This window comes from Lactuca saligna, chromosome 5, assembly GCF_052625555.1.
Source record: "Lactuca saligna cultivar CGN05327 chromosome 5, ASM5262555v1, whole genome shotgun sequence".
In the NCBI taxonomy this organism is placed as follows: Eukaryota; Viridiplantae; Streptophyta; class Magnoliopsida; order Asterales; family Asteraceae; genus Lactuca; species Lactuca saligna.
The window spans coordinates 314,483,839-314,555,927 of NC_136421.1; the positions used below are offsets into that span (position 1 = coordinate 314,483,839).

The 72,089-nt window shown below is 35.7% G+C and overlaps 2 protein-coding genes, 2 long non-coding RNA genes and 1 pseudogene across 4 annotated transcripts; 1 reads left to right on the forward strand and 4 right to left on the reverse strand.

Annotated features, from left to right (window-relative positions):
- Nucleotides 1-22,324: 22,324 nt before the first annotated feature.
- On the reverse strand, nt 22,325-24,414 carry LOC145048641 (centrosomal protein). Its single transcript, XM_078997190.1, has 2 exons — nt 24,107-24,414; nt 22,325-22,672 (listed from the first exon to the last, which is right to left on the reverse strand). Exons 1-2 carry the CDS (start codon nt 24,305-24,307, stop codon nt 22,496-22,498), a joined length of 378 nt encoding a protein of 125 aa, XP_078853316.1. The 5' UTR covers nt 24,308-24,414; the 3' UTR covers nt 22,325-22,495.
- A 147-nt stretch (nt 24,415-24,561) lies between these two features.
- LOC145047081 (uncharacterized) lies at nt 24,562-27,271 on the reverse strand. The gene is given in 3 exon segments (XM_078995327.1): nt 24,562-25,357; nt 27,046-27,178; nt 27,232-27,271. Coding segments are annotated over 3 exon segments (729 nt in total). The 3' UTR covers nt 24,562-24,801.
- A 3,458-nt stretch (nt 27,272-30,729) lies between these two features.
- On the reverse strand, nt 30,730-32,130 carry LOC144998689 (uncharacterized). Its single transcript, XR_013660398.1, has 2 exons — nt 31,222-32,130; nt 30,730-31,110 (listed from the first exon to the last, which is right to left on the reverse strand). It is a non-coding gene; the product is annotated as an uncharacterized LOC144998689 (long non-coding RNA).
- Nucleotides 32,131-49,737: 17,607 nt separating this feature from the next.
- On the forward strand, nt 49,738-52,266 carry LOC145047084 (vacuole membrane protein KMS1-like; annotated as a pseudogene).
- An 11,974-nt stretch (nt 52,267-64,240) lies between these two features.
- LOC144998690 (uncharacterized) lies at nt 64,241-65,386 on the reverse strand. Its single transcript, XR_013660399.1, has 3 exons — nt 65,272-65,386; nt 65,004-65,099; nt 64,241-64,589 (listed from the first exon to the last, which is right to left on the reverse strand). It is a non-coding gene; the product is annotated as an uncharacterized LOC144998690 (long non-coding RNA).
- Between the last annotated feature and the right edge of the window lie 6,703 nt (nt 65,387-72,089).

Sequence of the window (72,089 nt, forward strand, 5' to 3'; positions counted from 1 at the left end):
GTTATGACCCGTTGAAATTTCGCGACGGAACCGGCACGATACCGGGAAGCGTAAATAATGAATTTTTTGATAGAGCAAGATTTAGCCTTAGCGATCTAAACAAAAGTTGTAGAATATGTTAGACTAAGAACATCGATAAAAAGAACGCCCAAATATGACTTCGTATGAAGAAGTTATGATTTTTCGAAGTTTCGGATTAGCAGTGTACAACCCGAAATTCGAATGTTAGATCGGGTGATTTTTAGCCGACACGACCTAAAAAAGAATCGAAGATCTCGTTAAGAGTAGCGTAACGAGGAAAACATGGGCGAAAACGGACATCGGATGAAGAAGTTATGAGAATTTAACGGACCAATCCTGTCCCGACCTGTTAATAATATAAAATTTAAAATCGAGCCAAAGTTAGCCGACGGAGTCTAAACGAAAGTTGTAGAGTACGTTCCCACCTTCGTCTAGATATAAAGAACATCAAAAACAAAGCTTGTATGTGAAAGTTATGATTTTTAGAAGTCGGAAAAGTAAATTTGCGAGACCTGTTGCGAGATTATTGACGTGGCACGATCCCAGTCGTCGCTTGCTGGCCACGGTGCTCGTTTCGGATGATGACACATAGCCTCGCTACGCCCAGCGTCCGGTCTCGTACGCGCAGCGTACGCCTAGCACTCCTCGGTCCAGCTTGAGCCACATCGCTCCACCCGAAGCTTGCCATATGTCCGCCTTATCCAAACTTACACCCAGCGTAAGACTTCGGTACGCCCAGCGTACCGAAGGTTCCATCGCCTATATATAGCTGCGAAGTACAGCCTTCTTCCTTCACTAATTCACACATTTTCTCAGTCTCTCTCTAAGAACTTTCTCTCTCCAGCCCCTTTTGAGTTCCCTAAAGTCTAGGTGAACCCCTAGCACCCTAAGGAAGCCCCGAGGCTCCCGGAGTCTCAAGAAAAAGAGTCTTTCGGTTTTGAAACGCTGCTCCAATTAAGTTCCGATTTTCAATAAAATTCGCTGTAAGTGTGCTACGCTTACACAATTTTTAATATAGCTTTCAAATAATTATAGGAATGTTATTAGGTCCTTAAAATAATTATTTGGGTTATTATTATGAGTTATATTGAGTGTTATTAACGCTTATATAATAATGATAATAATAGTCAGACTAATCAATTTGTCGCGGTTATCATTAGACTAAACCCTAGTGGTATTGGTACTAGGTTTTATCGAAGGAAATTGTTTTGAGAGTATCGAAGCATTGTCCGAGTGCTGAGTCACCACCTTTCAGGTGAGTGCATAGTCCCTTTCATCTTACACATAGATATGAAGTATTTTATATAAACTACGTGCTATGTGTGCATATTATCTGAATACTTGTTTTCTATGCTGGATGAACATTTTATACATGTTTTAAATAATTTAAATTGTATACGTATTTTATATATACGAATATTTTGGGTATGAAATGGGTAGATGAATGACGAGAGATATAAGATGATGAGAGTATACACTGGCAGCTATAGAATTAGTGCCTATTGGACAAACACCGCTAGCTATGGATTTAGTACCTGTTAGGAATTGGTAGCTATGGACTTAGTACCTATTAGTTAAACGCTGGTAGCTATGGATTTAGTACATGTTATGAATTGGTAGCTATGGACTTAGTACCTATTAGATAAACATTGGTAGCTATGGATTTAGTACCCGATGAATAGACTATAGCAACTATGGAATTAGTGCTTTATGAACGAACATTAGCAGCTATGGATTTAGCGCTAGTCCTATAACCCTGGAAGTAAGGGACTTCGGAATAAACGAATGCAGGATAGATGAATCTTAGGATAAATCCTTAAGAGTAAAGAAGATAATGGGGATGGGTAACTGGGTTGATTGTTTGATTGTTTAAACATAATAATTATATTATTGTGGGTTGAAAACCCTATGTACTCACCAGGTTTCCCAACCCGACCCACTCAGTTTATTTATATCACAGGTGTTGATATGAAGTCACATTACACTGAGAGATTAAAGAGATGTAGATCACTAGTGTAAATAAATGTAAGTTCTGTTTATGCTTATGTTTTTGTATTGACAATGACATCCCAAACGTTTTAAAATGAATAAAATACATTTCTTCAAAAATGTTTTAATAACGTATTTATCGTGTTTTTCTGGGAACAAATTCCGCAACATTTTTATTAAAAGAAGAACTCTGATTTTTATAAAGCATAAACAAAATCGGTCTTTTCTGGCCATGAAAATGGGGATGTCACACAAGATCTCAGATAACACACAAGCAAAGATAACAAATAAGCATGTATAGGATTAACTAAGAAAGTTCTAAAAATTACCTCATCAATTGTCATATTAAAAACACGAGCTTTCACCTTTGACGCTTCATCTTTCTTCCCACCAGCACCAATTTGAACCTTGGGATTGGGACACTGAGCACTTATATGACCCATCTGTCTATAGTTATAGCACATTAGCTCGATACTCTTATAATCCTCATGACGATGTCCCATTTTACCACAACATCTACAACTCACGGTACTACTGTTGCATGGACCTCTATGTGAAGAGTGACATTTCTTTCAGTACTCTGGTTTGTCACTCTGTTTCTGATGGTGACTCTTGTTCTTTAAGGAATCAGATAAATCCTTCCACTTGTGCTTTTCCTCGCACCTCATTGTAATATGATCCCGAATGGCTATATCATTCTCTATCTTGCGGGCCTCATCCATGGCCTCACCTAAAGTGGTATTCAATCTCACAACGGCACGGTACTCAAATGGCAACCCCTCCACATAGTGATGAATCAACTTCTCCTCGTCGGGTAGTAAATAGTAGCGAACTGTGACTTCTCAGTGAAGGTAGTGTTAGAGTCATTCGTTTTGATTGAGGAAACTCAATCTCACCAAGTAGATTACACAACCACACAAGTTCTCAAGTTGTCTGTGCCATAGATCTATACTCGGACTCTGCACTCAGACAAGAAACTACATTTTGCTTCTGACTCTTCCAAGAAACAAGATTTCCTCCAATAAAGACACAATACTTGGTAATTGACCGCCTACTTGTTGGGTCACAATTACAGTCAGCATCTGTAAACCCTTCTACCACATGATAACCATGATTCTAATACAAAATACCACGACTTGAATTACCCTTTAGATATTTTAAGATGTGAATGACATTGTCCCAATGTGCAGCCCTTGGTGATGACATAAACTGGCTTACAACACTTACCGGAAAAGCACTGTCCGGCCGAGTAATCATAAGATAATTTAACTTCCCAACAATTCTTCTTTATTTTTTTGGATTTTCAATTGGGTCTCCATCATCTGCTTTCAATTTCACATTCAGTGTCATAGGAGAATCAAAGATCTTGCATTAATCAATCTTGAGTCATTCAATACGTCCAAACAATATTTTCATTGAGACAAACAAATTCCTTTCCGAGAGCGGGAGACCTCAATCCCCAAAAAATATTTCAAAGGGCCTAAGTCCTTAGTCTGAAACTCAGATCCAACAAACGCTTTCAAATTCTTAATCTCAGTCTCATCACTCCCAGTAATCACTACATCATCAACATATACAAGTAATAAAATACAACTAGAGGTAGATGAAGCAGAGAAAACCGAATGATCATATGAGCTCCTACGTAATCCAAATTTAGTAACCACAGTACTAAATCACCCAAACCAAGCACAAGGAGATTGTTTTAAGCCATACAAAGATTTTCTTAGTCTGCAGACTTTACCATACTACCCTGAGCAACAAATCTCGGTCCTTGCTCCATGTAAACTTCCTCTTGTAAATCACCATGAGGAAATGAATTTTTGACGTTAAGTTGATGAAGTGCCCAAGCATAAGTAGCAGCTAGAGAAATAAAGACACACACAGAGGATAATTGGGCTACATGACAAAAATTCTCGATGTAATCCACTCTATAAGTCTGAGCATAACCTTTAGCAAATAATCATCCCTTTAAACGAGCGCAGTGACCAAAGTCAATATGAAACATTGTAACAAAGGTGATTGGTCAAGCAAGTGGTGATTTCAGTTAAACTTAAATATTTTTGAAACCCCAAAAAGTATTATTTAGTTGTAGATTGTTCTGTTCTGCACTTTATGTCTTAATTAAGTTAAAGAGTTGTTTTGATTTGTTTTGAGGGTGAAAAGGTTATTCGATTAAATTATAATAATCACACGCCAAATCAAAAATGTTAAACAACTTACTGAGCTATTATAGATTCAAATTTATTATTTGTATTTTTAACTCGATTAGAAACAGAAGTGTATTTTGGTTCTAACTAAAAGTTGCATATATAGTTGTGCACTTAGGATGAATTTTCTGTTTATAATATTGCATTGTGGTGGTTCTTAATTTGTGACATTTAGATGATTGATCAGGCCATAGTAAAGTTAAAAGAAGAGTTTAATTATGAGAGTTGGTATCACAAAATTGAGAATAAATTGATATTACTCACAAAGGAGCTAGACAGACAACAAAAATCTAAAGCAGACAACACATTAAGATTGGAGAATCATCTCAAACAGTGCCAATATGTTGAACACGACTCTTTTATATGGGAAACAACAATGCTTTTATTAAGACACTTAAGAAGATTTTACACTTTGAGAGATTACTACACTTTTCTTACTTGGAGGCTTTTCTTGGATACTTAGATGTTGGATTGTTTGGAGCAAATGAGCTCCACACCTATTTATAGGTGTTTCCACCTCCTTATAGGAAGTTTCAAGATCTACATACATTCATGACTATTCTAGAACTATCTACCATATTCTATATCAATTACAAGCTTTATATGTTTCTAGAATGTTCTATAATGTCCTAGATAAGTATAGACATTCTTGTGCCTTCCATAGTGTTCTAGAATGTTCCATAGCCTTCCAGGGTCTTCCATCTCGTTCTAGAGTATTCTAGAATCTTCTGGCATCTTCTAGACTCCTCCATAGTATTCCATAATGTTCTAGAATCTTCCAGATCATTCTAGAACATGCTAACTTCTTCTAGACAATAACATGATTCTATCAGGCTAGTGATGAACTTCAACACTCCCCCTCAACACTAGCCCTTATTCGTTGTACCATGTTGAGCTGATAATTAAAGCCCACATATTTTTCAGTACTTAACCCTTTGTTAACTCCATTTGCTACTTAGTAATTAGTCTTGATATGTTTCATATTGACTTCTTCCTTGAGAACTTTTTCTCTTCCACATTCTTTGTTTTTCCTCAGCTCCTGCAGTTGTTGCTTCGTATATTGTTTCCGTAGTTGACGACGACATTTTTGGTTGCCTCTTGTCGCACCATAATATTGTTCCTGACCCCGTTGAACTCTTGTATAGTTTCTTACGTCTCCATTTAGTAAACTTGTAAGCATGTGGGTTGTCCCTTTTACAAGCTTTGGAAAATTTCCGTAATATTAATATGTTATGATGTAATATCTTATTGACCTGCTCATCTCGTTTAGAGGTTTCTCCGTTGAGATATTCTACTTTGATCTTATGAATTAATGTGTTTTTCTTCTTTTTCGCCTTATCAAGTTTCTCCATCACATGTTCCATCTTTTGTCTAAGATGCGACTTTTTATGCAACTCTGGTGACATCATGTTCTTATTCTCCTTTGGAATGTCCATCTTCAAGGGACTAACTTCCTCCTTCAAGGTTGTCATAAACTCTATCTCACTCTTCTTGAAAGCTTTGTCGAGTTGCATAGTTGATAGGATTCGGGATCCAATCCTATTTCTCATCAAGGGTACAATGTGAATTATTGAACCCTTAGTGATACGCAAGGTATCATCTCTCTCAAATGACCAGAGTCGTACATTTTCTAGGAAATCCATTCCCAATACCATACGATAGTTATCCATATGCACCACTATCAAGTCTATGGTGCCTTCCCATTCTGATATCTTAAGATGTACTCCACATGCAACACCAATGATAGGCTTGGATAAAGAGTTGACAACTTTCAACCGGCCTGGCATTTTGGTGTATTTGATGCCCAACTTCTTAGCTTCATCTTCAGCAAGGAAATTATGGGATGCACCTGTATCTACCAATGCCTTGGTGTATCCTCCATTTACCCTGGCATCCACAAACATTATCCTTCCTCTTTTAGTCTTATTCTCTTTTATAGCACATAGTGCCCCAACATCCCATTCATCCTTTACTTCCTTTTTGGAAGTTAATACATTGCTTTCCACAAACTTTTTCTTTGACCAGCAATCCTTGGACATGTGGCCCCACTTTCCATAATTGCTACAGTTGACTTCGAACCTCCTCCCCCGAGAACTCTTATTGTTGGTCTTTTGAGATCTCCATGGTTGTGAGGTTCTTGGCTGATTCTTCCCTTTGTCAGCATTTTTGTATACTTCTTTAGAAGGGGCTTGAAATTCCTCCGACTTTTACTTATTTAGAGTGCTTCTTCTTCACTCTTCAGCGTGATGCCTCCCATTTGCTTAGCCATAGCTTCTTGGCTGGCCAACAAATTCTCAAACTCTACAAGTGATGGTTGAACAGGGCATCCTTGTACAGCAGTAACAAAGCTTCTATATTTTGGCCTCAGTCCATGGATAATGATTCTCTTCATTCGAGCTTCTGCAATGACGGATTGCGAATCTAGTTCAGTAATCTCCCGACATATCGACTTGACCTTGTGGAAATATTCAGCAATCGTCATGTCACGTTGTGAGATTGATAATAGCTCGTTCTCCAAATTTGTAGTCTAGTATCATTCTTCTTTGAGAAAAGCATCACAAACGTGTCCCAAGCTTCTTTCAGGGTGTTCTCATCCCGAATATGCTCCAACATCTCTTCTTCGATTGTGGTCTTCAAGGCAAACATTGTTTTGCCTGCTTTGATTTTCCATTTGCGAAAAGCACCATTAACGTCTTCCTCTGGTGGCGTAGTTTTGCTTCCACCAACGACCTCCCATAGATCTTGTCCTTGTAAGTATGACTTCATACATGTTTCCCACGTTTTGTAGTTGTTGTTGTTGAGTTTCTTGATTCCTCCGACGACTTGGAGATCACCCATCGTGTTGCCAGTACCTCGGTAATACCAAACAAGCTAGTTTCGACACCGAACTTGTAGAGTCACAGACTACTCACGATACAAAGAGAATCACTCGTTCTCACTATCAAGAAACCTTACTCTAATACCAAATTGTTGAACACGACTCTTTTATATGGGAAACAACAACACTTTTATTAAGACACTTAAGAAGATTTTACACTTTGAGAGATTACTACACTTTCCTTACTTAGAGGCTTTTCTTGGATACTTGGATGTTAGATTGTTTGGAGAAAATGAGCTCCACACCTATTTATAGGTGTTTCCACTTCCTTATAGGAAGTTTCTAGATCTACATACATTCATGACTATTCTAGAACTATCTACTATATTCTATATCAATTACAAGCTTTATATGTTTCTAGAATGTTCTATAATGTCCTAGATAAGTATAAACATTTTTATGTATTCCATAGTGTTCTAGAATATTCCATAGCCTTCCAGGGTCTTCCATCTCGTTCTTGAGTATTCTAGAATCTTCTGGCATCTTCTAGACTCCTCCATAGTATTCCATAATGTTCTAGAATCTTCCAGATCATTCTAGAACATGCTAACTTCTTCTAGACAATAACATGATTCTATCGGGCTAGTGATGACCTTCAACACAATATAGCTTTGAGGAAGTTAAAAAGACTTACATTTCTCTTTTTTCTGCTATATTTCTAGAAGTTGACTCACTAGCTATCTCTAAAACCCTTGACCTTTCTGGGTTTTTTTTGTCATATTTTGATTCAGTTGTTGGAGAAGGATAAATCTCAATTAGAACTAAAATGAAAGATGTTTCAAAGGAGTTGAATTGTGAGGTAATCAGAATATCCATGATTTTTATTCTATTTTGAAATATTAACATACCAAAAGGTACTTGCAGACACAACCTAAATTTATGACAAGAAATATCACATATAGATGAGAAATCTACTAAGCGGTCGTTTTTAATGTTGTATTTGATGGGTTTTGGTCATAAGACATCCTATGTGCTCATACAAACCCTAATGCTTGGATCTAGGTTTCTCTATTGTACATGCTTTGAATCCAATACTATAAACCCTAATTCTAGCATATGGAAATCAATATTAACATATAATTAGGTTTAAGATATTACCTTGATTGTTATGTAGTAATAACAATCCCAATTCCTCCTTCAATTGACTTTGGAATGCTTAGAGTCACAAGTGTCACTCCTCTAATGGCTTACAAACACCAAGAGCAAATGGAGAAGGTATAAAGAGAGAGGAGAGAGGTTAGAATTCGTCCTTAGGACTCCTTGGGAAAGGATACACGAATTCATGAGCCAAGGGGTGTTTATATAGGTGTAGAGATAGGGTTTCCGTCATTATCCTTATCTAGTTGCTTATCCACAAAGCAACCCATAAGATAATCCTTGAATCCTTATCATAGTCGAATTCTAAGGCCTTATCACCTCAAATTCGTTCACCATATATTTAAGATAATCCTTACCTTATTTTGTAATTATCACATAATTACAAATCAGCCCCTCTAGTTTAATTAATTACACTTGATCGCAAAATTAATTCCTAATTAATTATTGACCAATATTAATCAAACAAATATGATTTCTCCTTTAATATATTATTCTTATAACATATTAATAAATCATAATAACCTTTCTCTCTTTATTTATTTCTCCAATCAAGTTGCTTTGGTGAAGGCAACCCAAAAGGACCATGCACCATCGGGTCAAGTACATACCAAAATAGTTATGGACTTATACACTAATCCTACAGTCTCCCACTTGGATAAGTCTAATAACTATTATGCGTATGACTTTAGATCCTGATCTGCAATCATAGCTTTCCAAAGCCACTGTCAACTCAGATCCTATCAGATACGCGTGTCCTTAAGATAAGGGATCATATATTCCTCCATTCTAGATATCATATGAGATATGATTTCAAACCATTCTCTTTGTACTATATCTCGATTTCTAATTTATGACGACAAACTAATTGAACAAATCAAATTATCCCTAGCCCGGCCGAGCATTTACGTATGTCATCACTAAACCATCGAGGGGCCTAAAGATATCGCTTTTATTCTACTTTGAATAAAAGGAACGGATAAACTTTGATACAATGCTTGCTTGCACTCATTCACCGAATCACACACAACAATATGTTTTATAACACCAAGTTACTAGTGCGTTTACATATTATCAATGTGCAACCGATTAGCAAGATACAACTCACACATCTCGGTTTCAAGAATATAAGATGTTATCATCTCACCAATCACTCGTGATCCAATTCATGGAGTGATCCAAGTGAGCGTGGGTTTAATCCAATGCTGAAATCATATTCGTAAGCACTCATGAACGTTGCAGCAAACATTTGCTTATGTCTAATACTCTTTTAGACAATCCACACATCAATTCACGACAGTCTTCATTCATATCTACTTCCAACATATGAACGACTGTGGCCCGTTCGAATAATTCGATTATTCTTAATAAACTCAATTATTCTGTAAGTCAAAACATGCAAAGTGAAACACAAGAATAATATTAATCCCATATGGCCTCAACCCTTTGAACATAAATAAAACACGTTTTATTTATCACCATATCGATTACTCATTATTTGTCGTTTCGGGTAATCAACTTCTGACTTGAATTATTACACTTGTCCCATGCTCCTAGCATGCACACAATGTTTACCTATGGTTCTTACTTTTGTGAAATAGACAAATTGAACACATTTCCAATCATTCTCATTTTACAACTCCAAATCCTTTTTCATAAGTGTAAGAATATCAAATTCTTGCTACTTATAGAATATGCTAGCTTCTAACACTTTATGCAACGATCCTTTCGTAATGTCACTGCACCAAAGTCAGAAAGACTATTGCCAATGATATTACAAAGTCCTCTATCGGAGATTGTTACAAGACAATTCCTTAGATATGATGTCTCTCTCTCAAAGTACATTCCTTTGAACATCCTTTTGCATAAAAGTTTCTAATCTAGACATAGATTTTTAATATTTACTTCCTAAAACGAACACGCTTCCATATTTTCCTCATGACAACTCATTCTTAATAGAATCTTTTCTATTTGTAATGATGTCGATATGGTCCATCCAATATGGAAACATTTCCATATTTTCCAATACTATACTTCCAACTACTCACAAGCGACCAATCATCGTCGAACTTTGGATTGTCCTTTGATAGTTGTTTAATTATTTTAGTCAAAACCAATTCTAGTCCCTTTTCCCTCTAAATGCGCTAGACATTTGGAAAATTTTAGAATGGTCAAACATTAAAGCATTTGCAATCGATCCTATACCCGAAGCGTATGGGACACGATGCACAATGTTTTATTTGCTATGTTCTAAAAATTCGAATTGTGAAGAGGAATGTCGTAATCATAATCGAAATTTTAAGAACACACTATGTACCTTTGACTAAATTTATTAACATTTCCCAACCTAAGCCTTTAGATTTGAAATGAAGCATAATATTCTCTCCCTTAATTATAGCAAAACAACTTTACAACCCTTACCACTTTGCAAGGTATAACTCTTGTTTTCTATAATTAATATTGCCAACTTTGCAATACGTGCCTTAATAATCATACAATCATAACATTTATGCTCCCACTATCATGATGATTATTGTAAAACATAACACTTATGCTCCCACTAGCTTCGACATGTATTCATAAACATCTTAACTTTCAGAAAGACAATACCTATTGAATTTCTTAAGTCTATGTTTCTAATACTTAGTGCTTTGATAATCTTTTATCAAGGCTTCTTGAACTTATACACCTTTGCCTTAGATAGTTCATATGTGTGTCTTAACAATTAAGACTAATTGCCAAACCTCACAATTCAAATTATGGAAAGGGATATCGTAACCATAATCGAATTCGAGAATGCAATTTTACAATCACTATCTTCTTAAAATCTTTCTTAGTGAAAGCATTTCCTCACAATCATTTTCATGAAGGAGGAAATCTTATGACACTTAGATTTAAATGGTGTATTTGTTCCTATCCATGTGAATTTGTTAAAACCAAAGTTTACGACAAATTCAAACTCATATGGACCGAACTTTCTTAATCTTGATTTATTGCCTTATGGTAGTACAGTTGCCCACCACGTCTTCCAAGTAGTTAAGCAGCTCACCTTTTCCTATCAATGTACCTTTCATTGATTAAGGTGATTTGCCATTTATGCGTTTAAAATGAGAACTCATAGAGCTCACATGCATAATTAACTCAATTGGAACAGCACATAATCAAAATATTCTCAACACGATAGGTTGTAAACCTCAACTCGTGTGCTAGTGATGATCGATAAGGTTTATTTGATTTGTTCTTGAAACCTTTCAAGACCATTAAGACTCCCACTGACTCCTTGACATATAAGATTCTCTTGTCAATAAACATTTGTTGACAACTAAATATTCAAGAATTAGTGTAGCTTTTATCAAAACACTTCATAAATTGGTCCAAGTTGGTCTTTGTCTTATTCAAGACATCACAACTTTCCACATTTTATGAATGTTATAAAACTTTTAATACTTTTCACTCATTTTCACAATCTTAACTTTAAGACTTGTTATTGGAACGAAGTATGATAGACTTCTTGATTTAACCATTTCTTCAATCCTTAATTCCTCTCCTTAAACATACAATTTTACTAAGACTCACTTAGAGGATCAATTGAGATATGGTTCTTAATCATTAAGACCTGTCATAAAGCATAAAAGGTACTCTCCCTTCTTCTTAGAATGGAGAAACTTTTATCTTTCTGCCTACTTGACTCTTCTTATTCGTTCTGCTATTGATTTAAACATTTTCAATCAACTCAGAATCACACTTAATCTTATAAGCATAATCATATTTACTAAACCTTTAGTAAATCATGACGAATATCTTTGTTACTCTTATGGTGAACTTGATCAACACACAATTTTGTGTACTTGATCTCCTAGTCCTTCACTTGACACTTTGTCAACGAATTTGTCTAATTTCCAAATATGAAATTTCTGATTCATCATGCAACCAAGTTGCGTGATTCCAAATTTCAGTCCAATTGAAATTTGGGCGATGAGAAACTCTCCTTATTTGGTAAATTCTCGACATTTCCATAAATAACATAACTAAGAATCATATCCATTCGTTGTAGAAATATGCAAACATCAATTTTCATAACGATTTCATTGCAAGGAAGTAAACAAATAAATAAATAAGTCAAATAAAATTTATTTTATTTATAAAAAGCAGCAGAAAAACATTTGTCCTTACAATGCAAAATCAATTGAAAACTATGTAAAAGGAAAATTTCTAACAACTCTATCATAACTATCTAAGCTCAAAATCCAATCTTCAAGTCCATGCGATCGAGATCCATCTCTTGTGATTATATTCATCTTACTCTCTTATCAAACTTCCTTTCTTTCACCGATCCTTCAAAACATTCAAATGCAATCTTATCACATCATGTATTAAGAATCAATGAATAGGAACTTAACGGAGTCAGATAGTGGATTTACCCTGAAACGTAATCATACTTTTGACTCTCCCATCTCTTAGATCTCTTAGGTAAATAGGGCAACTTCGTCTCTAATGCCCCTTCTCTTGGCAATAAAAGCAAATTGACTCTTTTGGAACAACACATGGAACTTCTTTAGACATCGCCTTTCTCTTATGATCAAACTTTTCGATCATTGCATGTCTTTCATTGCCATTGTCTATATCCATAGACGTCTTGAAGGCAGACTCACCAATCAACTTTGCTTTTCTATTGCGCCAAACAATTGCTGATTCAGCAGCAATAAGCATATAGGTGAGATCCATAAGGGTCACATCGTGGTTCATCATATAGTACTCTCTTACGAACTCACTATACGAGTTAGGAAGTGACTGAAGAACCCAATCAAGAGCTATTTCTTCACCGACAATGGATCCCATCATTCTTAACCTATCAATGTGTGACTTCATCCCTAAGACGTGTGCACACACCGACTTTCCTTCTTTATGTTTACTTGCCAAAAGGGCTTGAGTGACATTGAACCTTTCAATTTTACAATCTTGTGGGTTAGGGAGAATAATTGGAGGAGGAGGAGGAAGTGAAGCATGATTTCTTGTTCCTCGATCTAATCGTGGAATATCATCTTCATGTGGAATGCTTGTTCCACGGGATTTGGGAAGACCATAGTTGTCAAACTTTGACATCTACAAAACGGGAGAAAACAAATTCAAGTTAGTTGATCGATTGAGTCCTTAGTAAATCACCCAAATGAGATACTAAGGCTAGAACCCAACACAATACGCTACAACCTAGAAAAGGGATGTCGTAATCTAGTTGCAGAATATTTGAAGGTAAGTGAATGACAATTCACTAATTTCCACCATGAAAAACGAAAAAGAAATTTAAGTTTTAAATCTATGAAAACTCCTAGATCCTTTGAGATTCGTTGAACTTTCAATGGCATGTTTAAATCTCGATATGCCCCTCTTGTTTGTGACTGGGATGTCGAGGATCACAAAGTGGGTGTGAATAACCATGCAAACGTATATGGTGCCCTCACATGTTACAGTCACCCATTCGATGTGCCGATAAACTACACACGCTCCACCGAACTATGACAAACATTGAGTCACCCTTTGCTACCTTTGCTTAGAACCATTTAGTGTGCCGGTAAACCACACACGCTCCATTAACGTCTTCGCAAGGGCACAAAGTGTAATTTCATGGAATTGCATCAATTCACTTTTGCCTAAGTAACTAAGATTGGGAATTAGAAAAACATTTAGTTACTTTGTATTTCATTATACTTATAATGGAAGGTTTCGTCCTATCCTACCCGTTCGGCTAACGACCCTCCACTAGTCAAGAGTGCGGTGGGTAAGAGTGGATACCCATTCAATCGCCATTTTATAGGCAATTTCCTTAAACACCCCTTATAGACCAGCTTCGTGAATGAGGCCTACTAACGGTAAGACTGACTTTTACTCATACACATATATATAATGTTAGACTTTTAATGTTATATATATAGTATAGGGTGTATTTTACACATTTAAAATACTAGGTGGTCAAATTTAACAATTATACTTTTAATTCAATTAAATTGCAAACCTAAACTTTTATGGATTTATTAAATCTCTTTTAATTATACTCCTTAATTAATTAATAAAACCATAAGGGTATATTTGAACTTTTCAAAACATTTCTAGAGTTTTAGAATTTAACATTCCTAATTAACTTTTAATCAACTTTTAAATTCCAAAACTTGAGGGCAAGTTTTGAAACATTTTTTCAAAACATTAGGGTTTTAACTATTTAAATTTCAAAACAACAAAACTTTTGGGTTCAAATTTAAACTATAAAACCTAAAGGGTAAAATATGAAACTTTTCATAACAACAAGGATCAAATAACAAATAATCTAAATTAACATTTAATCACATAATTATCTATATTTGATTTATTTAATGATTTCTTGCAAAACAATATATCAATTTAATCAAAATAATCAATCAATTATCATATAAGAAAACAAATATTTTATTAATTGATAATTATCTTTAATTAGATCAAGGATATAGTCATATATATCATAAAATCGGATTTATATTGATCTAACATGATAAGGTAACTATCCTAATGCAAAAACAGCAAGAAATCCCGAGATAAGCATTATCTGACGAGTTGAAAAACACCGGAAAGAAAGGTACTTTCTCCATAAAAGTGACATAACGTGAAACAAGGTAACGATTAAGTATAGTAGAAAAACACCAATAACCTATTTGAAGGCGAGAATATCCAAGAAAAACACACTTGAGGGATTTAGGATCTAATTTGTTGATCTGTAGTCGAGAATCCCGAACAAAACAACAACAACAACCAAACATATTAGGTTCAACAAGGAACAATTGTTTATGCAGAAACATAAGTGAAAATGGAATCTTGCCACCAAGAACTTCAGATGACATAAGGTTGATGAGAAAGCAGGCAGAAGAGATTGCATCTGCCCAAAACAGTTTTGGAACATTCATCTAAAATAATAGTGCTCGAGCTACTTCAAGAAGGTGACGAGTTATTCGTTCAACAACTCCATTTTGGGCAGGAGTATCAACATAAGAAGATTCATGCAGAATACCTTACAGAAGCATGTATGACCAAAATGTCTCAGATGTATATTCTTTTGCATTATCACTACACAAAATTTTTACAGATACACCAAATTGTGTTTTAATTTCAGCAACAAAGGAACAAAAATGGGTGAATGCCTCCGATCGATTTTTCATCAAATACAACCAAGTAACATGAGAAAAATCATCCACAAAAGTTATACAGTACTTGAACCCGGATTTAGAAGTAATAGGACAAGGACCCCATACATCAAAGTGAACTAATTCAAATGGGGTTGCAGCACGTTTATTAGCTCTAGGGCTCAAATAAACACATTGATATTTAGCAAACTAACATGATTCACAATCTACTGATGAAAGATCACTAAATTGGGGATATAATTTCTTCAAACTTTGATGAGATGGGTGACCTAAATGACAATGTAATTCGAACGGAGATAATGATTTTAATCCTACTAAGTATTTCGGTACTTCAGGTTCAAATACATAAAGCCCACCAGATTCTCGTCCTTTACCAATTATTTGCTTCGTTGAAAGACTTTTGAAGATACAATAATCCGGAAGAAAAAAAAAACTTGACACTACAATTCAACCCACGAGTAATTTTTGTCCTTATTGCAATGTATCATGTTAGTTTTGGTCCTTGTATTGCTGATTTCAACAACACTTCTGGTCAAATATGAAAAAATAGCCATTTCCCTATTTTTTTTGGTCTCTGGTATTTTAATTCTCTTCATACAAAAGAGGAGGGTAAATGGTCAATTTTACAACTTTAACAAAAAAAAGGGTGTTAAAGTTAACACCACAGTGACCAAAGTCAATATGAAAAATTGTAACAAAGGTGATTGGTCAAGCAAGTGGTGATGTTAGTAAAACTTAAAAAGATTTGAAACCCCAAAAAGTATTGTTTAGTTGTAGATTGTTCTTTTCTGCACTTTATGTCTTAATTAAGTTAAAGAGTTGTTTTTCTTTGTTTTGAGGGTGAAAAGGTTATTGGATTAAATTATAATAATCACACGCCAAATCAAAAATGTTAAACAACTTACTGAGCTATTATAGATTCAAATTTATTATTTGTATTTTTAACTCGATTAGAAATAGAAGTGTATTTTGGTTCTAACTAAAAGTTGCATATAAAGTTGTGCACTTAGGATGAATTTTCTGTTTATAATATTGCATTGTGGTGGTTCTTAATTTGTGATATTTAGATGATTGATCAGGCCATAGTAAAGTTAAAAGAAGAGTTTGATTATGAGAGTTGGTATCACAAAATTGAGAAACAAATTGATATTACTCACAAAGGAGCTAGACAGACAACAAAAATATAAAGCTGACAACACATTAAGATTGGAGAATCATCTCAAAGAGTGCCAATATAGCTTTGAGGAAGTTGAAAAGACTTACATTTCTCTGTTTTCTGGTATATTTCCAGAAGTTGACTCACTATCTCTAAAACCCTTGACCTTTCTGGCTTTTTTTTTGTCATATTTTGATTCAGTTGTTGGAGAAGGATAAATCTCAATTAGAACTAGAAATGAAAGATGTTTCAAAGGAGTTGAATTGTGAGCTAATCAGAATAGCCATGATTTTTATTCTATTTTGAAATATCAACATACCAAAAGTCACTCGCAGACACAACCTAAATTTATGACAAGAAGATATCACATATAGATGAGAAATCTACTAAGCAGTCGTTTTTAATGTTGTATTACTCTTACCTATATTTTTAAAAATGCAAAGTTGATTATAACTATTTGCTTTTATTTTCTAATAGCAATATCAGATGTATGAGAAAAGAGTTATGGAGTTGGTTATACATGCATGGAATATTGGTTTTGAAGAAAACATCATTTCAGTACAAGTTTTCAGATAAAATCAATGTTTCTATTTTTAGTTAGGGTTCTAAGTCTTATTTATTTAGAGTGTATCATATGCATATTAGCCCAAAACTTGGATTTTGAAAAGATATCATATTATCCGTGATCTCTTCTTAAACAATAATGTTGGTTAAAGTTTAATATTTAAAAGATGTATAGTTTGTAGACAAGAAACGAATTATACACTTCAACCCTACACAAGTTCAAATTGCATCAGATGTTGGACAACCAAATGTTGAGGTGTAAGTTTATCTGTTTAGATGTTCACAACATTCATCACATGTTATAATGTTGAGGTATAAATGTATCCGTTATAGTTTTTTTTTTCATGCAAGTAGGTGACAAAGGTGCGGTTATTACTGAGGACACATAGAGTCATCACCTACATGTTACAATGTTGAGGTATAATCATATAAGTCTTGGATCTAGACATATAGTCATGGTTTGAATATTGTGAGTTTATTGGTTTGTTTATGAGGTTAAAACATGTATTGATTATCTGTTAACATTTTTACTTGATTTCAATCTCAGAGTATAAGAAGCCTTGGAGAAGAAACAAACCGCATTAACAACTATAGGACCTCGGGAAACTGTTTCTTCCTCAAATTATAAAGCAAATGGTGAAGTTTGACTTCTGTTGACTTTTTGGTGTTAATATAATATCCCATAACATGATCTAACCCTTACCATGATTAAAAGGGCACCTTCTGTTCACTAAAAACCCAACACAAGTTTTTTCTTTTTATTTCTTAAATCTTAATAGTAGGAGAGTTTGTTTATCTTGTACAAACCCAACACAAGCTTTTTTTTAATTCTTAAATCTTAATCGTAGGAGAGTTTGCTTATGTTGTACAAAAGTAACCGTTAATTTGAGGGTTTTCATGCTACCACATATTTGACATGGTTGTGTGAACAAAGGGATTGTTTAGACTCTTGACAAGCATCTTTGATAAGCTGTGAAGTTATATTTACAGATAGAGCTATTTTGAATATTATGAATATTTTTTGTTGGAATCAATAAAAGCAAAATACTTGCATGATGTGGCATTGGAATAGCGAGACTCCTAACAACCCAATGGTGTAAACATGAATCTTCAAATATCACATGATGAGGGCATTCTTGTAATTTCATTGCCACTCTAATGAAGGGTTGTTTAATGTTGTTGCATTTAATGTGAAGAGGCAAGCATTTCTTAGTGGTAACAGTTTATAAAACTTTATTCATATAATCAATCTCATATTATCTATGAAAATGTTATTTTTAGGGCTAAATGCATTAAATAACAACGTGCATTCATTCATTTGTGTTTTATAGGATCGTAGTTTCATTTCTTTTTATTACTGTATTGCACCTTCAACTTTTTTTATTAAGACATTATATTTTGAAATTTTTACACAATTACTTTTAGCTATTTTTTTATTAGGACATTATACTTTTAAATGTCTACCCAATTATAGCAGTATATTTTCATCTTTTTTCTTATTAGGGCATTATGCTTTGAAAATTCTACCCAATTATAGCATTGCTCTTTCTTAGTGTGACATTATACTTTGCATAATCTACCCATTTATAGAATCATACTTCCAATTTTTATTTTTATTTTGCTTTTTAGGATATTATACTAAATTTTTTTTTTTTACCTAATTAAGGAGTGAAATTTCTTTGTATTTGTATGGCATTGCTAAAACCAAATTGTACTTGGATGATTACTTAATAATATACATGCAAAATGTCTAATAATGAAAAAGCTTTTCCATATTGCCTATATTGTACTTGATTGATATATTAATGTTAAGGTATAAAACCTTGTATTAAAACATTATACTTTCATAATCAATTCTATTAAGACATTTTAATTTTATTATGTTTCCCATCAAGTCACTGTATTTAAAAAAAAAAAAAAAAAAAAAAAAAAAAAAAAAAAAAAAAAACTAAGCATGTTTGTTTGGTTACCAATTGTAACATTATGCCTTCAAAATCTAATATATAAACACACACTTAACACAACGAACCTTAAACTACTTTAAACTATTTCAGTTTATATTTTCTTTATGTCCATCCAATCACAGGTGTGCTCTGACGTCATATATAAATATTGAAATGGCATCTTCATGTTTTTTTTACTTTCATTAGAAAATATATTCTCTTTTTCATTTTCAAAGGCTTGAGTCTTGACAGTGTTACACAACCATCTCATCTCATCATAAATATTTGATTATGTAGCCTCCATTAGCATTAACTATGTCATATGTGTCTCTCTCTTGTTGAACTTTTATCCAGATTACACATGTGTGTCCTTTTCTTTTATGAACTTTCTTTTTGATGTAATCTGTTAATTTTCTGTAACTATGTTGTAATCTGTAAATTTGTTTCCGGAAAGAAGTAATTCAAGCACAATCTCAATCAACTGGAAGATTGAAGACGTATGAAAAGGGAAGAATAATATCTTACTCTCTGAGGTGCAATCCCAAAATAGACAAAATTACATAAATGGTCTATGTGGTTTGCCACAATTTCCCTCTTTCTCACTCAACCTTACGCCTGTAAATTGAATCTAGAAGTTGCTGCTCCTCCTCCAAAACTTCATGTCGGCTCCACCATTGTTGCCACCCGATCCATCAGCACCGTGTTTATCGTGGTGGATTTGATTTAGATTCAAGATCACCGTGAAAAGAATATTGATTGTAATATCGTGTGGGTTTGATTTAAATACGGAAAGCTACAGAAGACATCAGGTTTGCGTTGATGGAGCCATGGAGGGTAGTGGGTTTTCTTCCTTTCTTTCTTCTCCGGTAATCAGAGAGGCGGTGCTGCAAGAATTGAGATCCTTCGATGTGTGTAATTGTGTGTGTTCTGGATCCAAAAATCAAAATCCAGGTAAAACAACAATATTCTAGAGGGTAATCAGTAGAATGCGAAGAACTATTGAAGAGATATGAGGTTGTCGTTGAACTGTTGGGAACACCGAATAAAATAACTAACCCGAGCTTCTTTTTCATCCTTGATTTGAATTGATTTGCTATTTTTGGATTTCAGTGATTTAAATTGCATGTTCAGTGTAATGGTGGTGCTGTTGGGACTTAGTGGTGGATGGTGGTGATTGTGGTGGTAGCGGGTGGTGTTTGTGTTGATCGGCGATGATGGGGTTGTTGCTACCTAGTGAGAAGAGGTGTAGGTAGAGAGAAAAGGAAGGGACGAGGATGCAAGCGTTAGTTGTTTATTGTTTTTCTATAAAAACCTCTTCAAATGCAGCACAAGCGTAGCACTTTCTCTCTCGCAGCAGTTTATTTTTTGGAAGACTTCAGATTACAAAACCTCTGCGCGTGTACTGCGTGGCGCAGCACTTGACTTGCCTCTTCTAACCTCTTCAGTTATCATTTTTTCTAAGTGTTTTTTAAGAACTATTTTCAGTTTATAAAATTAGTTTATTTAAATTTTAGTTTACTGCAACAGTGTGCAGATGTTAAAAAAAAAAAATGCTTCTTATTATAGGTTGTAGTCGTTTGTTCCACCTCTTCTGCTACAGAGGATTGCAGAGGTGGTCTACAGACTTCGTGAATTTTCGCTTCGAAAAAACAAACAGCACCGTTGATATATTTTTTTGTTTAACTTTTAGTTAAAAGAAAAGGGCAAAAAAAAAAAAAAAAAAAAAAAAAAAAAAAAAGGCTTAGTGTATCCGTGTAAGTTTTGGAAACCAAATGACTAAATTTGCCTCAAAAAAAGACAAATCTGCAAAAATGATTCCTTTAAGGAAGTTTTTAAGAAACTTTTAGTTAAAAAATAAGGCAAGAAAAGGCTTACGCTTAGTATGCATTTTTAAGGAAGTTTTGGATCGGTGGTTTTGAGGATGTTTGTATGTGAGTTTGTGTGACAATCATCAATTTTGGTCAAACAAAGTCAACAATGTCAAATCAACTCGTATTAGAATTTTAGGTGAATTGTGATATTCCCTAATGCGTCCAATATACAATTGACAAATTATAATACAAAGTATCACTCTTAAAAATCAGCTTTCTATAGAAAAGTTGTGGTTTGTTCACCGACTGTTTTGCCCTATTTAAACTTCATATATTTCAAAATTGTTGAATATGAAAATAGTTCAGGTCTATACCTTTTAAAGGACTGCTCACATGCGTTCATACGATTTTTCTACAATTTATGATGATTTTTACAAAACTATTTATCATTTCAGAACATTTACGGACCAATCTGTAAAAATGAACGGTTTCACTCTGGTTAGAAACCACTTAAGGTCAGGCAAAAATATTATGGACAAATTAGACTCATTTTATAAGCTCTAAAAGTTTACGGATCCAGATTTCGACTTACGATAATTTTTCTATAATTTTTCTAAAAACATAGACAGAAAAGTCAAAAACTAGAAATTGTCTTCATCATACTAAATGTTTTTATACTTGTGTTTGGATGTAAGTTTATATGTTATAATCTTTTAACACATCTAGACATGATAACTTACATGTATTTATATATTTGATTATATAAATGGACTTAACAAAACATTCATAATAAACTATAATTGGGGGGTGTTTGGCTTATTTTTTGAGAAACCAAAAGTCTTTTTAAGAAAATATAAAATGTAAAAGATGTTTGGTAAAAATATTTTAAAAACTACTTTTGGATTTTGGATATAAGAAAAACTGACTTTTGAGAAAAGTTAGAAAAACCTGACTTTTTGTAACTTTTCCAAAAATGACTTTTATCTCTGAAAAAGATAAGCCAAACACCCCCTTAGTATAGTTTATGAGTCACAAATACTACTTTATCTTTTCGGACGAAATATATAATTATTCAAAAGTATAATTATTTCATTTTACAAGAAAAATGAATCATAGTTCACGTAAATCTATTAATGCTCTTGTGAGACATTCGCTTCACCTAACGTACACCATAAGTCTTATATTATAACCAGATTCATATGTAGGACACTTACATAAAATTAAGCACAAAAATATTTTTTTTTAAAAGTTACATATTTGTTTATTATTTCATCTACAAAGCAAATTTCACTGTTATAATTGGAGTGATTTTTCGAAGTAGAATGTTTTATTAAGAAAATAAATAAATAGAAGGTCAATGCAATAATGGGATAGTTTTTTCAAAGTATAATGTTGAAATAGAAAGAAATGAAAGTAGGGAGGATGCTGCAGTAAACAAATAAATGAAGGCATATTGCTATTTCTTGTATTCATCTTAAAAAAAAAAAAAAAAAAAAAAAAAGTTAATTAGTCACAATATATAACAAGCTTATGAAACATGGGAACATCAAGTCATGAATTCTGTTAATGCAAAGGCATCGGATGAGCATAAAGCCATAAAGTTGGGAAAATGATATGATATGATATAATACTAATAATAATGATAATATGATGTGATAAAAGCTTTTAAACTTGTGGGGTGGTGGTGGTGGTGGTGGTGGTGGTTGGTTGAATTCTGACGTATGGTTTTCTGGTTAAAGTCTCTCCCTTCAAAGCAGCAACATATCTATCGTTTGTATCTTCCTTCCTCTGCAATTCCCCAAGGTACTCCCCAAGTCTCTCTTTATTCACTCTTCCCATCATCTGAATTCACATCACCAAAACAATAACTTTTCTTTTAGCAATTCCCCATTTTTTTTTTTTTAAACATTGCAAGAAACAGAGACAAATCATATTTATAAAATTTCAACTATCATAACAATGTGCTTTTGAAAGTATCTATAGATTCTTCATTCTTGAGCATATTTTATTTTTATAAAAGGGGATTGCCAAAAATTATGTGGTTTTCAAAATAATAACCCACCCTTCACTAATGAAATTCAGCCAGGTATGCATTTGTATTAAGAGGCAAACAAGTCTGCAATAATTTTATTCGTTTATTCATGTTGAGCTTCACGTGTTATTATTTCCATTTTTTTTTTACTATCTCAAGTTTTGTTGATAAGTATGCTTTAAAACTTTTGTTTTATATAATGTAATTGAATCAAGAATTTCATTAACACGGTAACCATAGGAACACAGATAGTTAGTCAGTGGTTATAAAGGATCAATAATCTTTTTTGTATTTTGTAATTGTTTTACTTTTTAGTTCTACACACTTTTGTTTCTAAATATTTTAGGCTTCATGGGTTTCTTTTATTTTTTCTATCATAAACATTGTACTTTGAGAAATTTACCGAATAACAATATACTTTTTAACCCAAAATAGCAAAAGTATAGTTTTTTAATGAGTAAGATTATATAAACAAAGAACGATAATTCATTTATACTACCATACTAGTTTAGTTTCTGTAATCTGCTGTTATGTGAACTTGTGAAGTAGTAAGTACTTAATTGTTAGTGTTAAGTCTTGGACTCATGGTTTTAAATCTTAAGTGATGATGCTATTGTGTCGTATTGTTTTAAATACTTAAGTGTTAACTTGCTAGTTGAGTAGGTGCTATGCCCAGAAATTGGGTTGTAAACACCAGATTTCAAACCACATGAACTTCAGGCTCAAGTATTTTCTCGGGTTCTCTGAAAAATCTTTCTAAATCCTTTGTAGGTTTGAGAGTAGCCCTTATATTAGCCTATGCAATTATTTTATTGTAGATATTAGTCCAGAAGATGATATGATTTATAATATTTGGCTGCCTTATTTCATCTGGATTGCATAAATCCTCTAAACCTATGATTTTACATTTTTAACTTTCTACCTGGTCCTGCTGACATACTTTTTTAATTCTCTTTGCTCCACCTATACAAATGCCTGTACTGAAACAGCTGATGACCTGGCCTTATCATTCCGATGAAGAATCATATAAAAATCCAATTTAATTGTATGTTGATCGATCAATTTAACAGATAAAGTACTTAAAATGCTAGGATCTTCATCAAGGCAGCATCTATAAGGCAATAACATGTCAAGTGAGAAAGGGTATATGAATTATTCTTTCTGATGCTAAGACATATAACAATTCGTCGAGAGAGATAGAGAGAGAGAGAGAGAGAGAGAGAGAGAGAGAGAGATGTACTAACAAGGGTATCGGGGCGAGCGTTGCGGCGGAGTTCGGACTCGAGCTGTTCATTGCTTGAATTGGTGAGCTGCATCACACAATAGCCGATGGCACCGGGGACCACGCCGCATACAGTCGCAAAGGCGAAAAAAAATGGCTTTGAATCTCTCGTCTGCCTCACTATCCATCGCCACGACGAGCTCTTCTCCCATAGGAACGACATATCTCCCTGTCGCGTTTTGGGTTTCTTCACCTAAAACTAGGGCTCGGCAAAAGCCAAAAGGAAGTACACAAGCTTAAAAAGGAATCCAAACACCCCCCTTAATTAGTTTAACCATCCAACCAACCATCGCTCAACGTTTATAATAAAAACTAGTTTTTGAAAAGTAACACCAATAGTCCCTATAATGGGTTTTGCTAACAAACATGGTCCCTGGGGCCGTTAACCACAATTAATATCCGTGTAAAAAGACAAAAATGCCCAATATTTTATTTTATATTTTTTTGATTGCTTCCATGGCTATTGACGAGAAACGAGTTGTGATCCTACCAAGTTAGTTTTTCAAGAAATCAAAACAAGTCCTGATCATCACCACCACCACCATTTTCATACTAAAAAAATCAAGATATTAAAAGAAAGAAACGCCCAAAAATCCCAACACGTTCAATGTAAAACTATTATTAAAGAAAATATATATGTATAATGTATATGTTTCTTTACCAAGAGCCTCCACTCATCATTCCATTCCGAAACCCATTGGAATCGCCATTCTTATCTCTATCTTAGGCAACATGCTAATCATCAAGTGTTGTTGGTGCGTTTGTTTTCAGTTCTTCAAATGGGAACAAAAGCCTCTGATCCGTATTGTCGTCAATACTATTCCCATATGCGTCGCCATTGCCACTACTCGCGATTCCATCCAAAGAAAAGCTAAGTGGCAGAATCTTGAATTCCGGCATGGGAATCATCAACTGCCCTGACTGTGAATAAACGAAATTAAGGTCAGGGATCGGAATCGGCAACAAGCAATTCATTGTACCCCTTGATGTGATTCCAGTCAAGAGCTCCAAAGCTGAAAGCTGAGTTGAAGCCAATACAGTAGTTGTTCTGCTACTGGTGGTGGAAGCCGAAGAATTTGTATTTCTGGTGGCATCAAAGTTTGGTATTTGGATAAAGTCAGAAACATTCTTGAAATTGTTAGCGGATGGAAACCCCAAGTTTAGATAAAACCCATAATGATCATGAAAGATACTAGGGTTTTGAGAAACTATCCTTTTTTATATCTAGAATTTCATTTAGACCATATCAAAAGCTTCGATGAAATCCAAGTTTCAATTAAAGCTCCTCCGATGGAGTTTTTATAATAATGGTGGGTATATAGTGTTACTGGCCGACAAAAAGTGAGACCCGCTAATTGAAAATCAATTATGTTTGACTAAAATCATCCTAATTTCCCTTATTCGTTGGAATAATTGGATACAAAGACGAAATAGAAGAGATATTTGTGTTAAATAGCCAGTGTCACTGTAAGGCCGGTCGTGACAATGGGCAACCTGGGCGCCCGTCCAATGCCCACGATTTAAGGGGCCCAAAATTTTCTCAAATATATAATATATATATACATATATAAAAATTAAAATTTGTATATATGTCTTCTAAGGGCCCAATTACAAAATTAATCAAACTTTAGCCCAATGAAATAACCTCTTTTTATCTGGACTTTGGAACACTTTTTGAAGTAACGTTAAGCAAACACTACCGTTTGGGACGTCTTACAGGAATCCTCATCAAGCGGGAACCAATTAATCTAATTGACACCTCGTGAATCCTAATCGTTGCCTCATGAATCAACATCAGAACAATGATTCATAATCAGTTATATCGTGTGACTTCTTCCCTTCTCGTAGTCTCTTACCAACCTTCAGATTATAATCAATTATGTCGATTGAACGTAAAATTGCAAAGCACCCGACGAATGAGATAAAAACCATAAGGTTAGTTATAAAAAAAATTGTTTGTTTTTTTCCTTTGATTCTTTTGTTTCTCATTCTGATTTGATTTCTTATTCACGCTCCTTATAGTTTTTATTTATTTTGTTTGTGTATATGTGTCTCATATTACTAGATTGTTGGAGACTGAACTGTCAATTCTTTATAGATTCTACCTGTTTTTCATATTTTTTACTTAACAAGAGAATTTCTTTGTAGATATCTGATTCAGAACTCAAAATTATAAATCCAATCAAATTTTTCTGATGTTTTAGTGTTGTTTCTCATTTTATTTTGTATTCATATTCCTGATTCCTGAACCTGGTATCTAATTAAATGTTGAAAGTTTATAGTTTTTTTTCTCACATTTATTGAGATTTAACTTTATATCTTCTACCTACTTTTTAGATATTTTTTTACTTAAGAAGGTAATATATTTATTAATATATGATTTAGAATTCAAAACTTTATATCCAGTTTTAAATTCAGATGTTTGATTGTTTGTATTTGATTTTATTTTGCAATTACACATTGATTTAAATTAAATATGATATTAGGCTTTTACAACTTTAAGACAGAAATCATATATCAAAAATCAGATCTAATCTTTTCCTGTAAGTAGATAGTGTTTAGCTATTGACAATCTACAATGTTTTCCAAAAAAAATTATCTAGAAGCCAAAAATAAGGAAGAAACCAAAATTTTCTAATGCCTTCAATCAAACTTATTAAGGATCTATACATAATTTTTTTAAATCATCGAGTTCGTCTAGTTTGAATGAAAATAATACTAGTTTGAATGCAGAAAACTAATTTGAATTAAAATGATAGTAATTTTTCTTTAGGTAATGTTGTGGTCATATTTATGTTTATAATATTAATAGTGATTTTTGTGGACTTTGTAACGTATTGTTTATTTTTGAATTAAATTAAATTTTATTTATTATTCTGGAGGCCCATTTTTTCTTTTTACCCTGGGTCCATAATACATTTGGACCGGTCCTGATCGCTGTTGTTAATACGGGGAAGCCTTGAAGTTACGGTGGTGGTGGTGGTGGTAGGTGAGTGGTGGTGGACAGTAGTGACGAAGCTATTGCAATTGAAACCTAAACAAAAAAACTGTTTTACAAGTAATTAATAAATAAAATATAGGACTTACTTTGAAATTTATAGATGACCCATCTTAATTTATTTGTCATGGACTTTTAGCCTATCTTTTGTATCTAAGTGGTCTAATTTTAGTTTATTTCAAATAATGTACATCAAAAATTAACCCAATAACTTTTAAAATTAAATAAAGAGAAAATACAAACGAAATGTGAATTGTCCGTTCGTTTCTAGCAAATACGCATTACACAATCACACAAATCGTAAGGAACGGCCGAAGACAAAAGTCCCTCCTATTGGTCACTCAATCAAGTCGCTTGTTCGCCTCCCTCCAACCACCGACAACCTCACATCCACATTAGTCCTGGCCCACAATCCGCATTGCTTTCTTCTTTACATTGAATTTTAACTTTGAAGGTTCTTAATTGTGAACCTATGATTGATAATTATTGATTTCCATGGTTTTACACTTCTTCTAATCTTCTTCATAGTTACAAATAAATATAATGAAATCAAAAGTTCAAGACATAATCAATTTAATACGTAATCTCTAATCTTAGCGCCAATGATAAGAACATCTATTTTGACTTCTTAAATTTGAACAATAGGTTTTGTGTGGTTGGTTTCATCACTTCATGTGGTATGTTTTAATATGGATTTTCTTTGATTCAATCAATCGTGAAATTAATATAGTTTTATTTGATTGTTTTTGTTTCCCAACTTAGTGGATATTTTAATGGCATATATTGAAAAAGTGTTTTATATAGTATTAGTAATGATACGATTGTGAACCTATATCAAGATATTAGAACTCTTCCGGTAAAACTATAATATCTTTAACAAAATTGCTTATATGAATCGCCCCATTACTAGTATTTTTAGCTATGTCATTTCTATCGGGTTCACTTAAATAGTGACTCATGTAGGTTGTTGTTCTAGACTCGTCACTAGTGGTGGAAGCAATGACAATGTCAGAATGGTATTTTCGTCCTTTTCATATGTTTAACGGCCCCTTTATTAGGCTGAACGATGTGGTTTCGGCAATGACTTCGGCTAGCTCGGCGAACACAACTCGCCGATGAGAAAGAAAATGTATTGTGTTTGAATATTTGTGAATGGTGAAAATGGTGGTTGCTTCTTCCGAAGGAAAAAGATTAATAACATATGTTACCCCAAAGTTGAAATAATTTTTCGAAATTAACTTTAGGAAATTGCATAATACCTCATGAACTTATAAAACTTATTTATATTAAATAAATCGATTTATTTTTAACTATTATTATTATTATTATAAAACCTACAAAACTTGATCTTGGATTATTTTTTATATTAGTTAATTTAAATATATATATATATATATATATATATATATATATATATTATTTTTTATATTAGTTAATTTAAATATATATATATATATATTATCATGGCAAATATGGCAACACACATCATGTAAATGGCAAATTTTGGCTAAAGTATGGTAAAACTGACGTGACATCTATATGGACCGTAACAAGTGTGGTATCATTCCTACCAACGTTAGTTTCAATTAAAGCTCCACTATGGATTCTTTGTTGTTAAAAGGACCACCGGTCTTTTTAATATGAAATGTTTATAATAAAAACTAGACTATAAATAATATGAGGCGTTATTTGGTGAAAATGTCAAACTTCCAATTTTTTAAGTAAGGACAAGCTATGAAGTTTATGAAGGGTTGATTTAAAACGGTATTTTTTTTATAATAAAAAAGGACGTTACATAATTATAAATATAACAAGTTTTTGAAATGTTAGGTCGATACCTAATAACAAAAACTTTTAAAAAAAACATAATAATTTCATGCTCAATCGGAAAAAAAAAATGATCACTTCTTGAAAAAAACTTTTGTTATAGTATTCATCATAAAGGTTTTTCAGTCGGCATATTCACATTTTTTTATCATAGCACACCTTTTTAAAACCTAATTAAAAACATATCTTTATATTATAAACTTTAATGAAATAATTGTGATAGTAACAAAAGTAAAAAGTTTATTAAATAATAATAATAATAATAATAATATAGTAGGGATGAAAGTGGGTCCAAACCCGGAACCGGTTAATGGGATTTTGTAGAACCGGAAACCGGACCGGTATATAGGAACCGGTTCCGGTTCGGTTCCGGGTAAAGTGGGTCTAGAACCGGAAAACCCGGAAACAATAAAGTGGGTAGGTTGGAACCGTATAAAGTGGGTTTAGAACCGGAAAAACCGAAATTTTTTGGTAATTACTTACTACTTAGCGGATTAAACTTTGAAAATTTTCATATTGATATCCCGATTTTGGGGGACTGTAACTAATTGAATAAGAAACTAAAATTAACAAAATTATAGTCTAAAATTATGTACAAACTCTAAAATACACTCTGGAAAAAACCGCATGTCAATCATACTTTAAACGAATGAGATATGCATGTGTTAACATTTTCACATAATACAAAATACAAAACAAATTGCTGAAAAATTGAAAATTTTCAGTTTTGATATCCCGAATTTGGAGGACTGTAAATCATTGAATGTTAAACCAAAAATGACAAAATTAAAGTCTAAACTCATGTACAAACTGTAAACTACAAGTTGCAAAAAACCACATATCAATCCGACTTCAAACGAATTAGATATGCATGTTTTAAAACTTTCACCGAATACAAAAAAACAAAAAAACTAAAAACTTCCAGCTTTAATATCTCGACTTTGGGGGACTGTAAGTCAATGAATATTAAAGTAAAAATGACAAATTTATAGTCTAAAAACATGTACAAACTCTAAACTACATGTTGGAGAAAACCGCATGTCAATCGGAGTTGAAACGAATGAGATATGCATCTTTTAAACGTTTCACAAAAACCGGTTCCGGCCCTAAAAGTGGTTCCGGTTCCAAACACCGGTTCCGGTTTTTAGACCCGTTTTACCCGGACCCGATAGACCCAAACCCGGATTACCCGGAACCCGGATAAAGCCAATTTTTAAACCTGGAACCGGAACCGATTTTATATATTCCGGTTCTAACGGTTCCGGTTCCGGTCCGGGTTTCCGGTTCTAAATCTCATCCCTATAATATAGTACTATTCTAATACAAATGTTTTTGTGTTACGAAAAATATTCCACCAAATATGTGAAGAGTACCATTCGATCCTATTATTCTAATATCGGTTTTAATGGTTCATTGGAGTGAACTTCTACATTAAAGCACTATATTTTATGTATTTAATAATGTTCTGTCTTAAGGATCGTTCCGGATTGTTTAATAGATAAGGGTTGTTTGGTAGGATGTGAATTTTTAAGAGCTGAGTTTTTAAGAGGTCTGAATTTCTAAGAGAGTCTGAATTTTTAAGATCTGAATGTACAAATGTTGTTTGGTTGGAACCTCTAAATTACAGTGATGAATTATAAAAATGAACATTTTACCCTTCTGTATTTTTTTGCTGAATTTGACATTTTTTATTATAAAATAACTAAATCAATTTATTGAATAATTATAAAAATATATACAAACACCATATAAAATCCAGATTAAACATAAAACAAGATTAGACATGAATCCGAATCATATATACAATTATCATTTCTTGATTATACTCAAAGCAGCTAATTGCAATAATACAAGAAAATCAAGATTTCCTATCACAAATGACAAACCAATATTTAATTGTTGTACCCAAAACAATTAAAAGCTCCAAAATATTGATAACCTAAAGTAAAAATCTTCTCTTCTCTTGTCAATTTTCACTTGTTTCCCAAAATACCCTTTTTGCGTAAACCATAATTTCTTTACTTAAATTCACCACATGTTCAATATATAGCAATGTCTTCAGATTTCATCAAGGTCTTCAATATTTATGTAAAATCACTTGTTTCCCAAAATACCCTCGTTATTTTGTTGAACCTTTTTAACTAATACAAATAACAAATTTACAAAAGATAAACAACATTTATGTAAAATCATTAGAACGCAAATACATAAGAAAGTATAAATGCAAACTTTTAGGGGATTAAAGAAACTACCTGTAGTAGGTGTATGAAGGTAGAAAAAATGATTATCTGTTTAAAAAAGTTAAGAATATGGCAAGTAAAAAAGGAACAGGGGAAAACTTGACAATATATATGCAAACTTATAGTGACTCGATTACGTTAATTCTCATATAGTTTTTATCTTCATCTTCCACATCTAACAGTCACATGTAAGATTCTTTGCATGCACAACACATCAAATTGTTAATCATGTTTTTGAAAAAAAAAAAAAAAAACTCCTCAATAACTAATGTTGATCCTTTTCTAGGGAAACACCATAACCTTCATTTTAAATGTCTAATTATACTAGTAGTCTAGGGAGACAATTATCAGCTAAATGATACACCAACATATTTCTGAATTTCTTAAGATTGCACCAAATCAAATTTCAGAAAAAGAAAAAAAAAAATTCACCTCAATTCCATTCCTGTGCAGCAAAATTGAAAGTGGTCAAACAACCCTAGCAGCCGATCAGACTTCAAAATCATGTATCATAGCTAATAACAAATTAGGGGGGAATGGTTTCATATGTAGACTAGATGAATAGATTTCACAGAAATCGATTTTAGAAAAATAGAGATAAGCAAACCCGATGCATCAAGGCGGTTCAGTGGCTATCGTCGGCGCTGTCGAGCGCGGATACCATCACTGGTGACGATGACGTTGTTGAAGACTCGTGTGTGTGAGGTCGAAGATGGTGTCGGCTATGCTGTCCGAGGTCGACAACGGGAAGAGATTGGCGGATTTGGTCGGCGATGAGAGGAGATGATCGGCGCTGGAGTTGTTCGGATGTGGGAAAAGAACAAAGGGACGATGAATCGTAGAATATGTATGTGTTTGATGGATGAATGTGTTTGAGGGCAAAAGAGGGAAGAGTGTGTTTCTTTTTTATTCAAATATAAGCTGAAATCTGAAAGTTTAAGAGGCTTCTGAAAGTTTAAGAGACTTTAATTCATAGGCTACCAAACACTCTTAATCTGAATAATTAAGAGGTTGCCTCTTAATTTGTCAATTAAAAGGCTACCAAACAACCCCTTACTACATAACTAAAGGAGTTGGTCTTAAGGCTGTGTTGGATTGCTTACTGTTTTAATATGAGTAAACGAACAACAAGCTTGGTTGATATTTTTCTTTGGATGTCAAAACTTTTTTTTTTAAAACAACATTGATATATCTTGGGTCATAATCTTACTATGCATGACCCGTTAGATTCTATTGATGAGTTCCATAACATCTAGCGCAAGGAAACTGAAAATATCAATTAACCCCAGTCCACCGACTAGCAAACGTCTAGCGTTTTTTTACAAATTTGATAAAAAAAAACTAGAATAAACAACAATATATATATATATACATATATATATATATATATATATATATATATATATATATATATATATATATATATATATATATATATATATATATAAACAAAACAAGCACAACTATTTAAATTGTTTTCTATACCATAATTTAGCTTATAAAATTCTACAATACACATTATGTTGGGTATGTGTGTAGCGCCCGTAGATTCAGGCTAGACAATTAAAATATAATAAGCAGTAAAAATGCATTTTGATAAAAGATTATTTAGGATAAATAATCTTTAAATAATTTATAGTATGTATGACAAAGATTTTGTACATATTGTTGGATTAGGTGTCTAAGCCTATAACTATTTTGGTATGTACTTAACCCGATTATGAGCATGGTCCTTTTAGGTTGCCTTCATTATAGCAACTAATATGATGAATTAAGGAAAAAGATGATTAATTATGAGTTATTAATATATTATGAGAATAATATATTAAAAGAGAAATCATATTGTTTAATTAATATTAGTCAATAATTAATTAATAATTAATTTTGTGGCTAAAAGAGATTAATTAAATAAAGGGGAGTGATATTATGATTATAAGATAGTTACAAAGATTGGGCTTAGGATCCATAAAGGAAGCATGGATGAATTCTATATGAGAGTCCATATAGAAATCATCCAAGGGCCTTCTGGAAGGATCTTTGGGCTGCTTAAGGACTAAGCAGCCGGATTAGGGTTTCCTAGTTGATAACCCTAGAAACCTAAGTATAAAAGGAACCCTTAGGCCTCCAAAAACGTGTCCAACCCTCTACGAGAAACCCTAGGACATTTTTGGTGCCTCTTTCCTCTTTCTTGTTCATCTTTGTTGCTTATGGTGTTTGTGACTCCATTAGAGGTGCAACATTTGAGGCACTAAGCTTTCAAGAGTCAAGATCAAGAAAGTTTGTGATTATTATTGCTACATAACAATCAAGTTAAGATCTAAACCCTAGTTTATATGTCAATTTGATTGTTATATGCTAGTTCTTAGTATCATTGCTTTGGTATTCCATATTGTTATGTTAATCATAGAAAAACCTAGATCAAATCAATTAGGGTTGCATGTACACCATAGGATTGATGTTATGCATATAACTCATCAGTGGTATCAGAGCTTAGGTTGTTTTTCTAGTGAAATGATGCAAAAGTGAACCACCAAATATCTTGAAATTTGAATTTTTTTGTTTCTGACTGGTAGACTCGCCAAGTCCATGTATGGACTCGACGAGTAGGTCCTACTCGACGAGTTCCATAGTAGACTCGACGAGTCGAAGGGTCTAGTGCCGGAAATTTCGATTTTCTAGCCAAATTTTGTTGAGGATAATTGCCAAAACTCATTTTTCTTGCCAAAATCTGATTTTTTTAAGTTTGGAATGGTTATCCTCATCAAAATTAATGGATTTGGTTAAATATGGATAACATAGGATTATTATTAGTCAGATATTTGACCTAGTAAGATTGAAAAAGTTTCAATTTTCACCCTTAGGTTTTGTAGTTTAAAGTTGAACTTAAAAGTTTTAGTTTTTGAAATTTAAATAGTTAAACCCTAATGCTTTGAAAGGTTTCAAAAACCTGTCCTCATGTTTTGGAATTTAAAATTTAATTAAAAGGTATTAATTTCAAAATATTAAATTCTAAGACACTGGTATTTTGAAAAGTTCAAATTACACTCTTATGGCTTTATTAAATCAATTAAATGTGTAATTAAAATAAAGTTAATAAATCCATAATTATATGGTTTAATTTTAATTAAATTAAAAGTATAATTTATTAAATGTCAGTCTTACCGTTAGTAGGCCTCATTCACGAAGCTGGTCTATAAGGGATGTTTAAGGAAATTGTCTATAAAATGGTGACTGAATGGGTATCCACTCTTACCCACCGCACTCTTAACTAGTGGAGGGTCGTTAGCCAAACGGATATGATAGGACATAAACTTCTATTATAAGTATAATGAGATACGAAGTAACTAAACACTTTTACAAATTCTCAAATCTTAGTTACTTTAGGAAAAATGTGGAGTTGGTGTTAATCCATGAAATTGCACATTGTACCTTGTTGGTCGTTAGTGGAGCGTATGTGGTTAACCGGCACACTAATATGGGACCAATGAAGGATGGAAATGGGTAGCTCATATATTATCATAGATCAATGGAGTGTGTGTAGTTAACTGACACATTGATTAGGTGATATGCATCTTCGAGAGTACCAAGCTAATTTGCATGGTTATCTACACCTTGTTTGTGATCCTCGGTATCCCAGTCACAAACTTGAAGGGAACAATCGAGATTTAAACATGTCATTGAAAAGTTCAATCAATCTCAAAGGATCTAGGAGTTTCAATTCATTTAAAACTAAATTTTCAATTTCGTTTTTAACGGTGGAAATTGGTAAATCGTCATTTACCTACCTTCAAATGTTCTGCAATTTGGATTATGGCATCCCTCTTCCAAATTGTAGAATATTTTGTTGGATCCTAGCCTCGGTATGTCATTTAGGTGTTGTATTGAGGATTTTAATCAACTAACTTGAATTTCTCCCGTTTTGTAGATGTCAAAGTCTATCAACTATGATCTTCTTAAATCCATTGAAAAAAGTTTTCCGCTTGAAGATGATGTTCCACGATTGAATTGTGAAAATGGAAATCATTCTTCACTTCCTGGGCCTCCTCCAATAATTCTCCCTGGCCCACGTGTTTGAATACTTGAAAAGTTCAAGGTCACTCAAGCCCTATTAGCAAACAACCATGAAGATAGAAAGTCTGTATGTGCTCATCTCTTAGATATGAAGTTGCATATTGATAAATTGGGAATGTTTGGTGTTGATGTCTCAAGGAAGTTGGTTGTTGACTTGGTTATTCAGTCACATTCCGAATCATATAGTGAGTTCATTAGAGAGTATTATGTGATGGACCAAGACGTGACCCTCATTGATTTGACTTATTTGCTTTATTATTGCTGAATCAGCAATGATTTGGCGTAATGGTCGAGCAAATTAGTCTGATAAATCAATATCCCAACCTTCTATGCGTAATGGCAACATTGGAAGTCCATAAAAGTTTTCTCTACACAAAAGAAAGGAAGAGTCTGAGATAGTCTCGTGTACCATTCTAGAAGAATCTGTATGTTTCTACTGCCAAAATAGGGGCATTGGTTACGAAGCTGCCTTGACTACCTGAGAGATCTAAGAGATGGGAGAGTCAAGATTTATAACTCTGCTTCAGGTCAAATCCACTATCTAACTCTATTAAGTTTTCTATTTTAGATTCTAAATACATTATGTGATAAGATTATATTTTGATGTTTTGTAGGATCCAAGAAAAGCAAGGAAACTTAAGGGAAGAAGTGAGTTGAGTCTGATCGCGAAGAAATGGATTTCGATCGCAAAATTCGATGATCAGATTTTTGAGCTGCCACTTGGAGTTATGATAGATTGCTTAGGAATATGTAATAGCATAGTTTTCATTTGAATTTGCGTTGTAAGGATAAGTTTTCTGCACTTTTTTATAAATAAAATAATTTTTGAGATTTGTCTTATTTATATCTCCTTGCAATGTCATTTCTGAAAATTGATGCTTGTGTGTTTCTATTATAAGTTGATGTGATTCTTAGTTATGTTATTTATGGTAGTGTTGAAATTTTCTAAGTAAGGAAAGATTCTCATCTCCTAAGTTTCAATCGGACAGAAGCTTGGAATCATATGATTTGAGTTATGTAATGTATGGAAATCTTGGTACTTAGAAAATTAAGATTAATTCCTTGTTCACATAAGTCTGTGAGTCAAATGAAAGATTAAGGAGATCGGGTACACAATGTTGTGAACTGGTCAAGTTCACCACAAATAACAATAAGATTATTCATCATGATTTACTAAAAGTCTGGTAAATGTGGTTATGCTTACAAGATTAAGTATAATTTTGAATCATTAAAAAGTTTCAATGAATGGCAGAACGAATAAGAAGAATCAATTAGGCAGAAAGATAAAAGTTTATCCAATCTGAAAAGATGGGAGAGTACTTTAGTATCATGTTTTATGATCGTCTTATTGATTATGAAACCATATCACAATTGATCCTTTAAGGACACCTTAGTACACTGGTGTGGCTGAGAAGAGGAATAGGAAATTATTGAAATGTTTAAATCAAAAGGTGAATCATACTTAGTTTCAAAATCAAGTCTTAGAGTCATACTCCAAGATTATGACTTGAGTGACACATCTTAAGAAGTTTTTTTTTAACACACTCATCAAATGTGGAGTAGACAAATGTTTTTCTTACGCTTGCACATTTGAAATTGGTAAGTTGTGATGTCTTGGATAAGACAAAGACCAACTAAAACCAATCGTGTGTAGTGTTTGTCTTGATAAGAATCCTCACTAACTCTTGAATATTTGTTTGTCAAGAAATGTTTCTTGACAAGAGAATCTTATATGTCAAGAGGTCAGTGGGAGTCTAAATGATCTTGAAAAGGTTAAAGAACTAATCAAGAGTAAACCTATTAGACACTAGCACGCGACTTCAGGTTTGTAACCTATAGTGTTGATATATTCTTGTTTTTGTGTCATTTCATATGAGTTCTACGAGTTCTCAAGAGACTACATAAAGGAAACCACCCTGTTCAATGAAAGTACATTGACTAGTATAGGTGAGCTGCTAAATAACATGGAAGCATTGGTGGGACCCTTGATGGCAAGAAATTAATAATGAACAAGTTCAGTCTATATGAGTTTGGATTTGTCTTAAACCTTGACTTACGATTATGGTTATGACAATTCACATGGATAGGAAAACATACACCATAAAATCTAAGCGATAAGGTTTCTCTCCGCTTCATGAAAATGATTGTGAGGAAACACTTTCACTAAGAGAGATTTTAAGGAGATATCAATTGTGATATTTGCATTCTCAAATTCGATTATGATTACGGCATCCCTTTTCATAGTTTGAATTGTGAGAAATGGCAATAAATCTAAATATTCAAGACTTACTGTTATAGGTTCTGAAATAGTTTAGACACACATGTGAGCTATCTAAGGAAAGGTGTATGAGTTTGAGAAGCTTAGATAAAGGCTTATCGAAGCATATCAACATGTCGTATTAGAACTATGAACTTTGGAAGTCAAGAAGTATTGATTTCTAGAAGTCCAACTGTTTTCTAAATACGTGTCAAAGCTAGTGGGAGCATAGATGTTATACTTGTATGGATATAATTATCATGTTAGTGGTAGCATGATTATTATTTTAAGTGTTGCAAGTTAGCAACATTAATTATAGAAAACAAAGTTTTTGGGACTCGCAGGCTACTATCGAAGATTCATACAAAATTTCTCCAAGATCGCTAAGCCTCTCACCACCTTGACTCAGAAAGGTGTGGTGTTCGAATGGGAAGATAAACAAGAAGCCGCCTTCCAGACACTAAAGCAAGCCCTATGCAGCGCACCAGTCTTGTCTCTTCTAGAAGGAACCGATGATTTTGTGGTGTATTGCGATGCTTCGAATCAAGGCCTCGGCTGTGTGCTCATGCAAAGGGGAAAAGTCATCGCTTATGCATCAAGGCAATTGAAGACTCATGAAGTTAATTATACAACCCACGACCTTGAACTGGGAGCGGTGGTGTTCGCCCTGAAGATCTGGAGGCACTACCTCTACGGCACCAAGTGCACCATCTTCACTGATCATAAAAGTCTTCAGCACATTCTCAATCAGAAAGAACTTAACATGCGCCAAAGAAGATGGGTGGAATTACTAAATGACTACGAATGTGAAATTCGCTACCACCCGGGCAAGGCTAATGTAGTAGCCGATGCCTTAAGCAGGAAGGAATACTCGGGTCGCCGAGTAAAATCCCTAGCCATGACCATCCACTCCCAACTGGCCACCCAGATCAAGGACGCCCAATTAGAAGCCTTGAAACCAGAAAACGTGGCAAGCGAAGCACTAAGGGGGATGGATAAGAACTTGGAAGTCAAAGGGGATGGAACTCGTTATCTCATGAATCGAATCTGGACACCGAAGTTCGGTGGGTACCGAGATGTTGTAATGAACGAGGCCCACAAGACTCGATACTCCATTCACCCTGGGTCAGATAAGATGTATCTAGACCTCAAAAGGTTATACTGGTGGCCAAACATGAAGGTTGAAATTGCTACTTATGTGAGCAAGTGCCTCACTTGCGCCAAGGTCAAGGTGGAATATCAGAAGCCATCAGGACTACTTCAACAACCGGATATACCCGAGTGGAAGTGGGAGCGAATAACCATGGACTTCATAACCAAACTGCCTAAGACATCAGGTGGGATGGATACCATATGGGTGGTTGTGGACAGATTGACCAAGTCCGCGCACTTCCTGACAATAAAGGAAACAGACAAGATGGAGAAGTTTTTGGTGCCTCTTTCCTCTTTCTTGTTCATCTTTGTTGCTTATGGTGTTTGTGACTCCATTAGAGGTGCAACATTTGAGGCACTAAGCTTTCAAGAGTCAAGATCAAGAAAGTTTGTGATTATTATTGCTACATAACAATCAAGTTAAGATCTAAACCCTAGTTTATATGTCAATTTGATTGTTATATGCTAGTTCTTAGTATCATTGCTTTGGTATTCCATATTGTTATGTTAATCATAGAAAAACCTAGATCAAATCAATTAGGGTTGCATGTACACCATAGGATTGATGTTATGCATATAACTCATCAGTGGTATCAGAGCTTAGGTTGTTTTTCTAGTGAAATGATGCAAAAGTGAACCACCAAATATCTTGAAATTTGAATTTTTTTGTTTCTGACTGGTAGACTCGCCAAGTCCATGTATGGACTCGACGAGTAGGTCCTACTCGACGAGTTCCATAGTAGACTCGACGAGTCGAAGGGTCTAGTGCCGGAAATTTCGATTTTCTAGCCAAATTTTGTTGAGGATAATTGCCAAAACTCATTTTTCTTGCCAAAATCTGATTTTTTTTAAGTTTGGAATGGTTATCCTCATCAAAATTAATGGATTTGGTTAAATATGGATAACATAGGATTATTATTAGTCAGATATTTGACCTAGTAAGATTGAAAAAGTTTCAATTTTCACCCTTAGGTTTTGTAGTTTAAAGTTGAACTTAAAAGTTTTAGTTTTTGAAATTTAAATAGTTAAACCCTAATGCTTTGAAAGGTTTCAAAAACCTGTCCTCATGTTTTGGAATTTAAAATTTAATTAAAAGGTATTAATTTCAAAATATTAAATTCTAAGACACTGGTATTTTGAAAAGTTCAAATTACACTCTTATGGCTTTATTAAATCAATTAAATGTGTAATTAAAATAAAGTTAATAAATCCATAATTATATGGTTTAATTTTAATTAAATTAAAAGTATAATTTATTAAATGTCAGTCTTACCGTTAGTAGGCCTCATTCACGAAGCTGGTCTATAAGGGATGTTTAAGGAAATTGTCTATAAAATGGTGACTGAATGGGTATCCACTCTTACCCACCGCACTCTTAACTAGTGGAGGGTCGTTAGCCAAACGGATATGATAGGACATAAACTTCTATTATAAGTATAATGAGATACGAAGTAACTAAACACTTTTACAAATTCTCAAATCTTAGTTACTTTAGGAAAAATGTGGAGTTGGTGTTAATCCATGAAATTGCACATTGTACCTTGTTGGTCGTTAGTGGAGCGTATGTGGTTAACCGGCACACTAATATGGGACCAATGAAGGATGGAAATGGGTAGCTCATATATTATCATAGATCAATGGAGTGTGTGTAGTTAACTGACACATTGATTAGGTGATATGCATCTTCGAGAGTACCAAGCTAATTTGCATGGTTATCTACACCTTGTTTGTGATCCTCGGTATCCCAGTCACAAACTTGAAGGGAACAATCGAGATTTAAACATGTCATTGAAAAGTTCAATCAATCTCAAAGGATCTAGGAGTTTCAATTCATTTAAAACTAAATTTTCAATTTCGTTTTTAACGGTGGAAATTGGTAAATCGTCATTTACCTACCTTCAAATGTTCTGCAATTTGGATTATGGCATCCCTCTTCCAAATTGTAGAATATTTTGTTGGATCCTAGCCTCGGTATGTCATTTAGGTGTTGTATTGAGGATTTTAATCAACTAACTTGAATTTCTCCCGTTTTGTAGATGTCAAAGTCTATCAACTATGATCTTCTTAAATCCATTGAAAAAAGTTTTCCGCTTGAAGATGATGTTCCACGATTGAATTGTGAAAATGGAAATCATTCTTCACTTCCTGGGCCTCCTCCAATAATTCTCCCTGGCCCACGTGTTTGAATACTTGAAAAGTTCAAGGTCACTCAAGCCCTATTAGCAAACAACCATGAAGATAGAAAGTCTGTATGTGCTCATCTCTTAGATATGAAGTTGCATATTGATAAATTGGGAATGTTTGGTGTTGATGTCTCAAGGAAGTTGGTTGTTGACTTGGTTATTCAGTCACATTCCGAATCATATAGTGAGTTCATTAGAGAGTATTATGTGATGGACCAAGACGTGACCCTCATTGATTTGACTTATTTGCTTTATTATTGCTGAATCAGCAATGATTTGGCGTAATGGTCGAGCAAATTAGTCTGATAAATCAATATCCCAACCTTCTATGCGTAATGGCAACATTGGAAGTCCATAAAAGTTTTCTCTACACAAAAGAAAGGAAGAGTCTGAGATAGTCTCGTGTACCATTCTAGAAGAATCTGTATGTTTCTACTGCCAAAATAGGGGCATTGGTTACGAAGCTGCCTTGACTACCTGAGAGATCTAAGAGATGGGAGAGTCAAGATTTATAACTCTGCTTCAGGTCAAATCCACTATCTAACTCTATTAAGTTTTCTATTTTAGATTCTAAATACATTATGTGATAAGATTATATTTTGATGTTTTGTAGGATCCAAGAAAAGCAAGGAAACTTAAGGGAAGAAGTGAGTTGAGTCTGATCGCGAAGAAATGGATTTCGATCGCAAAATTCGATGATCAGATTTTTGAGCTGCCACTTGGAGTTATGATAGATTGCTTAGGAATATGTAATAGCATAGTTTTCATTTGAATTTGCGTTGTAAGGATAAGTTTTCTGCACTTTTTTATAAATAAAATAATTTTTGAGATTTGTCTTATTTATATCTCCTTGCAATGTCATTTCTGAAAATTGATGCTTGTGTGTTTCTATTATAAGTTGATGTGATTCTTAGTTATGTTATTTATGGTAGTGTTGAAATTTTCTAAGTAAGGAAAGATTCTCATCTCCTAAGTTTCAATCGGACAGAAGCTTGGAATCATATGATTTGAGTTATGTAATGTATGGAAATCTTGGTACTTAGAAAATTAAGATTAATTCCTTGTTCACATAAGTCTGTGAGTCAAATGAAAGATTAAGGAGATCGGGTACACAATGTTGTGAACTGGTCAAGTTCACCACAAATAACAATAAGATTATTCATCATGATTTACTAAAAGTCTGGTAAATGTGGTTATGCTTACAAGATTAAGTATAATTTTGAATCATTAAAAAGTTTCAATGAATGGCAGAACGAATAAGAAGAATCAATTAGGCAGAAAGATAAAAGTTTATCCAATCTGAAAAGATGGGAGAGTACTTTAGTATCATGTTTTATGATCGTCTTATTGATTATGAAACCATATCACAATTGATCCTTTAAGGACACCTTAGTACACTGGTGTGGCTGAGAAGAGGAATAGGAAATTATTGAAATGTTTAAATCAAAAGGTGAATCATACTTAGTTTCAAAATCAAGTCTTAGAGTCATACTCCAAGATTATGACTTGAGTGACACATCTTAAGAAGTTTTTTTTTAACACACTCATCAAATGTGGAGTAGACAAATGTTTTTCTTACGCTTGCACATTTGAAATTGGTAAGTTGTGATGTCTTGGATAAGACAAAGACCAACTAAAACCAATCGTGTGTAGTGTTTGTCTTGATAAGAATCCTCACTAACTCTTGAATATTTGTTTGTCAAGAAATGTTTCTTGACAAGAGAATCTTATATGTCAAGAGGTCAGTGGGAGTCTAAATGATCTTGAAAAGGTTAAAGAACTAATCAAGAGTAAACCTATTAGACACTAGCACGCGACTTCAGGTTTGTAACCTATAGTGTTGATATATTCTTGTTTTTGTGTCATTTCATATGAGTTCTACGAGTTCTCAAGAGACTACATAAAGGAAACCACCCTGTTCAATGAAAGTACATTGACTAGTATAGGTGAGCTGCTAAATAACATGGAAGCATTGGTGGGACCCTTGATGGCAAGAAATTAATAATGAACAAGTTCAGTCTATATGAGTTTGGATTTGTCTTAAACCTTGACTTACGATTATGGTTATGACAATTCACATGGATAGGAAAACATACACCATAAAATCTAAGCGATAAGGTTTCTCTCCGCTTCATGAAAATGATTGTGAGGAAACACTTTCACTAAGAGAGATTTTAAGGAGATATCAATTGTGATATTTGCATTCTCAAATTCGATTATGATTACGGCATCCCTTTTCATAGTTTGAATTGTGAGAAATGGCAATAAATCTAAATATTCAAGACTTACTGTTATAGGTTCTGAAATAGTTTAGACACACATGTGAGCTATCTAAGGAAAGGTGTATGAGTTTGAGAAGCTTAGATAAAGGCTTATCGAAGCATATCAACATGTCGTATTAGAACTATGAACTTTGGAAGTCAAGAAGTATTGATTTCTAGAAGTCCAACTGTTTTCTAAATACGTGTCAAAGCTAGTGGGAGCATAGATGTTATACTTGTATGGATATAATTATCATGTTAGTGGTAGCATGATTATTATTTTAAGTGTTGCAAGTTAGCAACATTAATTATAGAAAACAAAGTTTTTGGGACTCGCAGGCTACTATCGAAGATTCATACAAAATTTCTCCAAGATCGCTAAGCCTCTCACCACCTTGACTCAGAAAGGTGTGGTGTTCGAATGGGAAGATAAACAAGAAGCCGCCTTCCAGACACTAAAGCAAGCCCTATGCAGCGCACCAGTCTTGTCTCTTCTAGAAGGAACCGATGATTTTGTGGTGTATTGCGATGCTTCGAATCAAGGCCTCGGCTGTGTGCTCATGCAAAGGGGAAAAGTCATCGCTTATGCATCAAGGCAATTGAAGACTCATGAAGTTAATTATACAACCCACGACCTTGAACTGGGAGCGGTGGTGTTCGCCCTGAAGATCTGGAGGCACTACCTCTACGGCACCAAGTGCACCATCTTCACTGATCATAAAAGTCTTCAGCACATTCTCAATCAGAAAGAACTTAACATGCGCCAAAGAAGATGGGTGGAATTACTAAATGACTACGAATGTGAAATTCGCTACCACCCGGGCAAGGCTAATGTAGTAGCCGATGCCTTAAGCAGGAAGGAATACTCGGGTCGCCGAGTAAAATCCCTAGCCATGACCATCCACTCCCAACTGGCCACCCAGATCAAGGACGCCCAATTAGAAGCCTTGAAACCAGAAAACGTGGCAAGTGAAGCACTAAGGGGGATGGATAAGAACTTGGAAGTCAAAGGGGATGGAACTCGTTATCTCATGAATCGAATCTGGACACCGAAGTTCGGTGGGTACCGAGATGTTGTAATGAACGAGGCCCACAAGACTCGTTACTCCATTCACCCTGGGTCAGATAAGATGTATCTAGACCTCAAAAGGTTATACTGGTGGCCAAACATGAAGGTTGAAATTGCTACTTATGTGAGCAAGTGCCTCACTTGCGCCAAGGTCAAGGTGGAATATCAGAAGCCATCAGGACTACTTCAACAACCGGATATACCCGAGTGGAAGTGGGAGCGAATAACCATGGACTTCATAACCAAACTGCCTAAGACATCAGGTGGGATGGATACCATATGGGTGGTTGTGGACAGATTGACCAAGTCCGCGCACTTCCTGACAATAAAGGAAACAGACAAGATGGAGAAGTTAACCAGGACGTACATTAAGGAGATCGTGCGACTACATGGTGTACCAACATCCATTATCTCTGATCGAGATAGTAGATTCACCTCTCGTTTCTGGCAGTCCCTACAGAAGTCTCTGGGAACCAGGCTAGACATGAGTACGGCCTACCATCCACAAACTGACGGACAAAGCGAGAGAACCATTCAGACGTTGGAAGACATGCTGAGAGCCTGTGTGATAGATTTTGGTAAGGCATGGGATACCCATCTACCGCTTATCGAATTTTCTTATAATAACAGCTATCACACTAGCATTGGAGTCGCTCCATTCGAAGCTCTCTACGGTCGCAAGTGTAGATCACCACTGTGTTGGGCCGAAGTTGGAGATACTCAGCTAGCCAGAGGGCAAGTCCCTGATAGCACCCTTACTGGGCCTGAAATCATAGGGGAAACCACAAAAAAGATCATTCAAATTCGGGAAAGACTAAAAGCGTCTCGTGATCGACAAAAGAGTTACGCGGATAAGCGACGCAAACCTTTAGAATTCCAGGTCGGAGACCGGGTACTACTTAAGGTTTCCCCCTAGAAGGGGATGATACGTTTCGGTAAACGAGGGAAACTAAACCCAAGGTACATCGGTTCGTTCGAAATCCTTGCTAGGATTGGTCCTGTGGCGTACAAACTCCGACTACCACAAGAACTTAGTAATGTACACCCTACCTTCCACGTATCCAACTTAAAGAAGTGTCTGTCTGACGAGACACTCGTAATACCACTCGAAGAAATCAAAGTTAATGAAAATCTCCACTTTGTGGAGGAACCCGTCGAGATCATGGACCGAGAGATCAAGAGAACAAAACAAAGTTGCATTCCCATAGTGAAGGTTCGTTGGAACGCGAAACGAGGGCCTGAGTTTACCTGGGAACGTGAAGATCAAATGAAGCAAAAGTATCCACATCTTTTCCCAAACCCTTGAAGTTCCCAGCCGAATTTAAATTTCGGGACGAAATTCCCTCTAACGGGGGGATGATGTGACAATCGTCAATCTTGAGTCAAGTCAAGTCATCAAGACAAGCCGGTCAACTCGATTAAACCTTGTGTATTAGGATTTGTGTTATGTTCATACTGTATAACTTGCTATATTAATGGGAAAACATCACTTGAGAAAAGTCTTGTGTTAAAAATTTCCTAAACCCTAGTTCTAATCAATGAACTAGACCGATAAAACAATGTTGCATACTCATCGGGAGTGTGTAAGATCCTTAAACAAGGCTTAACAGGGTTCACGAACCATGCATTTCGATGCCGGACACTCACAACTATCCCACATGGAACCTCTCTCAATCGTTTTCACTCTATCTCTTCAAGAATGTTAAATCTCTCCCAAATCTCTCCAAGTATGTGAAATCACTCTCAAATATCTCTTTGTATGAGAAATCTCTCCAAGAATGTCAAATCTCTCCCAAATCTCTCCAAATATGTGAAATCTCTCTTCGATTATCTCTCTGTATGAGAAATCTCTCCAAGAATGTCAAATCTCTCCCAAGTCTCTCCAAGTATGTAAAATCTCTCCCAAATCTCTCTCCAAAGTTTCCCGTAACTTTTTAGAATCATTCGGGTCATTCCGACGCTTAACCGTGTCAAAAACGGCTTAAAACGGGGTAAAAACGTGAAAAATAGACATTAGGAACCGAAACCTCTCGAGAAGAGAGAAGCTTCTTAGGACCCGAAGGTCCTCTTAGGGACTGAGAGCAAGGAGGAGCCGAACCCTCCTGAGCCGAACCGAACCCGAAGGTACTGTTCACCACTAACCGAAACCGAACCCTGCTCAAGAGGAACCGAAACCGAACCCTGCTCAAGAGGAACCGAACCGAACCTCGCCCTGGAAAAACCGAACCCGAAGGTACTGTTCACCACTAACCAAAACCGAACCCTGCTCAAGAGGAACCGAACCGAACCTCGCCCTGGAAGAACCGAACCCGAAGGTACTGTTCACCACTGTTCATTCGGCACCTTTCGATCGGACGCGTCGCCTCTTATCTCCGGACCGAACCCCCTCTCTCGCCTTCACCTCTCGCTTCCTCGCCCCTTTCGCTTCCCTCTGTTCGTTTCGTTTCCGGCTACAGCCCCCAGCAAGGACCGAACCTCGACCTAGGGACCGAGAGGTCTCGCTGGGAATGCCTTTCTTCCCGGTTTTCGCATAGTTTTGCATTTAAGGCCCGTTTTTAATTATTTTAACGCGGGATTGTCACCCAAAATCATATTTTAACATAATAAACCCTAAATATCCTCAATTTAATCATATTTTCATAAAAATCCTTATTTAAATAATAAGAGCAAGTGGGTAAAGTACAAAGAGGTGGAGTGTTGACTTTGCTTTACTTTATGACGCAAGCAACCACTCCCACACCCACTCTATGACCAGCCACACCTCCCCACCTTACCTAGGTCACATCAATGTCCTTTCCACTCAATCATCACTCCTCCCCACGTTTTTTGAGAGCTGAATATTCACCCTCTCTCCTCATTTCTCTCATTTCCTCTCTTTTCACCAAAAAGAGCAAACTCTTTTCTCTCTCAATTTCCCTCTCTAGAAATCGAGATTCGAGGGCTGATCTTTGGATTTTCCTCCACATTTGGTAAGAATAATCCATTCTCTTTATGATTATCTCAATTATTTCCACTCGAATCATGGATATCTTAAACAAACTCTCTCATAATTGTGTTAGATCTTCGAATCTTCAAGTGATTCTTCAAGTGTTCTTGGGTTGAACACTTCTCTTCTTCAACACTTACCTACTGAAATCACTTAAGGTGAGTTCATACCCCTACATTTTCATGTTTTCTCAAGTTTTCAGGGGGGGAATACAAGTTAAAACATCAAGAACATAACTAAATATTTCTAACAGCCTTCATCAGAAAAGTTCAACTCCATTCACAGACTGTTTTGGGCATCTTAAACATTTTTGTTTCCAAAACTGTACAAGGTGCAAATAGTTCAAGTTTGTAGATTTAAAATGACTACTTGCACATCTCCATACAATTTTTCTACAATTTATGGTGATTTTTACAAAACTGCCTATCATTTCAAACAACAATCCGGACCAGTCTGTGATTATGGACTTTTTCACCCAAGTTGGAGGTCATTAAAAATCGTGATAAAAATTATGAGTAATCTAGACACATTTTGTGAACTCTCAGAATTTACGGATCTAGTTTTTGACTTTGTATGATTTTTCTATGATTTTTCCAAAACATGGAAGAATGGCTAAAGTTAGCCAACAACATGTAAATATCATAACACTTTGTATTATGTTGAGCAAAGTGTATAACCATAAGTTCTAATATTTGAATGTGTTTCCTTGTTAGTTTATCATTATGAACTGAAACTAAGTCATTCATATTAAATATTATTCATTCATTTTAGAACACGTATTATGTAACTATAAAAAGTATAGTTTGATAAATTCACAACACTAATACATTTCCATAAACGAATTCATACATATTACATACATTTTAGATAAACTATAATAGGTATAGTTTATGATACATCACTCAACACACTCGTACGAAAAGGGTACATTCATACAAGAAAGATTTATATCCACACACCACTACTAGAAAAACAGCCTTTTACGACGCGCAAACCACGACACTCATTGATTTATGTTACGCAAAAGAGAGTGACATTAAAAAAGAGTCATCTCTTCAAAAAATTTTAGGGATTTAGGTCATGCATTATTGTGTGCCCTTAAATTAGTGTCTAAACTAAAAAAAAAAAATAAAAAAAAATAATAATAAAAAAAACACGGAGGGCACATGTGTGTCATCTAAGGATGTCGCTTTATAAATTTTAATGGAACGCGCGTTCCATCCTTTAATAACAGGGGGAAATGAAATCCTAAAAAAATAAAAACCCCGCTTTTCTTCCATCTTTTAGGGTTTCCATGTAAACCCTAGACCTCATTTGTAGGTTTCGTTCTGTGATCAATTTGTTGCTGTTCGGGAAGGAATAACGAATTCATCCTCTCCATCAACTGAAAACCTTCACTCTCTGCTTCTCCTTTTCTCTGTAAACCCTAGACCTCATTATGCGGCTATAACTCTTCCTCTTTTTCGTATTTTTGGTGTTTGGCAGCGATATAGTGGTCAACAATGTCAACTATCCTCTTTTATCTACCATTTTCTCCCTCTGAGACATTAAATACACGCCATCCCAAGATTGGAAGAACTAGGGCTTTTGTGCGCTGGATCTCACAGGAAACAGGTTTTCCTCGTCCCCACCCTCACCCATCCAAATTCCTTCTTCTTCAAATGATTATATGTTCTCACCTCTCAATCGTACCTAAATGGATATCTCTGTCTCTCTTGCATCTATTCTCCCAACATCTCTCGTGCTTTCCTATTTACAGCTAGAGTTTGAGAAGGAAAAGAAAAAAGCAAAGATGTGCCTTTTCTTCCTCTTTCTTCCCCTTTTCTTCCTCTGGTTCGATCACAACCCTTCTTCTCCCTTCTTATTATTATTTTTTTCGATTTGCAGGTGAGGGTGTGAGGTGGCGTTCGAAGGTTGTCAAGGGGTTGTGAGGAGATGATGGTTGGTGATTGTTCGGTAATGGAGAAATCAGGGTGTGTTTGTGTGACTGATTAACAAATTTCAGCAAACTCCAAGTGCAGAAGCCCTAAAATTTTAAGAAACTCTCAGATGGAAAAAAGGAGAAAAGAAAAGAATAATGTATAGAGAATAAGGAAAAAGAAACGGAGAAATAACTAAATCCATCTTCGATCCCAACCAGATGTATGTAAGATTTTCTACACTTTTTATTTTTTGTCCCAATGTTGGTTGGATTGTCTGATTTAACATCTAACTCGAGACCAAGAAAAGCAAGCAACAGCGAGCAGAAATCATATCCATAGAGAGACAGTGCACAATCAGTGAATGCTGTGAATCTCATATCTTCCTGGAGTCCTCTTCCCGTAACAACAACAAAGATCTGCTTTCGCGTTGTTACTGATCTTAGCCTGCTCCGTTTCAATAGTGAGTTTATCAGATTTTCTAGGCCTTGTATTCATCCCGATTGTCACTGATTTGAGATTTTATCAAGAATTTAAACTGATTCAAAAGATGTATTTTCGTTTTAGCATGTGAGTGCAGAAGAACTTCAATCATACTCATAAATCTTGTTGTCTTCTCAGGCTTTCGAGATGCCGATCTCAGGTACCTCTTTTGATTTTTGAGATGCCGGGATTGTTTAAATCAGATCTTCTAACATTTGATGTTGTGGCTGTAATCCATGGACATAACTAGGGTAGCTCAATCTGTCCAGATCCACAACTTTTTTGATCTGGTTGTCTAATAGATTAAACTATTATCCTTTTTCATTGGTTAATTGATTTGACTTTGTGACAAGCTGATTCTTGCTACCATTCTTGCTCTCTTCTTAACCTTATAAAATCAAGGGACATATTATATCCCTTTCTCCGCCTTATTGGCTTATTTTATTTGATTCATATCTTTTGTCTGTTGCACTTTCGCAAGGGTTTTTTTTAGTCTTCTTTACTTACTCTATTTCCGTTGAGGTTTTGTATTGTTTCTTTTTTCAGACTAAGAAAGTTTTACCTACTTAATTTGGTAAATCGAAACAATGTTGATTGAATGTCATTGAAGATGTGAAATGAGTTTGTTGGATAACTTGCTCTAGGTTACTCGAGTTTACATGAAGCTAATATGACAATGTAATAATATCAAACTAACACAATGGAACCATGGTTGTGTTTATTCCTGTATCTCTCTCTCTCTCTCTCTCTCTCTCTGTGTGTGTGTGTGTGTGTGTATAATTGATCTAATAAGATCACCTCACTCTTTTCTTATGAAAAAATTTATCATCTCTCTATAGTCTATGTCTATATACATAAGACATGACACAACACAATGGCATTGCTCTATGTCTAGTGTGCATTGAGTGGACTGATGTCAATTGGATAAAATTGTAATCTTTTTTGTCTCATGTAACAAACACAGCCTTAATTATGGAAGTTCTCATTTTACCATTTGGATTTTTTTTTCCAATTTTGGGTTTATATTTTTGTAATGGTGAGTGAATGCCTTGTTTCCCTGGCTAATCGGTTTTCTTGTTTGTAATTGTAGGACTGCGTGAGAAGCATAAACAAGAACTCGAGAATATGACATTAATAGCACAACCTTTCAAAACATTGAAGCTTTTTATAGTGGTTGTTGTTCAGTATATAAGCAGATCACTGGTATACCTTCTGACACATGTTGTCTGGCTTATGCTTTTTTCACACTCACAGTTGCAGCTGGACTCTTGTTTCTGTCTGTGGATGGTCCTCATGGAAAGGTACTTCTTATTGCCTATTACTTACATTAGGCCATTACAACTACATATTTCTGCAGTTTTATTTGAAATAATGATGTATATGAGTTCTCTCAAATGAAAGCTTCTATTGATCACGAGATCATCCATAAAACCAAGTAAATACCATTTTTTGGTCTCTATTTATTGATCTTTATTAGTTGTTTTCCAAGAAAAGCATAAAATCAAACCAAAACCCAAAATCAGTTGTACATTGATCTTCAATAGGTATTCTGTTTGTTAACGAATTCTTTGCCTATGATTCATCGTACTCAAAGTTCCTTCAAAGTATCGATGAGGTTGTAAGTTCCTTGGTTTTCATGATTATATGTTACATATTAATATATAATGATGAATATGTGATACATGTGTTCTTGTAGCATGTTGAAGAGCTTCTTGAATATGCAAGGTTTGGACTGTGGTGGGTAGCTCTTGGTGTTGCATCTTCCATTGGTCTTGGTGAGCTCAATCAACTTTATCCCCATTATCATTTATTATTATTATAATAATAGCTCAATAGCTAATTTAATAAAAAAAAAATAATACTTCTTCAGTGGCTAAATCAATAAAATGGTGAAAGTACAAGTGTTGTTCTTTATTTTTCCCTTTAGATAATTATATTCTTGCATTTTCATTTATTATGTTCTTTTTTGGAAACCAAAGTTTTTGAAGTTTTGTTAAGTTGTATTTGTAATTAATTGATCAGGGTCTGGGCTACACACTTTTGTTCTATATCTGGGTCCCCACATTCCTTTCTTCACAATAAAAGCAATGCAGTGTCGTCGGGTGGATCTTAAAAGTGCTATTGATGATACAATAAAGTTAAATAGAAGCCCTACATGGCTTCAAAAGGATTGTTCAGAGTTTGGGCCTCCATTGTTTTTTTATCCTCTCAAGGTGTTCAGGTTCCACTCAGCAACATTTTGCCTCAAGTACAAGTAGAAGCTATTATTTGGGGCCTTGGAACTGCATTAGGAGAGCTACCTCCATATTTCATTTCTAGAGCAGGTTTCTTATACTTATTCTTATTATTATTTTTTTTCCTTTTCGTATATTGCTATTCCCTTCTCAAATTGCTTTTTTTCCTCATTAAGTGATACACTGATAAAGTGCTATCTAGATAAATGATGTTTGTGAAAACATGACAGAAAATTATTTGAATATTGTTTTAAAAATGACAAAAAATGTACAGTTTTTTGCAGCAAGTATCTCAGGTGATAAAATGGAGGTGACAGAAGAACTGGATGCTTCCTCATCAGAGAATAATGGAGTTGCTTCAAACTTAAATCACATGAAGCGTTGGTTCCTTTCACATGCTCAATATTTAAAACACAGCTCCTTTACAAAATTTGAGTCATAGTTTTTAATAATAGTGTTATTGTGTTGATTTAACAAAAGTGTTGGTGGGTTGATTGGTATTTTTATGCATATTTGATTAAATTAATTGATCAGGGTAAGTATCTCTATATATGCTGGAATCAGGGGAGGAATGGAATTCTTCATTCCATTGGAATGGAAAGAAAACATTTTGTTTTGTCTAATTTAACGGATTGGGGAAAACCCTACTCTTTTTTTTCCTTATAATTCTATATGTATGAGTTATTAGCATGATCTGTTAAATTTTGATAAACATGGGCAGCATGTTAGGCGTGCAGCTGTTTTCGCTTTGAGTATAGCTGGCCACAACAAGCCAAATCTCATCAAGGGCCTTCTTCCATAACTGTTACCACTTATTTATGCAGAACTCATAGGCGAGGTTTGGAATATTAGTTTTAGACATAATTATATTATTTTATCTGTTAACACATGTTCATCATCTAAACCTGGTATGCGGTATTTCAATTGATAAATATATTTATCAAGATTTTGAGTTGGCCATATTTATTTAACATTTGACTTTATATTTGCAGGTGCGTTTAATACGATATTGTGTGGAGGGCTCCCTTTTTTTGGTGTATGAGTTCATTGAAAATGGAAACTTAAGTCAACATTTACATGGAACAAGTGAATTTAAGTTCAATTGTATATAAATGAGTTCATTTTTTTATAAGATTTATTCACTTTTGGAATAATTATTTGTATTTGACATATTAGTCAAATGAATTATCTTTGTTATTTATGGTATTTTATTTTGTATTATGAGATTTTTAATTTATTATTTAATTTGAAAATTAGTAAATCTATAAATAATATATTTTTTAAACATTTAAATTATGATACGCAAAAATGTGTGTCATCTTCATTTATGACATGAACTTTCTTGACAGGGGCTTTCTTGATACGCATTGCGTGTCATTAACACGTGTGTCGTAAGGTTAGGACACGCAAATGCGTGTCGTCTTCCTTTATGACAGGGCCTTCCTTGATACGCATTGCGTGTCATAAACGCGCGTCGTAATTGCGCGTCGTAAATGAGCGTCGTAAATGCGCGTCGTCTCTCTTTATGACAGGGCCTTCCTTGACGCGCATTTGCGCGTCGTCTGAGCCTTTTACGACGCGCAATGAGCGTCGTAAAAGGTTGTTTTTCTAGTAGTGCACATTCCATGTAAACTTGTTAACCTATGTTGTGAGACTCTCTCTCTCCCCGTACGTCCGAGTGCGGGATATAATTCCTGGTAGTTATAATCAGAATCTCCTTGAGGGAGAACGTGATACTTGTTTATAGATCTATATTGGGTTTGACACCCCACACTTTGCTGCTAGCTACAGTGGGACCTGCAGGTCTACGGGTGACAAATGTCATTTCATTTTCTTGACGCCTGAGAAACGTTGTGGCAGGTTTACATAGTCACAGTATGATTATAGCGACTCACCTAAGGAGTTAACAATTCATAAAGTTTACAGGATTTCATAAAACCGAAGTAGGTTTTAGGTTGATTAAAAATTTACTTTCCGTATCGTTTTAAACTCACGACATTTCTGCTAAGTAATGATGATTTCTTATACATTTTGGGTCTTTGGTTATAAGGCTACATTTCACGGATTTCAAGGAAAATATCGGATTTTTTTTTTGAAACAAACGCGACACTTACATGTGAAAGACTTCTACTAAGTTTATTAATCAAAGCTTATGAACTCACCAACCTTTGTGTTGACACTTTCCAAACAACTTGTATTCTCAGGATAACACTAAACAGGTAAACAAGTGCTTTTGAGGATGGGACGTTAAGGCGTCAAACTTTTCATATTTTGTCAACATATTGTAATTGATCTTGAAACATGAAATTCATACAAGTGATGTAACTTTTTCAATTATATATATGTTGGTTGTGTTTGCTTAAATTACTATTGAAATTGTGGTTGTGATACTATACATGAAGTCCTCCACCCCCGGACATTTCCGCCATCCTTGGTTTGGGGGTGTGACAGATTGGTATCAGAGCACGGTTTATAGTGAATTAAGTATGTCAAACCACATAAGATATACAAACTATAAACATATTTGGGACTAAAAGTCTCTGATTCTTAAAATGCTTTAACGAGTTGTACTTTTAGAAAACAAATAATTTCTTGTTTTTAAAGTATACTTACATGCATTCTATACTAGCATGGTGTCATATCTTAGGAGAACATAAATTGAAAGAGGAGGAGTCGAACATTATTAGTACGCCTTAGCATGTGTAATCAGTTCTGGGAGGGATATGGCCTGATCAACTATATCCAACCAAGAAGTAACTTACGCACACTAAGGAATAGTCGTAATGAGCGATAAATCTGATAACCTAATTACACACCATAAAGAACATGCTAAGAACCAAATATAAACATTTAAAAATACTATAGGAGTATTTGTACGTTTCTATAGTGCCAGATTATTATTTTCCGATATGTGCTTCTTAACCCCATTTCTCGTGCAGACGACATGGCAGGATTTCACATACCAGGGGACCCCTATTTTCCCAATCAGGGAAACGTGGGATGGATCGATGATGAGCCCGAGGAGGATCCCGAAGAGGATCCCGAGGAGGATCCCGAAGAGGATCCCGAGGAGGAAGACGAACAAGAAGAAGAAGAGGAAGACGACCAAGAAGAAGAGGAAGACGAAGAGGAAGAAGAGGAAGGTGATGTGATAATCATGTTTGGGAACGAAGCAGAGGAACCACCAGAAGTATTCAACCCTCCCTACATCGCGAGGGTACCCGCGCACCGTTTTGGATACAACGGACCTGAACCCCCTTGGGTAACAACGATCGAAAGATGGAGCCGACAACAACGCCAGCGGTCACCATATGGCTACCAACGAGGTTACTATGATCTCACTCATGGTGGACCGGCTGACAGAGCTCTCCCCGTCACGATACAACGAATAGCAAGTATGGATGATCGTGGTAGGACGACGACCGATCAGGTCCGGGAGTTAAGTGCCATCGTACAGTCTACTACTGATCGCACCAGAGACCTGGAACGAGACTCCCACCACAGAGACCAACTCATTCAAGACCTTCTCGCAGCTCAAGCAGAAACAAGAGAGTATCGGGAAAGATACATGGCACTCGAAGAGAGAATGGTTGCAGCCGAACGCAGATTGGCGGAACTACAGGGCGCATCGACATCATCGCAGCCTTCGTCAAAGAAGGGTCGCAGTGATTAGAACTCGTTACTATTCTCACGTCTTGGTAGTAAAATTTCATGAGTACGAGTTGGTGCTACTCTTTGTATGTAGGTCGACCCCGCGACTATGTGATTACACTATTCGAAGGGCTTTTGTAATGCCAAAACTATCTTTTGTAACGATGTAATGTAGACCCTTATGAGGTCAAACTTTTCCCTCTAAACGTTATGTACTAAAAGTTATCAATGAAATTTGGCATGTGTTTTATTTATTGAATAATTGGCACTATACATCATAACCTGATCACACAAACAGTTTACGAATGATAAAGTTTTGATAAAATACAAGAGGGATGAAACCAGTAACACTCGACTCGTTATCACTATTGAAGTCTTACCGACTGGTCATTTTTTTTATGACAGAACCATGCCACCAAGGAAAAGACCAAGGCCTTCCAACAACACAGTGCCGCCTCCACCACCACCTCCGTAGTTTGATCCTGCAATGTTCCAGGCTGCAGTAACGGCAGCCGTGGCGGCAGCAATGTCGCAAATGGGAACCAATGGTTCTGGCGGTTCTGGATCCGGAGCTACCAATTCCATTCATGGGGACAGCACGGGGCGTACGAGGGAGTGCTCTTACAAAGACTTCACGAATGGCAAACCCGACCCTTTCAATGGAAGCGGGGGCGTTATCACACTGGTGCAATGGTTCGAAAGGACCGAGGCAGTTTTTTGAAATTTGCGCTTGTCCCGAAGCGAGCAAGGTCAAGTATGCGGCATTCACTTTCACTGGAAAAGCACTTACTTGGTGGAATGGCCGAGTTAAATCACTTACTCCTGCAGTAGCTAACGCAATCAGCTGGGAGGATTTGAAAGCCCTAATGTTAAAGGAATACTGCCTGAGGGGCGAAATACAAAAACTTGAAGAAGAACTTTGGAACCTCAGAATGACAGGCACTGATCTTGAAACTTATACTGCCCGTTTCAATGACCTAGCACTCCTCTGCCCAACAATGGTCACTCCAGAAGAGAAGAAGGTGGAACGATATCTCTCGGGGCTGTCATCCCAGATTCAAGATAGTGTATTGGCCTCGAAACCCACTACCTTTGAGAGTGCCAAGGAATTGGCACAACAACTCATAGATCACAGGGCTAGCCGTGGTACCGTGATAACCACCACCGATCGAACAAAAGGAGGGAACAACAAGAGGAAGTTCTGGGGCAATAAAAAGAAACAACCAATTCAGGACCCCGCCAAAAAGCAACAAATTGTTGCTGTTCGTGCCGCCACTACTGCTGTCGCTCCAGCGCCGCCGAAACAATATACGGGAACTCTTCCCAAGTGCAACAAGTGTAACTACCACCATAACGGTTCTTGTCGAGAGTTACACTGCAATAACTGTAACAAAAAGGGGCACACCGCACGATTCTGTAGAGCGACTACCCAACCCGCCGCACAAGTCGCTACGACCACCAACACTGGAGCAAGCCAAACCTGCTATGGATGTGGTGAAACGGGACACTTCAGGAGGAACTGCCCCAAGGCACGAGCCCCTAATGCTGGGGGTGTAGGGAGAGTCCTAACTTTAGGGCAGGGAGAAGCAGTCAAGGATCCCTCTGTGGTTACTGGTACGTTCCTCCTCAATAACTCTTACGCATGCGTACTTTTCGATAGTGGGGCAGAAAGAAGTTTCATAAGTCACCAATTCAAACATATACTTAAGCAAAATTCTCAACCACTAGAAGATTCTTACATCGTAGAAATGGCAAATGGAAAGGTTGAGCGCGCTAATGATATTTACATAGGGTGTACTCTCACTCTAGACAACCACTTGTTCAAAATTGACCTTATGCCGGTCACCATAAAAAGCTTCGATATAATCATTGGTATGGATTGGTTGAGCCTTCATCGTGCCGACATTCTATGTTACGAAAGGGCCGTTCGCCTCAATCTGCCGAATGGCAACGTTCTCACCGTTTATGGCAATAAACCTAGTGCGAACCTACAAATCATCTCTTGTGTTAAAACCCAAAATTACCTCCGAAAGCAATACCATGCTTTCTTAGCCCACATCGTAGACAAGAAACAGGAGGTAAAGGACATCAAAGAAATTCCAGAAGTATGCAACTTCCCTGATGTTTTCCCAGACGATCTGCCAGGTATACCACTCGCACGACAAGTCGAATTTCGGATCGATTTAATCCCAGGAGCTACCCCCGTCGCCAGGGCTCCATATCACTTAGCACCGGCAGAAATGCAAGAACTATCCAGCCAGCTGAATGAACTATTGAGCAAAGGGTTCATCAGGCCAAGCTTCTCGCCCTGGGGAGCACCAGTCTTATTTGTAAAGAAGAAGGATGGGTCTTTTCGCATGTGCATAGACTATCGAGAACTAAACAAACTCACTATCAAGAACCGTTATCCCCTACCCCGAATCGATGACCTCTTCGACCAGCTCCAAGGAGCCAGCTACTTTTCAAAAATCGACCTGAGGTCGGGCTATCATCAACTGCGAGTTCAGGAAGAGGATATCCCCAAGACGGCATTCAGAACTCGTTATGGACACTATGAGTATGTAGTGATGCCATTCGGGTTAACTAACGCGCCTGCGGTGTTCATGGATTTGATGAATCGAGTGTGTCGACCTTTCTTGGATAAATTCTTCATCGTATTCATCGACGATATCTTGGTCTATTCGAGGAGCGAAGAAGAGCACAGACAACACCTACGACTAGTTCTGGAGATTTTAAGAACCGAGAAGCTTTACGCCAAATTCTCAAAGTGTGAATTTTGGCTCCGTGAAGTAGGATTCCTTGGCCACGTAGTAAGCAAAGAAGGAATACAAGTGGACCCCTCAAAGATCAAATCAATCGAAGATTGGTCAACACCTGCAACGCCAACAGAAATCCGACAGTTTTTGGGACTCGCAGGCTACTATCGAAGATTCATACAAAATTTCTCCAAGATCGCTAAGCCTCTCACCACCTTGACTCAGAAAGGTGTGGTGTTTGAATGGGAAGAGAAACAAGAAGCCGCCTTCCAGACACTAAAGCAAGCCCTATGCAGCGCACCAGTCTTGTCTCTTCCAGAAGGAACCGATGATTTTGTGGTGTATTGCGATGCTTCGAATCAAGGCCTCGGCTGTGTGCTCATGCAAAGGGGAAAAGTCATCGCTTATGCATCAAGGCAATTGAAGACTCATGAAGTTAATTATACAACCCACGACCTTGAACTGGGAGCGGTGGTGTTCGCCCTGAAGATCTGGAGGCACTACCTCTACGGCACCAAGTGCACCATCTTCACTGATCATAAAAGTCTTCAGCACATTCTCAATCAGAAAGAACTTAACATGCGCCAAAGAAGATGGGTGGAATTACTAAATGACTACGAATGTGAAATTCGCTACCACCCGGGCAAGGCTAATGTAGTAGCCGATGCCTTAAGCAGGAAGGAATACTCGGGTCGCCGAGTAAAATCCCTAGCCATGACCATCCACTCCCAACTGGCCACCCAGATCAAGGACGCCCAATTAGAAGCCTTGAAACCAGAAAACGTGGCAAGCGAAGCACTAAGGGGGATGGATAAGAACTTGGAAGTCAAAGGGGATGGAACTCGTTATCTCATGAATCGAATCTGGACACCGAAGTTCGGTGGGTACCGAGATGTTGTAATGAACGAGGCCCACAAGACTCGATACTCCATTCACCCTGGGTCAGATAAGATGTATCTAGACCTCAAAAGGTTATACTGGTGGCCAAACATGAAGGCTGAAATTGCTACTTATGTGAGCAAGTGCCTCACTTGCGCCAAGGTCAAGGTGGAATATCAGAAGCCATCAGGACTACTTCAACAACCGGATATACCCGAGTGGAAGTGGGAGCGAATAACCATGGACTTCATAACCAAACTGCCTAAGACATCAGGTGGGATGGATACCATATGGGTGGTTGTGGACAGATTGACCAAGTCCGCGCACTTCCTGCCAATAAAGGAAACAGACAAGATGGAGAAGTTAACCAGGACGTACATTAAGGAGATCGTGCGACTACATGGTGTACCAACATCCATTATCTCTGATCGAGATAGTAGATTCACCTCTCGTTTCTGGCAGTCCCTACAGAAGTCTCTGGGAACCAGGCTAGACATGAGTACGGCCTACCATCCACAAACTGACGGACAAAGCGAGAGAACCATCCAGACGTTGGAAGACATGCTAAGAGCCTGTGTGATAGATTTTGGTAAGGCATGGGATACCCATCTACCGCTTATCGAATTTTCTTATAATAACAGCTATCACACTAGCATTGGAGTCGCTCCATTCGAAGCTCTCTACGGTCGCAAGTGTAGATCACCACTGTGTTGGGCCGAAGTTGGAGATACTCAGCTAGCCAGAGGGCAAGTCCCTGATAGCACCCTTACTGGGCCTGAAATCATAGGGGAAACCACAAAAAAGATCATTCAAATTCGGGAAAGACTAAAAGCGTCTCGTGATCGACAAAAGAGTTACGCGGATAAGCGACGCAAACCTTTAGAATTCCAGGTCGGAGACCGGGTACTACTTAAGGTTTCCCCCTGGAAGGGGATGATACGTTTCGGTAAACGAGGGAAACTAAACCCAAGGTACATCGGTTCGTTCGAAATCCTTACTAGGATTGGTCCTGTGGCGTACAAACTCCGACTACCACAAGAACTTAGTAATGTACACCCTACCTTCCACGTATCCAACTTAAAGAAGTGTCTGTCTGACGACACACTCGTAATACCACTCGAAGAAATCAAAGTTAATGAAAATCTCCACTTTGTGGAGGAACCCGTCGAGATCATGAACCGAGAGATCAAGAGAACAAAACAAAGTTGCATTCCCATAGTGAAGGTTCGTTGGAACGCGAAACGAGGGCCTGAGTTTACCTGGGAACGTGAAGATCAAATGAAGCAAAAGTATCCACATCTTTTCCCAAACCCTTGAAGTTCCCAGCCGAATTTAAATTTCGGGATGAAATTCCCTCTAACGGGGGGATGATGTGACAATCGTCAATCTTGAGTCAAGTCAAGTCATCAAGACAAGCCGTTCAACTCGATTAAACCTTGTGTATTAGGATTTGTGTTATGTTCATACTGTATAACTTGCTATATTAATGGGAAAACATCACTTGAGAAAAGTCTTGTGTTAAAAATTTCCTAAACCCTAGTTCTAATCAATGAACTAGACCGATAAAACAATGTTGCATACTCATCGGGAGTGTGTAAGATCCTTAAACAAGGCTTAACAGGGTTCACGAACCATGCATTTCGATGCCGGACACTCACAACTATCCCACATGGAACCTCTCTCAATCGTTTTCACTCTATCTCTTCAAGAATGTTAAATCTCTCCCAAATCTCTCCAAGTATGTGAAATCTCTCTCAAATATCTCTTTGTATGAGAAATCTCTCCAAGAATGTCAAATCTCTCCCAAATCTCTCCAAGTATGTGAAATCTCTCTTCGATTATCTCTCTGTATGAGAAATCTCTCCAAGAATGTCAAATCTCTCCCAAGTCTCTCCAAGTATGTAAAATCTCTCCCAAATCTCTCTCCAAAGTTTCCCGTAACTTTTTAGAATCATTCGGGTCATTCCGACGCTTAACCGTGTCAAAAACGGCTTAAAACGGGGTAAAAACGAGAAAAATAGACATTAGGAACCGAAACCTCTCGAGAAGAGAGAAGCTTCTTAGGACCCGAAGGTCGTCTTAGGGACTGAGAGCAAGGAGGAGCCGAACCCTCCTGAGCCGAACCGAACCCGAAGGTCACCACTAACCGAAACCGAACCCTGCTCAAGAGGAACGAAACCGAACCCTGCTCAAGAGGAACCGAACCGAACCTCGCCCTGGAAAAACCGAACCCGAAGGTACTGTTCACCACTAACCAAAACCGAACCCTGCTCAAGAGGAACCGAACCGAACCTCGCCCTGGAAGAACCGAACCCGAAGGTACTGTTCACCACTGTTCATTCGGCACCTTTCGGTCGGACGCGTCGCCTTTTATCTCCGGACCGAACCCCCTCTCTCGCCTTCACCTCTCGCTTCCTCGCCCCTTTCGCTTCCCTCTGTTCGTTTCGTTTCCGGCTACAGCCCCTAGCAAGGACCGAACCTCGGCCTAGGGACCGAGAGGTCTCGCTGGGAATGCCTTTCTTCCCGGTTTTCGCATAGTTTTGCATTTAAGGCCCGTTTTTAATTATTTTAACGCGGGATTGTCACCCAAAATCATATTTTAACATAATAAACCCTAAATATCCTCAATTTAATCATATTTTCATAAAAATCCTTATTTAAATAATAAGAGCAAGTGGGTAAAGTACAAAGAGGTGGAGTGTTGACTTTGCTTTACTTTATGACGCAAGCAACCACTCCCACACCCACTCTATGACCAGCCACACCTCCCCACCTTACCTAGGTCACATCAATGTCCTTTCCACTCAATCATCACTCCTCCCCACGTTTTTGGAGAGCTGAATATTCACCCTCTCTCCTCATTTCTCTCATTTCCTCTCTTTTCACCAAAAAGAGCAAACTCTTTTCTCTCTCAATTTCCCTCTCTAGAACTCGAGATTTGAGGGCTGATCTTTGGATTTTCCTCCACATTTGGTAAGAATAATCCATTCTCTTTATGATTATCTCAATTATTTCCACTCGAATCATGGATATCTTAAACAAACTCTCTCATAATTGTGTTAGATCTTCGAATCTTCAAGTGATTCTTCAAGTGTTCTTGGGTTGAACACTTCTCTTCTTCAACACTTACCTACTGAAATCACTTAAGGTGAGTTCATACCCCTACATTTTCATGTTTTCTCAAGTTTTCAGGAGGGGAATACAAGTTAAAACATCAAGAACATAACTAAATATTTCTAACAGCCTTCATCAGAAAAGTTCAACTCCATTCACGGACTGTTTTGGGCATCTTAAACATTTTTGTTTCCAAAACTGTACAAGTTGCAAATAGTTCAAGTTTGTAGCTTTAAAATGACTACTTGCACATCTCCATACGATTTTTCTACAATTTATGGTGATTTTTACAAAACTGCCTATCATTTCAAACAACAATCCGGACCAGTCTGTGATTATGGACTTTTTCACCCAAGTTGGAGGTCATTAAAAATCGTGATAAAAATTGTGAGTAAACTAGACACATTTTTTGAACTCTCAGAATTTACGGATCTAGTTTTTGACTTCGTATGATTTTTCTATGATTTTTCCAAAACATGGCAGAATGGTTAAAGTTAGCCAACAGCATGTAAATATCATAACACTTTGTATTATGTTGAGCAAAGTGTATAACCATAAGTTATAATATTTGAATGTGTTTCCTTGTTAGTTTATCATTATGAACTGAAACTAAGTCATTCATATTAAATATTATTCATTCATTTTAGAACACGTATTATGTAACTATAAAAAGTATAGTTTGATAAATTCACAACACTAATACATTTCCATAAACGAATTCATACATATTACATACATTTTAGATAAACTATAATAGGTATAGTTTATGATACATCACTCAACACACTCGTACGAAAAGGGTACATTCATACAAGAAAGATTTATATCCAACAACATTCCACGTAAACTTGTTAACATATGTTGTGAGACTCTCTCTCTCCCCGTACGTCCGAGTGCGGGATATAATTCCTGGTAGTTATAATCAGAATCTCCTTGAGGGAGAACGTGATACTTGTATATAGATCTATATTGGGTTTGACACCCCACACCTTGCTGCTAGCTACAGTGGGACCTGCAGGTCTACGGGTGACAAATGTCATTTCATTTTCTTGACGCCTGAGAAACGTTGTGGCAGGTTTACATAGTCACAGTATGATTATAGCGACTCACCTAGGGAGTTAACAATTCATAAAGTTTACAGGATTTCATAAAACCGAAGTAGGTTTTAGGTTGATTAAAAATTTACTTTCCGTATCGTTTTAAACTCACGACATTTCTGCTAAGTAATGATGATTTCTTATACATTTTGGGTCTTTGGTTATAAGGCTACATTTCACGGATTTCAAGGAAAATATCGGATTTTTGTTTGAAACAAACGCGACACTTACATGTGAAAGACTTCTACTAAGTTTATTAATCAAAGCTTATGAACTCACCAACCTTTGTGTTGACACTTTCCAAACAACTTGTATTCTCAGGATAACACTAAACAGGTAAACAAGTGCTTTTGAGGATGGGACGTTAAGGCGTCAAACTTTTCATATTTTGTCAACATATTGTAATTGATCTTGAAACATGAAATTCATACAAGTGATGTAACTTTTTCAATTATATATATGTTGGTTGTGTTTGCTTAAATTACTATTGAAATTGTGGTTGTGATACTATACATGAAGTCCTCCACCCCCGGACGTTTCCGCCATCCTTGGTTTGGGGGTGTGACAGAAACGACACGCATTTACGACGCTCATTTACGACGCACAATTATGTCGCGCATTTACGACACACAATGCGTATCAAGGAAGGCCGTGTCATAAAGGAAGACGACACGCATTCGCGTGTCGTAACCTTACGACGCGCGTGTTAATGACACGCAATGCATATCAAGAAAGCCTCTGTCAAGAAAGGCCATGTCATAAATGAAGATGACACACATTTTTGCGTATCATAATTTTAAATGTTTTAAAAAAAAATATTATACTATTGATTTACTAATTTTCAAATTAAATAATACATTAAAAATCTCATAATACAAAATAAAATACGATAAATAACAAAGATAATTCATTTCACTAATATGTCAAATACAAATAATTATTCCAATATTGAGTAATTGTAATAAAAGAAATGAACTCAAGAGAAGTAGAATTTATATACAATCGCATTATCTAGCTTACTATGTACTAACAACTCTCTGTGTGTTTGCTTTTGCTTGAGTCTTGTTTCCTCCAAAGCTTCTAGCCATGCCAAAGTATGAGTCTTGCTTTTGCTTGAGTCTTGTTCATGTCCAAATCAAGTAAAACATTGCTAACTTATATTCATCAAGTCCTTACCTTCCTGGAACTGAATTGAAGTCACCACAGACGAACATTGGAATATCTGAACTTGCAATTATCTTTTTCAATCCTTTTAACAGTGTGTGAACCTTCAATTTTCACATTTATATAGTTTTTAAGTTATTAAACATGAAGAAAAAGTGTATATCTACAAACAACAAGAGATACTTATCTTCTTTGTTTTCATTTCTCTTCGACAAAATCTACACTAAAAGAAATGTGCGCATGTATGTTAATGTCAAAATTCCTATGAGGGCAAAATGGTCATAATAATTCGGAACAATCTGGAAGAGTATTTTTGTTCGAGTGGAAAGTGAATCTTGATTTTATACATACATACATACATACATATATATATATATATATATATATATATACACACACACAACACAATATCAATGTATGTCAGTGTGTGTGTGCTAACAACCGAGAAGCTAAAGAGCTTCTTAACATGGAAGATAACATGAAAGTAGCAAAAATGAAACCATGTGGAATGTCTTTACCATTTGGGCTTAAAGCAGGTGTCCATAGAAACACAAAAGTGTACATTGAACCCTCGAATAAAGATTGTATTGCACCCAATAATGCTATCTTTTCATCTGTTTTTACACAAAAAAAAAAGAAACTATTAGGTCCAAATTAAGAAGGTAGAATGATATGTATGCATAATTACAAGATTGCCACTTTGGATTCTTCATGCTTCTCCTGTATATGCATTAGAACCATAGACAATATAAAGGGTGTATTTAGAAATGTAATATTATATCTCACCTTGTTGTGTTCAGCAACAAGCCATGATTCGAAGGCTGAAAAGAGGAGAGAGGTGGCAATCCCTCTCAATATACGCCCCACCATTAGAATTATGTACTGAGGTGAATGCTTGGTGAGGCAATTTAGAATGTAGGTTATGCAGTAAGTAATTGAAGCTCTTTTTGCTTCTCCTTCTCCTTCAGAATGTAGGTGACAATCCCTACTCAATTTCTCCCTGACAGTTGATCCACGGTGTTTTTTTACTCGCATATCAGAACTGTCATCAGAAGAAGTATCTTTCTTCACAGTTTTTTTCTTTTTACCTATAAAGAAACAAAGGTATCAGTTCAGCAACAAACTTTCACTTTTTGACTCATTTAGTCCCTAATCGGTTTTTTGAATTCAATTAGAGTACACTTAAAAACAAATTTAGTGGCCTACTGAGTCCAAAAATGATTAGGTACTTGTAAGGTACAGTGGCTGAATAAATAATGATGCTTTCCTGTTTGTTTTTTAGAGTAAATAAGCCAAACTGTCTGTACGTGACAAAATGACCATTTTACCCTTTCGTTTATGAATAATACAAACACAAGTGTTCATATGTAAAACATGGTTTCGGGAAAATGACATGGAAGGTTCAACTATCTAAGAGCTGCAAAAGAGACTGAATATTTCTGTTTCGTTTTCTGGTCATAATCTTCAAATTGTTCATGAATCAGAAGATAAAGAATTTCTTGAACTGGCATCAAGGATAAATGGAAATAAATCATTTAATAATAAATAGGTCAGATATCTTTATTTAGTTATTTTATTTCTCTTTTTGCCATATGTGACTGAAATATATTATATTATTATACATAAAAGTCACTACATGCTGTTAATGCACTCCGTGAACATTGGCAAAATTCTTCCCCAAAATCAATACCTCTAAAGGAGCTTAACCCCTAAACAGGTAAGAAAGTCTCCAATATAGATTATTTCTTATATGAAAAAGAGAAAAACAACACCAATACAAATAGAACCCAGTCATGTAAGTCCACTCTGATAGAAACCTGTCATTTAAAGGTTCTTCATGTTTCCAATGACTATGTTTGATAAAAAAAAAATGAAAATGAACAGAAAGACTTCCTAATGATAATAATGAGGGTAAATTGATAATTTAAACTCAAAATGCTGCATTTCGCATAGGGCATCCAATTTGGAAATTTGTTCAATTATTGTGGGATGGAAACAATCAAACAACGTATATTTTATTGATATTATGTTGATAAGTTGCAAGTCTTCTATGTTACCTATTTTAACAGAAGATCTAAGGAAGATTGAATATACTTACTGTACAAACCAAAGTAATAGGAAGGACAATGCAGAGGAAGTCGATTATTCGTCCTCAAAATCCCTCTTTTCTGTCAAATAAAATTACATGAATATGTCAAGGACAACATTAATAAACACCTATTAAATTGCAAGGGAAAATGATAGACCCTTGTTGAATCTATCATAAACTCCAGGCATTTTAACCCCTGATCTAATTACGTGATGATATTAAGATAATTCCCAGCTTTCGAGATGTGGGTATCTCCAAGAAAGAACAAAGTTCAATTCATAATAATTCTTCGCTATCTCACTCCTATTACTAACTACTATATATATACTGCTACTACTAAAGAAAAGGACAAAAGGGAATAACAGCTAGCAAGGTGATATCACCACTACTTTGTCTCACCACTAACTCTAAACTGTTAAAATAAATAAAAGACCAAACTGCCCTCCATACACCAATTCTGGAAGTAGGCTGCAGAAGATTAGACTTTGGGTTTCCAAGCCCTTATACCATAAACTAATAGTCCATGGGGCTTATCAGAAAAGAATAACAGAAAAGAAAACCCCACAAACCTCTAGGTATGTGTTGCGTCGCCTCAAATTTGCAAGAGCAGAAGCAACCTGATTAAGATTATATGTTAAAATTAAGTTGTAATTTGTAATATATATATATATATATATATATATATATATATATATATATATATATATATATATATATATATATATATATATGATAATAATTATTTATGAAATAAATGATACCTGATCACTAGCTTCTTTGAGTTGTAATAGTACCATTGCATATTCCTTTTTGAAGCTTTCGGATACATTCATGGGGACACCTGTCTCGTTTTTACTCAATAAGAGTGCATGTATATCGGTTTCTCTTGCCTGAATTTGAGAGGCTGTTGCATGCTGATGCTGTGAGATAATAAAATTGTCTGCAGCTTTAAGAGGTGCACCAGACCGATTTTGTCCCTAAACAACGTATAATTTTTAGTTTTATTAACATATGTTCGGGTATTTTTTTTTTCAAAAATAAATTTAAGAAAACTAACCAGTTGATGGAGACCGGGTTTTCAATTATACCCAACACACATGAACCTTCACATGGAACGGGGCAAACCTTGCCCGTGAACTCTGGGAAGTTATTTGTTTCAAGAAGTCGATCCAATGGCTCACATCATCTATTGTGGTCGGGTCGCCCGATGTTTGACCGCATCAGTGACTCTTGATGGTCGGGTCGCCTGTTCGGCATTTTCATCCTCCTTCACCTAAAAATCGAAATTAAACAAAATTACTATTTTACCCCTCAAACAAATTCTAAAGCATTATAAATAAATAAAAAGATATGATTCTCACCTGATTAACAGTGTCAATCAACTGATTAACTGTCTCAGTCAGTGACTTGGCTGCCAGCTTCTTAAGATCCTCAAAAGCATCTTTCTCCTTCAACACATCTTCCTCACGAATGTCAGCTTCTTCAGCAGCCAAATCAACTTTTTTTTATTTCTTTTCTATGGATTTTGATCATTTTCAACTCGACCCACTAACACCTAATAACTTTGACTTGTGGAGAGAAAACCCATGCTTTAACCTTGTATAGATCATCTCTCGCTTTCTTGAAACAAGCAGCTTGGGACTGGAACAACAATCAAATCAAAATTTCTCAAACAAATAAAATATAGGGTTTAGAGCTCATTTTAGAGCCAACTGATATGAAGGAAAAAAAAACCTCATGATACAGATATGCCTTGACCCCCTTTAGCCCATGCCACATTACAGACCCAATCAGCTTGTGGCTTACTACAGAGAGAACCTAAATTCAAATCTATAACACATAATTTGAAGAAATTGTTGTCTTTGTCATACATGATGTATGCAATGAATCGATGACCAGGTGAGACTTCTGCTACCTCTTCATATGCATAACCTAAATGAAGTCATGTTAATAGATTAAATGAAGTGGAAGAGAATTAGAGATCATTGAAAGATGTTGAAATGATACTGGAATTGGAATTACCCCAAATCTTTCTGCTTCTTGATTATAATCGATGAGTTTTTGTTCAATCCTCTTCCTGGAGATGAAATCGAACCCACCTGTTGGACTTTTATGTGAAATGAACTCTTCATTTAGGCTAGCTAATCTCCTACAGAGTAATGGATATTGTTTCCCTTCCTCTACTCTCCTGTAATACAACCTGAATTTCACCTCCAAATTGCCAAAGAAGAACACGGAATATGAATTCGGATCCAAAAGAAATCAACAAGCATTAGATGAAGTGCAATTTGAAATTGATGGTACCAGGGCCCCCAGCGAAATGGAGGAGTGGAGAGCTGAGAAGACATGTGAGATGCTATTTTTGATTGGAGTTTGGATTGAAGGCGATCGGAGTCTGCTAAAATAGCTTCAATCGAATGGCGCTGATGTAAGGAGTCACATAACCTTCAATCGAAGGTGTTTTGCGTGAGAGGAGCTGTTGGATCTCTCTGAACAATTTATTGAGAAGTGGTTCAAAGCCCTAGTTCTTTTCGTCGAATGGCGCTGATGGAAAGCATATGGAGACTTGCGACATAGTGGATAGAGAAGATTAGTGTCTGATGGCCCTGATAAAAACATACGAGACAAACACTCTTTATAGATTCCATGGCCGCTTAGAGCTGATGGGTTTCGATGCTGGTGATGGCGGCTTAGGGCTTGAAAAGAGAAGGGAGAGAGAGTGCAGATCAAGGTACAGGAAGACGAGTTGCTTTAAAAGGATTGACAGCCTCACAATAGAATTAGGGTTCTTTGTTAGAATAGAATTCGGGTTCTTTGTTAAAGGATTGTAGAATGAGAGAAGTAGGCGGGTGTTTAATTTTTTGGGATTTCATTTCCCTCCATCGCCGATTAAAAAAAAGCGAGAACGCGCCTTCCTAAAAAAAATATAAAGCGACATCTTTACACGACGCGCTTTTTATGGTAGGTGCCTTCCGTGTTTTTTTTTGGACATTAATTTCCGGGCACGCAAAAATGCACGCCCTCTATCCTTCACATTATGCAAAGCTGACATTATTTTTTAGGGCACGTACAAATGCGCGTCGTCTATCAGCGCGTGTCATTGTTTGCGCGTCATTAAAGGCCTATTTTCTAGTAGTGTGTGATACTTCATATCAATGGAATTGCCTTGTAGAAATCTCCAATAGAGCACTTTGTAATTTCATTGGCAAAGACTTGGTGACTTTGGCTCTATGACATTACGAAATCACCATTGCATAAAACATTAGAATTTATCATATTCTAATAGTGGCAAGAATTTGGTATTCTTACACTAGTGATAAGGATTAGTAATTGCGAAATGAGCATCATTGTAAATGTTTTTCAATTGATCTATCTCACAAAGTGTGGACCATAGGTAAACATAGTGTGCATGCTTGGAGCATGGGACAACTATGGTTATAATTCAAGTAATAAGTTGATTATACGAAACATTATACAATGAATAATGAGTAATCAATATGGTTATTATATAAAGGTGTTTTATTTATACTCAAAAATTTTGGGGTCATATAGGATTAGTATTATTCTTGTGTTTCACTTCGTATGTTTTTACTTCCCGAATAATAAGATTATTCAAACCATCCACAGTCGCTAATGCTTTAGAAGTAGGTATGAAAGAATATTGTCATGAATTGGCTTGTAGATTGTCTAAAGTGTATTAGACATAGCAAAAGTCTGCTGCAACGTTCATGAGTACTTAAGAAATAAGATTTGAATATTTTTTAAACCCAAGCTCACTTGAATCACTTCATGGATTTTATCGCGGGTGATTAGTTAGATGATAATATCTTATATTCTTGAAACGGAGACGTGTAAGTTGTAATTTACAAGTCGGTTGCACATTGATAATATGTAAACGCACCAGTAACTTGGTGTTATAGAACATAATGTTGTGTGTGATTTGATGAGTAGGTACAACCGAGCATTTGAGTCGAATTTTATCTGTTCCTTTTACCCAAAGTGGGATAAAAGCGATATTTGTGGGCCCCTCGATGATTTAGTGATGACACCCTAAGCGCTTGACCAAGTCGGGACTAAGTTGATGTGTTCAATTGTAGTTTGTTGTCAGTCATCATAATTGGAAATCGGGAAACAACATATAGACTGAGAGAATGATTATAATCCATGTCCCATGTCTATACAATATCTAGAATGGAGGAATGTATGATCCCTAATCTAAAGGACGCGTTACTAATAAGATCAGAGTTGACAGCGGTTTTTGAAAGTTACGATTGTTGATCAGGTTCTGAAGTCGTACTTGCAAAATAGTTATTAAACGTATCCAAGTGGGAGACTGTTGGATTAGGTGTCTAAGCCCATAACTATTTTGGTATGTACTTAACCCGATTATGAGCATGGTCCTTTTAGGTTGCCTTCACTATAGCAACTGATAGGATGAATTAAGGAAAAAGAGGATTAATTATGATTTATTAATATATTATGAGAATAATATATTAAAAGAGAAATCATATTGTTTAATTAATATTAGTCAATAATTAATTAAGAATTAATTTTGTGGGTAAAAGAGATTAGTTAAATAAATGAGAGTGGTATTGTGATTATAAGATAGTTACAAAGATTGGGCTTAGGATCTATAAAGGAAGCATGGACGAATTCTATATGAGAGTCCATATAGAAATCTTCCAAGGGCCTTCTGGAAGGATCTTTGGGCTGCTTAAGGACTAAGCAGTTAGATTCGGGTTTCCTAGTTGATAACCCTAGAAACCTAAGTATAAAAGGAACCCTTAAGCCCCCAAAAACGTGTTCAACCTTCTAAGAGAAACCCTAGGACGTTTTTGGTGCCTCTTTCCTCTTTCTTGTTCATCTTTGTTGCTTATGGTGTTTGTGACTCCATTAGAGGTGCAACATTTGAGGCACTAAGCTGTAAAGAGTCAAGATCAAGAAGGTTTGTGATTGTTATTACTACATAACAATCAAGGTAAGATCTAAACCCTAGTTTATATGTCAATTTGATTGTTATATGCTAGTTCATAGGATCATTGCTTTGGTATTTAATGTTGTTGTGTTTATCTTAGAAAAACCTAGATCAAATCAATTAGGGTTGCATGTACACCATAGGATTGATGTTATGCACATAACCCATCACATATACAGAACATCCAAATCTAACTTTAGTGAAGAAGATATGATCTTTCGAAGTTTCGCGTTCAGCCCTAAGCGGTACAGTACGTCATAAACAGCGAATAGAATATAGGTTGCTTATTAGCCTAATTGACCTAAATGGAAGTTGTAGTAGTCATAAAAGCAAAAAAGCGTGCATATGTAGAACGTCTAAATCTGACTTTGTATAAGAAAGTTATGATTTTTCAAAGTTTAGATGTGGCTCGGTATAGCAGTATACAACATAGAAATCGAATTTGAGATCAATTGATTGTTAGCCTTAACAATATATATGAGAATTGAAGATCTCATGAGTAGGAGTCTGCCGATATAATGAGCATCGAGAACGGAGTCT

Coding starts and splice junctions, on each gene's coding strand:
- LOC145048641 (XM_078997190.1), bottom strand. CDS start 24,307: ATGTCGTTCCTATGGGAGAAGAGCTCGTCGTGGCGATGGATAGTGAGG. Junction 22,673..24,106: donor ACGCTCGCCCCGATACCCTT/GTTAGTACATCT, acceptor ATGTGAATTCAG/ATGATGGGAAGAGTGAATAA.